This window comes from Rhineura floridana, chromosome 6 (genome assembly GCF_030035675.1).
Source record: "Rhineura floridana isolate rRhiFlo1 chromosome 6, rRhiFlo1.hap2, whole genome shotgun sequence".
NCBI classification, from domain to species: Eukaryota; Metazoa; Chordata; class Lepidosauria; order Squamata; family Rhineuridae; genus Rhineura; species Rhineura floridana.
The window spans coordinates 3,577,686-3,649,369 of NC_084485.1; the positions used below are offsets into that span (position 1 = coordinate 3,577,686).

At 46.1% G+C, this 71,684-nt stretch overlaps 2 protein-coding genes and 1 pseudogene across 2 annotated transcripts in view; 2 read left to right on the forward strand and 1 right to left on the reverse strand.

Annotated features, from left to right (window-relative positions):
• LOC133386488 (uncharacterized) overlaps nt 1–5,501 on the forward strand; it is a 22,775-nt gene extending 17,274 nt beyond the window's left edge. The window contains exons 8-10 of the mRNA XM_061630146.1: nt 3,670–3,837; nt 3,968–4,035; nt 5,408–5,501. Coding sequence (XP_061486130.1) covers nt 3,670–3,837; nt 3,968–4,035; nt 5,408–5,501 — 330 coding nt within the window. The remainder of the gene's footprint in view (nt 1–3,669; nt 3,838–3,967; nt 4,036–5,407) is intronic.
• Nucleotides 5,502–13,474: 7,973 nt separating this feature from the next.
• Nucleotides 13,475–40,496, reverse strand: BPIFB2 (BPI fold containing family B member 2). The gene is made up of 16 exons (XM_061630185.1): nt 40,465–40,496; nt 37,667–37,803; nt 35,362–35,467; nt 32,925–33,029; nt 31,203–31,349; nt 29,152–29,209; nt 27,369–27,429; nt 23,284–23,375; nt 22,613–22,807; nt 21,510–21,563; nt 20,016–20,192; nt 18,941–19,008; nt 17,533–17,578; nt 15,761–15,824; nt 14,957–15,033; nt 13,475–13,784 (listed from the first exon to the last, which is right to left on the reverse strand). Exons 2-16 carry the CDS (start codon nt 37,782–37,784, stop codon nt 13,743–13,745), a joined length of 1,410 nt encoding a protein of 469 aa, XP_061486169.1. The 5' UTR covers nt 37,785–37,803; nt 40,465–40,496; the 3' UTR covers nt 13,475–13,742.
• LOC133388269 (5S ribosomal RNA) lies at nt 39,493–39,611 on the forward strand (annotated as a pseudogene).
• Nucleotides 40,497–71,684: the final 31,188 nt, after the last annotated feature.

Genomic DNA, 71,684 nt, shown 5'->3' on the forward strand with positions numbered 1-71,684 from the left:
AATTTTACACTTGTTTATATTGAATTGCATTTGCCATTTTTCTGCCCATTCACTCAGTTTGGAGAGGTCTTTTTGGAGCTCTTCGCAATCCCTTTGTGTTTTAACAACCCTGAACAATTTAGTGTCGTCAGCAAACTTGGCCACTTCACTGCTCACTCCTAATTCTAGGTCATTAATGAACAAGTTGAAAAGTACAGGTCTCAATACCGATCCTTGAGGGACTCCACTTTCTACAGCCCTCCATTGGGAGAACTGTCCGTTTATTCCTACTCTCTGCTTTCTGCTTCTTAACCAATTCCTTATCCACAAGAGGACCTCTCCTCTTATTCCATGACTGCTAAGCTTCCTCAGAAGCCTTTGGTGAGGTACCTTGTCAAACGCTTTTTGAAAGTCTAAGTACACTATGTCCACTGGATCACCTCTATCTATATGCTTGTTGACACTCTCAAAGAATTCTAATAGGTTACTGAGACAGGACTTTCCCTTGCAGAAGCCATGCTGGCTCTGCTTCAGCAAGGCTTGTTCTTCTATGTGCTTAGTTAATCTAGCTTTAATAATACTTTCTACCAGTTTTCCAGGGACACAAGTTAAGCTAACTGGCCTGTAATTTCCAGGATCCCCTCTGGATCCCTTTTTGAATATTGGTGTTACATTTGCCACTTTCCAGTCCTCAGGCACGGAGGAGGACCCGAGGGACAAGTTACATATTTGAGTTAGCAGATCAGCAATTTCACCTTTGAGTTCTTTGAGAACTCTCGGGTGGATGCCATCCGGGCCCGGTGATTTGTCAGTTTTTATATTGTCCATTAAGCCTAGAACTTCCTCTCTCGTTACCACTATTTGTCTCAGTTCCTCAGAATCCCTTCCTGCAAATGTTAGTTCAGGTTCAGGGATCTGCCCTATATCTTCCACTGTGAAGACAGATGCAAAGAATTCGTTTAGCTTCTCTGCAATCTCCTTATCGTTCTTTAGTACACCTTTGACTCCCTTATCATCCAAGGGTCCAATCGCCTCCCTAGATGGTCTCCTGCTTTGAATGTATTTATAGAATTTTTTGTTGTTGGTTTTTATGTTCTTAGCAATGTGCTCCTCAAATTCTTTTTTAGCATCCCTTATTGTCTGCTTGCATTTCTTTTGCCAGAGTTTGTGTTCTTTTTTATTTTCTTCATTCGGACAAGACTTCCATTTTCTGAAGGAAGACTTTTTGCCTCTAAGAGCTTCCTTGACTTTGCTCGTTAACCATGCTGGCATCTTCTTGGCCCTGGCGGTACCTTTTCTGATCTGCGGTATGCACTCCAGTTGAGCTTCTAATATAGTGTTTTTAAACAACTTCCAAGCATTTTCGAGTGATGTGACCCTCTGGACTTTGTTTTTCAGCTTTCTTTTTACCAATCCCCTCATTTTTGTGAAGTTTCCTCTTTTGAAGTCAAATGTGACCGTGTTGGATTTTGTGGCAATTGGCCAGTTACATGTATGTTTAATTTAATAGCACTGTGGTCACTGCTCCCAATCGGTTCAACAACACTTACATCTCGCACCAGGTTCCGGTCCCCACTGAGGATTAAGTCCAGGGTTGCCGTCCCTCTGGTCGGTTCCATGACCAACTGATCTAGGGAATAGTCATTTAGAATATCTAGAAACTTTGCTTCTTTGTCATGACTGGAACACATATGCAGCCAGTCTATGTCTGGGTAGTTGAAGTCACCCATTACTACCACATTTCCTAGTTTGGATGCTTCCTCAATTTCATATCTCATCTCCAGGTCTCCCTGAGCATTTTGATCAGGGGGACGATAGATCGTTCCCAGTATTAAGTCCCTCCTGGGGCACGGTATCACCACCCACAACGATTCTGTGGAGGAGTCTGCCTCTTTTGGGGTTTCGAGCTTGCTGGATTCAATGCCTTCTTTCACGTATAGAGCGACTCCGCCACCAATATGTCCTTCCCTGTCCTTCCGATATAGTTTATATCCAGGGATAACCGTATCCCACTGGTTTTCTCCATTCCACCAGGTCTCGGTTATGCTCACTATATCAATGCTCTTCTCTAAGACCAAGCACTCCAGTTCTCCCATCTTGGTTCGGAGGCTCCTAGCATTAGCGTACAGGCACTTGTAAGCAGTGTCTCTCTTCAAGTGTCTTTGGCACTTGTGGTTAGGCCTGTGGTAATTTTGCTCTTCTGAATTTATATCCTGTGCCCCTGCTCTCACAATGCCTACTTCTAGGCCTACCCCTTTTAAAATTTCATCATTTCTTTGGTTTTTATCCCAGGGGGGAGGTTTATTCTGAACTGGACCTTCCTCAGCTCCTGTCGGGTTTCCCCCCCTCAGTCAGTTTAAAAGCTGCTCTGCCACCTTTTTAATTTTAAGTGCCAGCAGTCTGGTTCCATTCTGGTTCACCCTAATGCATCAGTCTCTGCTGGCTCCAGGTTTGAGGGGACCTTGGGGAAAGAGCCTTCCGTAAGGCACCCCAGTGGGCCACCACAAACACACACATGGGACCTGGCCCGTCAGCAGCAACTGTCCCTGGGGAATTAAAAACAGCAATGGGGTAGATCTGGTTGCTTGGAGCTGGCACTCCTGTCAGCACTGTTGGAAATGTACTGCCCTCCCCTGCTTGCTACCAGGCTGCTCCAATCAAGCAGAAGGCTTGCTGGTGGTACCAGCAGCAACACAAGGGGCCTAACAGTGGCGCGGACATGAGTGCGCAGGACCAGCGCCAGTGGGCGGCAGGGTTGGGCATGAACCCAAGGGCCCCTGGGGCTCAGAAGGGCCCCTGCCTAAATCTATAGGCTGGGGCTGGGAGGGTGGAGCTCCATGATCCGTGCCAGCATCAGGTTGCAGGGCGTGATTTGCTGCCTGGGGAAAGGGGTTGATGTGCGCTGCAAATCACACCCCTTGACCTGATGCTGGCGTGGATCATGGAATGGGAGCTCCACCCTCCCAGACAACACCTCCTGCGATGACGCTGGCATAGGCTTAAATAGGCCTGGCCATCGCGCCTCCCTCGTTGCCACGGCTGCACGTGCAAAGGCGTGTGCTCGCAGCGTGCTAGTGCACTGATGAGATGACATGGGAGGCAGGGTGGCCGGGCCTATTTAAGCCCAAGCCAGCTACGTTGGGGGTGTTGGTGCCCGAGGAATTCCTGCATTGAGGATCCCTGCATTAAGCAGGGGGTTGGACTCGATGGCCTTATAGGCCCCTTCCAATTTTATGATTCTGAGAGAGTGCAGAACAGGGCTTTAGGTGCAAGAAGGAGCTAATAAGGGGTAGATATAGGAGAAGTCTGTTGTTTGCAGGTTTGAGCCTATTGATTTCCATCCTCTGTGCCCCCAGCAGAAAAGCATGACATTCCATCTAGAAGATCCAAGGCAAGAGCTGAGTTTCACGTTGGTGTCACCAACTCCTAAGCTGTGAACACACTAGTCGCCTAGAGCAAAGCATTTCCATTAGGCACACCTGGGGGGAGGGACGGGTTGATCTGCCAATCAGCTGCAAAATCTCTTTGAAGCTTATTTTTTTTAAAAAAAAGTCACTCAAGCTGCTCCCACCAGGTTTTACAGTCAAAGGGGGCGTGATTTGACTAGCATTGTGTGCCCCCATTTTCAAACGAGAGAAGCAGAGGCGCACTGGAACCAGCAGAACTGTGGGTGTGCTTCTTCCTTTGCAGTGCCCCAAGTGTCCTGGGAAGTCACCTCTGAAAATCAGCATCACTTTGGTTGGAGCCAAGAGGGTTATCTTGGAGCCCAAGAGGGCCATCCTGGAGCTTTCCGTCGAGATTGGGGTGTCAGTGAAGGGTCCATCTGGGGCCCTCATTCGCCTCTTTGTCCTAAAAGCTGTAAGTGGGGAAATGAAGAGGGTTTTGCGTGGCTTGGTTTTCAAGACTGGCAAATGACAGGGGGAGGGAGAACTGGGAACATTTGCAGTTCCCTCTGAGATATCCCCCCCCCCCTGTTCTCTGATTGCAGAATTTAAAACTGAGCACCCAGGCCTCCGTTCATGATCGCAAACTGTTCTTCACTACAAAGCTGGTCAGGTATTTCACCTCACTGTTACATGGTTAGTTGCTCTTGGGGAGGCCTTGGATTGCAAACAGAGCAGGGTTTGGCTTCTTTGCACCTTGTGGGATGTTCTAGAGCAGCTTTTTCCAACCTGGTGCCCTCCAGATGTTTTGTGCTACAACCCTCTTCAGCCACAGTCAGCACACTTGATTGTTATAGTGTCAGACCTGGCTGCCCTGTGACTGAGGCTGGACTGAAGGCAAGAAAGCAAGTGAGTCTGTTCCTTGTCCAGACCAATAAGCAGGCCTGACCTGGAACCAGAAGCGGTGGCAGACAAGCTCAATCCTCACTTGGCATCCCTCGTCACCAGCTCAAGAGCTGCTGTCCTGAGAACCAGTGTGGTGAACACAGAAGACCCTTGCTGGATCAGGCCCATTGACACCAGCATCCTGTTCTTTGAAGGGATTGTTATTTATTTCATAAATAAATATTTAGTAATATAATTTGCACACAAATACATATTTATTTATATACTAGGGGCTGCACCCGTGCTTGCTTCGCTTACCAACCCTGCATGCTGTGACCAGTGCAACCCCCCGTGGGTCACCAGCACTTCTCTCCCTCCCCCTGCACATGGGCCACCAGCGCTCCTTCCCCATGGGTCGCCAATGCTCCCCTCCTTCTCCCATAGGTAACCAGCACCTCTTCTTCCCCCCATGGGTCACTAGTGCTCCATCTCCCCATGGGTCACCAGTGCTCCTCCAACCCATACAGGCCACCAGCCCTCCCCCTGTCCCATAGGTCACCAGCCTGCCCTCCCTCAGGTGGGGGAGGGGAGTGCACACAAGCCCCACTCCCAAAATGCACCAGCTCCACTTCCTCCAACTGGGAAGGACTTACGGGGGATTCTAACCACATTGCACTGATTGCAATCAGCTGGCACGTGCTGGCTACAGGACTGGAGGCCTTCAAGAGGCAGCTGGACAGCCATCTGTCGGGAATGCTTTGATTTGGATTCCTGCATTGCGCAGGGGGTTGGACTTGATGGCCTTATAGGCCCCTTCCAACTCTACTGTTCTATGATTCTATGACAGAAACTGTCATCCAGAACACCTGAAGGGCACCAGGTTGCCCTAAAAAACCATCTCCCCTATTCCCTTAAAAAAAAAAATCTTCCTTGACAGAAGAAATGGCAGTTCACCTGTGGGAAGGGTGATGTAGGGAAAGCCGATCTCTCTCCCCCTTCCCTTACCAGCATGCTGGTAGAGCTAGAGGGTGAAGGGCCACCCTACATAATATTTGCCCATGAATCCTCATGTCAACTATTCCTTTTGGGGTGCAACTGACTTACTGGGTTTTTTTATGATGTCCCTCTTGACCCTTATGTACAATTATTTCTTTCCACAGTCTTGAACTGACCCTGGTTTCATCAGAAGTTGGACCGATTGAAGTGAGTTTGTTTTCTTTTCTTTTGCTCAGTGGTTATCTGATTGGATTTTGAGGCCCAGCTTGCCCCATCCATAGGGACATGAATAGGGGATAATGTTGAAGATCTATAGATATAGATATCTGACATTCAGGCATGTGCTAAAATAGAACCCCCTGAAAGCATCATCTTGGCCATTGCAAGCCGGACAAAACAGGAAGGTGGAGCAATGCTTGGGGGAAAGGACGGAGAGGGAGGAAGTTCCACAGCTAACCCTGCCTGGCCCAATTGCACAAGAGACAAAGCAGGCAGTTTCCCAGGGTGGCAACAGGAATTTTTAGATGTTCTCGTGTTTTTTAATGTTTCAAATACGTTTTATTCATTTTTTAATATTATTGTTTTAACATTTTCTTGTTTGCCATCTTAGACTTCTTTTGAAGGAAGGGTAGGATAGAAACGTAATGGATAAATAATAGTTTTAGGGGTGCCTGTACAGAGGGGCACCCCAAGATCCTTTGCAGCAGTGGAGGCTAGTTCATGGGAGCAAATGGGGGCACTGCCCCCCAACCTCAGTCTGCCAGCCCCCACCTGCCTGGCTTCTTTCTTACAACCATGCTGGGGGTGGCTCCGACCGTTATTGGCTCTGGCGCCACCTGCTGTTGGCCTCCCAGCTTCTCACCCTGCCAGTCCCAATGGCCACCAGCAGCCACCGCTGCTTTGCAGTATCGAAGAGGGTGCTGAACGCATCGTCAGGTTGCATATGCAGTTGCTTGAGGCAAATGTTAAGGCACACCCTGGCTGTTGACAAGTTAGATAGATAGATATGACCTACCCTGCTTTTATTGACTGTGATTTATTTTAAATTGATATTAATATTGTATTGTTAAATTGTTGAAACCCACCTTGGGACCTCATGGAGAAGAAACTGAATCATCATCGTCATCACCACGATGAATATTTAATATTTGAATATTAGGCAGGCGCCATCTCTGCTATCTTTTCGGTGCCTTTTGAAGACTTTCCTCTTTCAACAAGCCTTTTAGGTTGAGACCTATCCCAGTCTGTGTCTGTGTTAGAATTGCTTAATATGTTTTTTTAATAATGTTTTTAACACTTTTTTAAAGTTGTTTTTTTAAAAATGTTTTTAACGATGTTTTGTTTTAATGTATTTTGAGGTCTGTTTTTATGATGTTTTAAAGTGTTTTTAACGCTTTGTTTGCCGCCCTGGGCTGCTGCTGGGAGGAAGGGCGGGATACAAATTAAATAATAATAATCAACATCAACATCGCCCAGTTGTGCAGCTGGGGGGTTGCCTCTGAGAATGTCTCTTTACACTCTTGTGCTTGTCTGGAATTCACAGAGTGATTTTATAATACAGCCAAAGTTAGGAAGCAGCCAAGCCCTTTAGAACATTCTGGGTTAAAAGCAACACCTTGAATTGTGCTTGGGAAGCAATGCTGTAATAGTAGCAATGATTGTGTAACACATTCAGAGCAACTCATTGCCTCTGCACAGCCATAAGGGCAGGCCCATGAACAGTGCATTCCAGCAGCCTAGCCTCAAGTATACAAAGGCATGAATGGAAAGCACACTGGCTCTGAGTCCATTTTTCCTTCTGTTCAATTGACTGTATTTTCACTAGATCTGGAAAGGTGTTGATTCCTGCAGTATGGCAAGCAATAAAAGGCTCAGATTGCGCATGGGGATTAATCAGCAAAACCGTTCACAAAAAGCAGTCCTCGAGGAGCCCACTTACATTCACAAGAGATAATCTCAGCCCACTTTTCAGTGCTACCTTTGGTAGGCAACCTCTTGACATCTGTTGGAGCAATGAATTAGAGCATCATGCACAAGAAGCATATGTTCCATGCATGGACAGACTCCTCACCTGTTCAAATGCCCTACTTAAGCATCAGCCAGTCTGAATCCCCCCGGTCCCACCCACGTGACGGCGCATACATCATTTGCCAGCTTCCTTCCTGGGTCACTGCCATTGCTATTTCATTTTGCAGATCTCTGGTCTCGTGAAGCTGACACAGCTGCTAGTAGTGGAAACTTTCTTGCCTCTGGTCAATGGTAAGACTAGTTAAGTGCCATCTCTAACACAGCATCCATATATTAATACCAATTCAAGTCTTCCCATGGTCTTGCAGCCAAAACTGCAACCCTGATGCAAGAGAGGTAATCCCAAGGTTTTCAGAGATGCTGAAAAGCAACTTAGATAAAATACAGGGGGGCACCAAAAATAGGGTAACCCTCGCCTCCCCCAAATAACCTCATAATAACTCAATTGCACAGAACGTTGCGTGACCAAGGGGGAAAAGTTGCATCTGGGTAGGGCCAGAGAATAATGGCTGGAATAGATAGAAAACCATAGTACAGTGAGGAGGAAAGCCTGGCTGGGAGTCCAGAGACTGTGAGTTCAAATCCCCGCTTGTGTCTCCTGGGTGTAAACGGCCAGCTGAAGATTACCCCCACAGGGAGTGGCTCAGGGGTTACATGCCCTGCCACCTGTGCAGCCGTGGGCAAGCTACAGAGTCCCAAGGAGCCCAGTGGCCCCCCAGCTGGCAGTTGCGGACCAGGAAGGGGCTGGCTTGTGCAGCTGTGGCAAGCTGAGCAGGCCCTGGCCAGCTGGGGAGGACTAGCCTCAGGCAATGGGAAACCCCCTCTGAATACCGCTTACCATGAACACCCTATTCAGAGGGTAGCCATAAGTCGGGATCGACTGGAAGGCAGGCCATTTCCGTTTTGTATTGTCTGGATAGGTCACTTGCAAGCAGTGCTGAAGCACCTCGGATAGCTCCTTGGAAGTCTGGAGTAAAACCCAGAGCAGATTCCACTGCCCCAGTTGCCATTGCTTCCTAGTTCTCAGTGAGAAGCTATTTTAAAACATTTCCAGGAATGGCAGTGAGAGCTGTCCATAGGCAACAAAGAGAAATCAATAATTTTATTACAGCTGGGTCACCCCCCACAAAAAAAATGAAGGGGGGGACTCAAATGGAAAGGGGAGCCAAACCAGGCCAGTGAGTTTTGAGCATGCTCAGTGAGCATGAGATCCTGACTGGTCTGGGGGAGGGAGAGGAACAAATGGAATAGAGCACCTGGAATCCCAAAGAGCAGCACTCCATACTGCAACATTTTATTGCACGGCCAAGCATGTTTTGGGTGTCTGGTGCAACTGGCTGAACCATGTATACCTCTTCCATCGTTATGGGGGCTCTGCTATGTTTCATTTCTCTTCCCTTCCTTCCTGATTTTATCTCACAGATTCAGGGCGATTTCACTTATTATGAGGCCTCAAAGCTCAGTTTACCAATGAGTGTACACTCGGGATCCCCATCCCAGCTGAATCACATATTTGCCCACAGTCATGTAAATATTTTTGCCAGTCACATGTTGCCCATTTAGATGAACACCCAGGTTTCCCCTAATGTGTGAAAAAGGCTCTTTGGTAGAAAGAGTCACAGAAATTGGGCCTGAGGCTATAGGTAGGGCTGATGGTTCACCATCGTTATGTGCTTCCTCCTGAGCGGAGAGCTCATTTAGCCCAGGTATTGTCTTGCTGAGAAAAACAGAAGGGAGTAGAAAAAGAGGAAGGCCAAGCAAGAGATAGATTGATTCCATAAAGGAAGCCACAGACCTGAACTTACAAGATCTGGTTTGTAATAAATGCTCTTGGAGGTCACTGATTCATAGGGTCGCCATAAGTTGCAGTCGACTTGGAGGCACATACAACAACATTGTCTGCTCTGACTGGTAACAGCACCCAGGGTGAGACAGGAATTTTCATCACCTGCTTCCTAACCTGATTCCCCTTTTAACTGGAGATGGCAGAGACTGAGCCCAGGACCTTTGGGTGTTCCGCCACTGAGCTACGGTCCCCTCCTAAGGATTTAAGGAGGCAACAATTTCTGTCCCGTCCTAGGTTCATCGCAATCGGCAGTGTTTCCATTCTGCTACAGTTTGCCTTCCGCTAAATCCTACTTCATTTGTCTCACTATTCACTATGGCCAAAATTAACATAACTTCAATCAATGCATTTCAGAAAACAATGCAGAAAATAATATAATTATTTACATAGTATTTGCAGATAAAAAAAAAGAGAGAGCACCACTCATATTCACTTGTGTTATTTCCTTTCCTGACCTCAGACGAGCATGCAAATTATGACAATTTCCATTCCCATTTTCAGTTCCGATTGAATTCTTTGGCATTCTTCAATTTACTAATCCCTTCAGTACAAGGATTGCTGCTGGCGCAATGAGACTTTCCATGTCCCTTCTCCCCACACACATGCCCTGCACGCTCTCCAAATTTACTCTGGTGGGTTGAGAGAACTCCCTAGAACAGATTTAGGGGGGCAGGGGAGGAGAGGAGAGAAAAGAGGTAATCCTTGCACTGACAGGACCCTGACTAAGACTACAGCAGATACAACTCTCAGACATTCCTATCCCCTCCTATAAACATGATAGGAATAGGGTGGTCAGGTGAGAGATACAACAGGGGTCCTGCACCTTTAATATCTATGCAAGAGAGAGAATTTCAGCAGGTGAGGAGTAGGAATTTCCTTAGCTGAGGGGCTACTCTTTTCCAGCTGACCACCCTAAATGGAAACATGGGGGCAGTTTGGAGCAAGCAAGGATGGCTCTACGCAAGTATCTCCTGAAGGCTGCTCACCTATATCCTTATTTAGCATCGCCATAGGTGGCACCTTTCCATATCTCTAAGGGAATTTAAGGTTCAGAAAGTGGCCAGACAATAAAGATCAGCTGAGTGTTTTGCTCTCATGTCTGGGAGGTGGTTGTTAAAATGACCTTGTCCAGAGAATTGGCTTGATATTTCTTGAAGCTTTTCAGAGATGGTATAGCAAATGAAAACTGTGCAACAAACTGAACTTCAATAGCCAGGAGCAGAGGGCATGCTTAGGAGCTGCCCAGTTCTCAGCAGCGCTAGAGCAATCAAGTGTCTTGAGCCAATCTGGAGCTGCAAAACGTTCTACTGACTCTCTGATGCACGCCTTTGGCTATATTGGGTCATTCGCCAGAATAAAGGATACTGCTATCAATAAGAAGAGGAACTGTTGCCTCGAGCAACGTTCCCCACGGCTGGTACCCTGCAGGTGGTTTGGGCTACAACTTCCATCAGCTCCAGGCAGGTGTGGGGAAGGCTAGCCTAGACAACGGCACATGAGCCAACAAAATGCTTTGCTCTTCTTTGCTATCCCACCTATTATGTTTGCCTCTTTCAGAGTGTCTGGACGTCGGGATCCCTCTTCCATCGCCATTATACATTAACGTGGCTTCCCCAGTGATTCAGATGATGCAGGTAAGACCTCCGGTGAGACCGATGACCTGCCTTCCCTCCAAACTCACCTGTCCTCCCACACACAAGCTACTTTTCAGTGCATTTGCGCGTGCTAAGGCCGGGTAATTTGTTTTCTAAGAGGAGTAACATTCCTCTTAAAAAGCTTGGTAAGGCTTTGTTCTGGACAGAGTAGCCTTGATGCAACTCTAGCTGTGGGAAACTAGTCACAAGTAACCACTCGTGGCTGCGGGTGGATATGCATGTCCCCAAAAGCATCAAAATGCATAGGCAATCATTTCCATGCGTCCATGCAAACAGGGGTGTGTGTTTGCATCTGTGTTAGCTATATGAGTGGAAGGATGCTTCTCTTCCTTATTCTCCCTGGAGCTGCCACTGCTGAATACTAATACTAAGTAATAAATCTGTGGTGCCAAGGGTCAGAATTGGAAATGGGGCTTACAATCCCAAACTAATGATGTTTCCCCTTCCCAGGCCCTCACCAGCTGAGCCCCATTCAGGCCCAGCTCCTAATGAGTTCACCTAATAAATAAATAAATAATAAAAGAGGTAGTCCTCTCCTAATGACCCTGACTATTTATGGAAGACAAGGAGCTAAACTTTTCACATCTTCAATATCTGTAGGGGATGCTTGTGCTATGTGTTTGAGACAGCAGAGGGGACCTCCCGTCCGAACATATCCCATCTGGTTCCAGCAGCGACAGGAAGGCGAGAGGGACTTCTTAGCAAGAAAGAAGAATCTGCACCTATCTTTATTTTCCTAACTGCATTTTACACTTTGTTTCAAGTCTGGCGGCAAGTTAGGCGTTATTTGCACAAATACTAGTAGTGCTACGCTCTCAATTAGCAGAGAGGAAGGTAGGAATATCTGCATAGTCCGTAGCTAGTTGGATCTTGAATGGGAAAGAGGGATACAAAAATAAAATAAAATTTAAAAGGTAAGATAACCAGGAGGTGGTCTCTTAAGCTTGGCATCACCAGCCAATACTGAATTTCCGCACAACTTAGTGGCTGAATGTGCTTCACTGTGTTAGGCCGTGGGTTCAGTGCAAAGCAGCATAAGATTAAAACACAGTTCTAAGGGCCAGTTAGCACAATGAAATGGTAAAGGCCTTTCCAGATTGTACTACTTCAGACTGCAGGCGGCGGATACGTCTGAAATTTCTCCTATGGAAAACATGCCACCTCCCAAGACATAGAAAACTAGCATATTGGAGAAAAGAGTTCAGCGTAGCCTTCTTCGTGACATACTAAGGCTGTGACACGGCCTTAGCGTGACACGCTAGTCGCCTGCAGCAAAGGGTTTTCATTGGCCACACCTGGAGGGGAATGGGTTGATCTGCCAAAGAGCTGAGAAATCTCTTTGAAGGGATTTTTTTTTTTAAGAAAAGGACTCAAGCTGCTCCCACCAGGTTTTACAGTTAAAGGGGGGGGTAGGGTTTGACTAGCATCATGTGCCCCCATTTTCAGAAAAGGGAGGTGGAGATGCGCTGGAACTGGCAGAACAGGGCGTGTGCCTCTACCCTAGATTTCTATGTGCTGGGAGTGAGGTACTGCTTTTGTGCCCTTTACTGCAAGTCTCAACCTGCAGCCTAACCCATGCAAAAACTTTACCACTCAGTCTGTCAAGAGACAGAGTGAGACTTTGATATGCGCGCAAAAAACCCCACAACCTTATTTGAAAGGGCTTGTCGAGCTTCTCTGTCCTACAATGATCTATACAATTTAGGTGCTTCTTTAGTTTTAAGCGATGGGTTGTGGGTGACAGTTTATGCTCATGGCTTCTCTCCTTGCAATAAAATGTTTTGCTTTTCCCAACAGCCAGCCAGAGGGTGTTTCCGTTATGTCACGCTGCTCACCAAGTTCCCTTGTGATCGCTTTGGAGTCTTTTGCTGCAACCAGCAACAGTAGCTGCATTCAGTATTTCTGGGCTGACCTCCATAAATTATCAATGAAGTGATTGCTTCAGGCCCTTCCAAAGAGCTACACTCCCAGCTACTGGCTTCAGGGGGTATTAAACAACTCCCTTCACTGTTTTTATGCTACTGATGCTGTTTATATAGCAACTCCTTGCATCAATATCAGGCACACAGGCTATTTAGGCACATGCTAACGCAAAAGATAATAGATGTCAAGGGTAGCCAAGAGATGGAGGACTTGTGGACCCCCTAAAACACCTGGAAAATAAAAAAAATGCCTTCGTGCACCTTTTGAAGGGAGAGATGGATGTGTGGAGAGAACGAGTTACTTTTGGAGCGTGAGATGCTAGGCCATGAGATGCTGCATAATTGGGAGCCAAGGGCATGCCCATCTGACGTATTAGCTCCTTAGGCTATGTAATGCCTTTGGCATCTGCAACTGTAGACCTGTGGGGAAAGCTAGGGGTTGGGGGAAAACCCAGGACAGACTGGGCGGAGAGCATGGGGAGAGGTGAGAAAGTCCCATAATGCAGGTGGGAGTCCTTGCACTAATGAGACAACTTCATTTTATACCCCCCTAGGCTATGAAGGAAGGCGTGACCTTTCATTTTGAAAACACCTGGACCACCAGCCATTCATTCCAGGCAGTTTAGATCAGGAAGAGTGTTTTAATAACAAGGCAAAATGACACACTTTGTTCAGCCCTTGCAAACCTCATTGATTTCTACAGGAGAGTTGAGAAACCCACAGAAATCAGCATGCTTTGCTTTGGCTAGATTGCAGCCCCATAACATTTATTTGCTCGACATCATTTACAGGAAAAGAATGAGAAAGCAAAATGCATAACTAAGGCAGGTTCCTGCTATGCACATTTACTGGGAAGTAAGTTCCCATGAAGTTAATGGGCCTTACTTCTGAGTAAATGAGTTCTGGCTCACATCCATGCTCATCTCCTATTGGAACGTCGAGTCCCCTTCATTCTTTAAGCAATGACATTTGCAGGGGAAGAGAGCAGAGGTCGCTGTGCCTGAAAGAGAAGAGCTGAGCCCCCCCTGCCTTTGTTCTTCTGTTCAGCTCAGGGCTCGTAGTCAAGGTCACAGTTCACCTGAGCATAACCCTAGAAATGAAAAGACAATACAAGAGTCGAAACAGGCTTCCAGAGAGATTTGGGGCAGAACGATAATGTGGAAAGGGGTTCAGATTGTCCTACAAAGCAGCAGTTTGCTCCTAGAACTCAAGGGACTGAGTGTAGGACCCTCGTGCCAGTGTGAGGGGACACTCAGCCAACGTAGTGCTCTCCAGTGGTTGTTGGACTCCAGATCCCATCAGCCCCGGCCAGCATGGCCAAGGGTCAGGGATGACGGGTGTTGTAGTCCAACATGTCGAGGGGCACCAGGTTGGCTACCCCTGCACTACAGCAGCACCTTTTAACCCCAAAGGCAAGTGCACCACCATAACAATGTCACTGGAAAAGCAGAGGACCCCAAAAGACTGTTGCAGATACCTACTGATAAGAACTTCAGAAGAGGCCCAGGCTGGATCTGGCTAGTGGCCCATCTAGTACAGCACTCTGTTCTCATGGTGCCAACCAGTTGCCTCTTAGGAAGCCCCAAAGCAGGGTCTGGGTGCAAGAGCACATTCCCCTCCTGCAGTTTCCAGCAATTGGTATTCAGAGGCAGACTCTCTGCCCATTGAGGCAGGGCATAGCCATCATGGCAAGTAGCCTCCATGAATTTGTCTAATCTTCTTTCAAAGCCATCCAAGTTGGTGGCCATCACTGCCTCATGTGGGAGCGAATTCCACAATTTCACTATGTGCTGTGTGAAGAAGTTCCTGAATCTTCCAACACTCAGCTTCATTGGATGTCCACGAGCATTATCGGGGAGAAAAACTTTTCTCTGTCTGCTTTCTCCATGCCAGGCATAATTTTACACACTTTTATCATGTCACTCGCCTTTCCTCTATACTGAAAAGCCCCAAATGCTGCCCCAAATCTTTCTTCACAGACCAGTTGCTCCATCCCCTTGATCCTTTTGGTGGCCCTTTTCTGAACCTTACTCCTGCTCAACTGGGTGTGTTGGCCTTGGCACTGTACAAAAGGCCTAGCGGTGCCATCAACAGGGAAGAATCCAGTGACAAGCACAGGCAATGAGGACGAGTTAGGTGACAGGCAGCTGGGAGAGGAGGGGGAGCTGCAGCAATGGTGATTTGGGAATGGCTTGGCTAAAGAAGTGGGCACTGAGGAAGCTGAAGGAAGGGAAGGAAGCAGCTCAGTCAAGAGAGTCTCACCTCATGAATCTCTATCTGTGGGTCAACATAATTGACGTTGCTCAGCTTGGGAAGAGAAATCCCCACACTCAGAACAGCTGAAAAAAGAAAAATGCCAGTGCAGTCAACATCCCCACCTCTATGGGGCACACATGCAGAGCACAGGTCCTTTTCTTCACTCACAAGGACTCCCAGCCTGGAATGGATGAAGCCGTTTCTCTTCCACCCAAAACTATGTCATTTGTCCCACTGTCCACTGTGGCAAAATTAGACAACTTATGCAATCAATTCTGTAAACTATGTTTTGATTTCATAATTTCACCCCATTCATTTCAGTGCAAAGGAAACCCAGAGCAAATGGCGGGGGGAGGGAAAGCATAATCCATAATTTGTTGTTTGTGGACTGAGAGAAACAATAACAGTGAATATTGATTGTAATTCACTGGATGGATTTCTGTTCCAGACGCGGGGCGAATAAGCAGTCGTCAGCAGTCTCTGCTCCTATGTCCATTATCGTTGGAATTCTCTGACATTCCTGCTCCATGCTCCGTAGCTCTTCCCCCGCTGTCACCCTGAGAGCCTCTCCACTGCTGCTGTGGAAGCATTTGGCATGACAATGCCAAGCCATGTGGGTGGCTATTCATACACTTTGGCAGCTCCCCCCAACCCCACAGGTGGGAGCAGTTTCTGGTAGCGACTGCTGCCCCATATTAAGAAGCCATGCGGTGATGCTCCCAACACTGGCTGAACTGGTGCGCAAATAAATGGGGCTGCACAGTAGAACTGAGAGTGGAAGGCATCGTCAGGTCCATTTCCCTTCCTTACCATTCAAGTGAGCCAGGAAGGCGTCCTCAAATATGGAGAGGACCACTCTTCTCAACTGGGAGACCTGCCAGAACGGAAAAAGCAATGTGTTGGCCCCACAGAGAGGATTCTTGACAGGAGCAAGTGCCTAGGGACACAGGGAGTGGCCCCACACAGAGTCAAACTATGGGTCAGTCTAACTCAGCGTTCTCCATAGCGACAGTTCCCAAACTTTTTCCCCCACGGACCACTTGAAAATTGCCAAGGGTCCCAGGGGGCGCTCAATGATTTTTCTGCCTATTGTAGCAATTCTGTTGCGCTGTGCATGGTTTTTAATTTGTGTTTCATTACTACTTTTATTACTATAAGTCTCATTTTTGATGGAATCAAATTGTAGCACAATGTGAATGAAAGCAGCAACGAAAATAAAAAAGTCAATACAGATGTGTAATGTGGCAGATATGGCATCTCCTGTCTCCAGCCACAAATACAAGCACATGACATGGACCACCTGAATGAAGCTCATGGACCACAGTTTGGGAACCCCTGGTCTACAGTGAAGCAGCAGCTCTCTAGGATTTCAGGCAGGAGTCTCTCCCAGTCCTACCTAGAGATGCTGGAGGTTGCACCTGGGACCTTCTGCATGCAAAAATGTGCTCTGCCGCTAAGTTACGGCCCTTCCTGGCACATGATGAACTTCAAAAGCTGCTTTATAGTAAGTCGGCCCATTGGACCATGTTGTAGCTCAGTACTGTTGACACTGACTGGCAGCAGCTTTGCATGCAAAGCAGTTGCTGAATCACTGAGCGACGGTCCGTCCATAAATAAGAGAGGCTTGGGCAGTTAGGAAAAACACACACATGTTTGCACATGCACAGAGAGGATGAAACAACCCTCTACAGAGAGGCTACAATTCATTGATGAGGAGCAACACAGTTGGAGAATGAATTAACAATAGAAACCAAACGGTAGAGATGAATTTAAGGGTCAGGCCTGAAATATGGATTTTTGCACAACTTGGAATAGCTTTTTTGCGTATATGAAAGAGACTCAAATCCCTTCAATTGTCTCGATAGCATTCCTCCAGGTCTAGAATAAGGATTAGTCATGATGCTTTCTTTAAGATCTCACCCAAAGAACTCCTGTTCTCCAGCCTATGCTAAAACTTTTCTTCTTTTACAAACAAAAATGCACTTAAGAGACATAAGAGAACTACTACATACATATGATTGTCTCTGACTGGTTAGGTCTGTATATATTATAGTTCCCTTTCTTATTGTTTTCCAGTTTTAAAGCAAGAGATTAAAAGAAACTGAGACCAAAACAACAGCAACATTAATTCTTTTAAAGGACCATGAATTAAGAGTGTGAAAAATATTAATAATTTTCAATTCCTGATGGGAAAACCTGCTATTAGGTTAATGTCTCTGGAACAGACAGCAAGTTTAAGAATGTTACCATTGGCTCCCCCCAAAAATGGAAACAGATCATGGCAGATGGATGTGCAAAAGGGCACACAATTAACCCAATTATGGATATGTGTGGTTCTGCACAGCAAAAAACACGTATCCCACTTTTGAAGATCATTGTTCCAAACACGCAAGGCCTGTGTAAATGAAGGTGAAAATATCTGCAGAAATAAAGATGTGGGTTTTGCACATCCTTGCCAAAGATTGGTCCACTTGGGATAACATCATAGAAAACTTTGCCTCCCCATAAGCATAAACAGGCTCCAGACAGCTCTCATGCGCAGCTGGGCATCACAGCAAAAAAGGCAAACAGCAGACATGTACCTCTGTTATCTTCAGACTGGAAGACACCACCTCCAGACCGACATCTCTGCAAGACAAAGCAAAATGGTGTGAGTGCTCCTTATTATGACACCATCAGCATCAGTGCTCTGAACAACTGAGTCAAATAGTTTATTGAAGAAAGGAAACGTGCAGACAGAGGAGAAAGAGAAGAGGAGGTATATTTACAGATATAGATAAATAGATGTGGACATATCAGGGTTTCTCCTTCAACCCACCCCAAGACCTCAGTGCAGACACAGCTGAATATATTTGACTCGAAAAGGACATGAGAAGAGCCTGACTGCTGACTCAGGCCACAGGGAGGGATGGGAAGGTCTGTCAAGTTCAGGTCTCTCAGGTTCTCATTTTTCCAATTTTAAATTCAGTTCTGCAGCAATTTGCGATTTTTTTAAAATGAAAATTCTTCAGCATTTTAGTGTGAATTTCTCTTGCTAAACACATTTTGTATGCAGTTTTGACTAATGTACACATTTATGCATGTTATTTTCACTAATATATACATTTTATGCACACTTTCCCCTAATGTATACATTTTTGTAAATGTTGGTTGGAGAATTGCATCACAAAATTCAGACAAGCACAAATTTCAAAAGATGACTGTGTTTTGGTTCTCATGTTGTTGTGAAAACTGCAGATTTGATCAATTCGGTTTTAAATGTGAACTGAATCGAATTCCCCTACCCATCCTTAGCTGAAACCAACACAATTAGTATCATAAATAAGAGAGGCTTGGGCAGTTAGGAAAAACACACACATGTTTGCACATGCACAGAGAGGATGAAACAACCCTCTACAGAGAGGCTACAATTCATTGATGAGGAGCAACACAGTTGGAGAATGAATTAACAATAGAAACCAAACGGTAGAGATGAATTTAAGGGTCAAGCCTGAAATATGGATTGGGCCATGTCCCTTCCACCATGCCCTTCTTGGTGGGAACGCGATGCGCCACTGAGGAACTGAAGTGCCACCTCTCCCTTCTCCTGCCCTAAGTACATTTGGGGGGTCTTGAAGAAGGAGAAGGCAGCCATGGGTCCTTGGAGCCCAAGATCCTGTGCACAGGTCCCACTTGTGGGCTTCCCAGGGGCATCTAGTTGTACACTGAAAGATCATCTTAGCCCTCATATAGCCAGTAGGTCACTGCACTCTGCAGATACTCTCTCTCTCTCTCTCTCTCTCTCTCTGTGTGTGTGTGTGTGTGTGTGTGTGTGTGTGTAACACACAAGGGATCATGTCTTCTTGGCAGCAAACTGAAGCAACCTCTTCCCTCACCATGATGGGAGGGGGGCAGATGAACAAAGAGACTGGTTTCCAAATGGTGTGGCATGACTTTTTAAAGAGTTGCCCCTAGCAGTGCATGGCCCAGGCTGCTACTGACTGAACTCACCCATGCAAGGCAACTGAGACCTGAAGGCTTGTTGCTGTGACAGCCAACTTGAGGCCTAAGCTCACGTCCTGCAAATAGAATATAAGAAAGGCAGTTATTCTGGTGGGAGAAGGCTCCAGAAGCTCTTTTATTTCTTATTTATTTACAATAAATTGATAAACCACTTCACAAAACAGCTTTGTGAAGCAGTGTACAATGAGACAATATAAGATTAAAAGACAAAAGGTTATAGACTCAATAAACTAAAAGCAATACACCCATTTCTACAACTGTACAATTAATATTCCATACAAGTGCATCATTTCATGGAAAGCCTTCTTAACCAGAAATATCTTCAATAGCAGCCTAAATATCAAGATGCTAGGCACTTGTCTAATTTCAGTAGGTAATAGATTCCAGAGGGCTGGAGTTGCAACACAAAAAGCCTGGTTTCTAGTACACACTACGAACACCTCTGGGTCATGCAATACTCTCAGCAGTGCCCCATCTGAGTTACACAGTTGCTTGGCACGAATATGTGGGGTGCGTTGGTCCCTTAAGAAACTTGGTTCCAAGTTCTTTAGGCCTTTAAATGCTAAAAGCAAAACTTCAGACTGCACCCAGTGCAAACTGGCAGCCAGTGAAGCTCCCTCAGCAGAAGTGTTGTATCACTTTGATGGGATACCCCATTCCCCAGCCTAGCTGCGGTAGATTCTGCAGCAGCTGCCGCTTCCAGGTTAAGCCGAAGGGAAGCCCCACATAGAGCGCACTGCAGCAATCAGAAGAACGCATCCCCCAGAGAACTGTTTTACTGCAGCCCTGGTATAGGAACTTAGGTGCCCTGTTTGTGCAAAGGAGAGCAATATACAGAAGAAGCCAGTGGGGATGAAGGTGCACACATCTGGACTGCAAGGCTCATCCCAGCCTCAGTGAGATGGAAATCATGGAACAGAACACAATGACTAGTGCCGGATGTGAATGTCAACAGACAACCTTCACACCGTGTGAGCCACCATTTCTCCAAGAGGTCTAGGTCACTGAGAGAGCAGATGAAAGAGGAAAATGCGAGGGGAGTAGCCAGTGTGTCCTTACTCACCACGCCCAGGCTGCAGAGGGTCTGGGACTTGTAGGAAGATCCGGATACAGCCACAACGATCTGGATGGTGGGGCTAAGGCACACGACAGCACCACCCTTGTGGAAGCTAATGATGGGGGCTTTACTTAGGACCACGTTGAGTCCAAGGGCAACATCCTCTGGGAACCGTTGTGAGATCTGTCATGGGAATGGAAGGAATGGGAGTGGGAAACAAGGCTGGTGATTATTTGAGTGTACACAGCATGCGCTATGGCTCGCCCATCAAAGCACGGAGCAAGGCTCAGCAGGAGACTGCAGGCCTCCATCCCATTGCCTCTGGCTTTGCCTCTGCACGAGCTCAGCCACTAAGATGCATCTTAGCCTTGCAAGATGTTTGTGGAACAAATCAGCATTGCGCTTCCTTTGTGCAAAAGGGGGTTCCATTTACTGACAAAACCAGAAAGGGGGGAGAGAGAATTTTCCAGGGGCCGATTCCTATAGAGAGAGGCACCATAGGTGAAACCTGCTTTAATCAGATTTGAAAACCCTTTTTTCCAACTCTTGCCGAAGACACTCATGGAAGAAAGAATCACATGTGATGGCGGTCAGAAATGGAGTGAAGGAAAACCCTACATGTACACGCTCCAGGGATTGTGGGGTGCCGCCAATGGCTAGTGTTTCCAAACAGATGAAACTGCTGCCTGCTGGGGCAGACCATTGTTCCATGTGGCTCAGCAGAGTCAACTCTGACTGACAGCAGCTCTCCTAAGCTTCAGACAAAAGGCAGTCTTTTCCCAGCCCTGCTCTCTGTTCACTGGAGCTTCTAGAGATTGAACATGGGAGGACTTTTTGCATTCAAAGGATGCGCTCTGAGTGTCTTAAGTTATGGCTAAGGTCCAGGCACTGACATGGGAAGGAAGAGGAAAGGTTTTGCAGTGGGAAACCCATGTTCAAATCCCCACTCAGCTGTGAAGTCTTCAGGGTGGAGTGTAGGCAGGTCACAACCCCTCCATTTCACCTACTCCATAGGGTTGTCTGAGATGTTAAACAGCTGTAAGGCAGGGCTCGCTGTTCAGCTGCACATTGGCCTTATATGCATTCTCCTGCTGGAATTGCAGGATTCTTTTCTGCCTTTTGCACAATCAGGACAGGCAAAGGGTGTTGGAGAGCTTTCTTTACAAGCTTTGTTTAAAAACAAACTCTATGAAGAAAATGGAAGGTGAAACTTACTGGGTTGGAGTGGGGTTGTTATAAATTGAATATATGCCCCTTGGAAACAGGTGTGTGTGTGTGTGTGTGTGTGTGTGTGTGTGTGTGTGTGTGTGTGTGTGTGTGTGTGTGTGTGAGAGAGAGAGAGAGAGAGAGAGAGAGAGAGAGAGAGAGAGGACCTTATTTGGACCTGGCTCTGCCCCTTGCTGGAATGTGGCCCCTGACAGCTTTCCATTGGGGTAACAGGCCAAAAAAGCCCCCTGCCGTATTAGTCCCTGGGGTGTTTGCAAAATGGGCATCACTTACTGAGGGGATGGCAGATTCCAGCATGGATGTGGTCAGGTGGTAGTCTCCAGAGCTCTAAAGAGAAAGAGAGAAAGAATTCTCAGTGCTGGCCCTTGGAAATGCTCAAGGATTCTCCTCCGTTTGCCTTTTCCCAAGGCGCTCCTTCTCCGGCAATCAAGAGTTGGGCTGTGCCAAATCCTCGTGAGCTTCATTTTTCACACCAAAAGGTGTTATTTCAGGGGAAACAAGCATCTCTTTCTAGCTTATATCACCTTGGCACATGTTCAGTCTTATGTCTCCCCATTTCTGCATTTTTTGAAAATCCCATAGGAATACTTCTGTTTAAACATGAATTTAAATATGTAGTTTGAATGTATATTCTCAAACAAATATGCATTTTTATTTCTACTCTCTCAAAAATATGCATTTCTAAACTTTTTTTTAATCTCAAAATTAACATTTTTCTGGGCGTATGCAAGAAAGAATGCCTGCAGTTTCATTTGTGCACTCTAATAGAAAATACGTCAGGCAATTGACAGGTCCTGCCCATCTATCAAAGTTGGCACACCGGGGTGGAGAAGATAAAGATCTGGCAGGGCTTTGCACTGCAGCCACTCCACCTTTCCACGTTGCTAAAGAAACTCTACAGGAAACAGCGGGTGTTAGTGGCTACCATGATGTATTTTATGATAGTGTTTTTAGCGTTTCTGTTTGCCGCCCTGGGCTCCTGCTGAGAGGAACGGCGGGATATAAATCAAATAATAAATAAATAAATAAACACCTCATTGGCGGAAGTTGGTGGGAATACAATCATAGCAATATTGTCATATTCCATGTGCAAACTATCAAGAGGTCTGATGCCAAGTTCAATTTTAGTGAAATTCTTGCCCGTTCCTAGGCTAGGCTAGTATAACATGCTCTAAATGGAACTGGTTTGGAAGACTGCTTTCAAAACCCCAGTTGGTTCAGAATGTGCCTGCCCACTTATTACCTGATAAGAGCCAATGGGAGCATGCTACACATGATGCACAACATCTCATTTGGTTTCTATTATAGTAGCATTTGATGCACAAATGGCACACCAGGAAAGATGACTGACCAGAAGAACCCCTCCCTCTACTGACCGAATGGCTTCCAATGTTGAGGTTAAAGGCTCCAGATTGTTCCAGGGTGGAAAAAAGGTTGGCGAACAGATGCTGTGAGAGGCCCATGTTCACCATGGAGCCGGAGGAAACAGTCTCCAGGGGTGGCAGGTAGATAGCGGGCACAGGACTAGCGGGTTCAACATTGATGGGCTTCCCCATCAGTGCAAAGACAGCCTGTTGAGAATTTAAAAGAGAGAAAGAATAATTGTATGCTGGACCATACCATATTAGACCCCAGCTCCACTGATCCCTCATCAGAACTTTGTAAGGACTTAACCAAGGGGATTGTTAATTCTCAGGGTTATCCTGACTGTTGCTCCAGTATTGTTTACACCAGCCTTCCCCAGCCTAATGCTCTACACACATTTTGGGCTACAACTCCCATTGGTCCCATACGCACTGTAATCCAAAATATCTGGAGGGCACCAGCTTGAAGAAAGCTGGTTTACACCAACCAGCTGTAGCTTTCCAGGGCTTTGGACAGGAGTCTTTCCATCCATACCCAGAAAGGCTGAAGGTTGAACCTGAGGCCTTCCGCATGCAAAGCAGAGGATCTGCCACTGAGCTACAGTCCTTCAAATTAAACGAGGGATCTGATTCCCAGGCCAAGTGGGAGCCACAAGAGGCTGGAGCAGGGGGCGTGGACTTACATTTAAATCCAGATCCATGTAATTGCTGGTGATCTCAGGTGATTCCATCATGGAGTACTGGAGGTGGGACATCGGGTTGATGGAATTCAGGCCTGTAGAGAACAAAATAATAGCCCAAAGAAGGAGGCAGGGAGGGTTGATTGGTTGGTTTGAACTGAGCTCCACCAAAGGATCACCCACAGTGTTAACTCTTTACTTATTGTTATTTAGTTTAGTCATAAGAACATAAGAAGAGCCTGCTGGATCAGGCCAGTGGCCCATCTAGTCCAGCATCCTGTTCTCACAGTGGCCAACCAGGTGCCTGGGGGAAGCCCGCAAGCAGGACCCGAGTGCAAGAACACTCTCCCCTCCTGAGGCTTCCGGCAACTGGTTTTCAGAAGCATGCTGCCTCTGACTAGGGTGGCAGAGCACAGCCATCACGGCTAGTAGCCATTGATAGCCCTGTCCTCCATGAATTGGTCTAATCTTCTTTTAAAGCCATCCAACCTGGTGGCCATTACTGCATCTTGTGGGAGCAAATTCCATAGTTTAACTATGCGCTGAGTAAAGAAGTACTTCCTTTTGTCTGTCCTGAATCTTCCAACATTCAGCTTTTTTGAATGTCCACGAGTTCTAGTATTATGAGAGAGGGAGAAGAACTTTTCTCTATCCACTTTCTCAATGCCATGCATAATTTTATACACTTCTATCATGTCTCCTCTGACCCGCCTTTTCTCTAAACTAAAAAGCCCCAAATGCTGCAACCTTTCCTCGTAAGGGAGTCGCTCCATCCCCTTGATCATTCTGGTTGCCCTCTTCTGAACCTTTTCCAACTCTAGAATATCCTTTTTGAGATGAGGCGACCAGAACTGTACACAGTATTCCAAATGCGGCCGCACCATAGATTTATACAATGGCATTATGATATCGGCTGTTTTATTTTCAATACCTTTCCTAATTATCATTATTATTAATCATAGTAATAAAGTACCTTCCAGTTTAGTACTATACAAGCTTCCCTGCCTTTGTGACCCGGAAATTGTAACCTGCTCTGTTCCTGGATCTCATCTGGGGAGGTGGGGGAGAATACTTCAGAGGATGGCAAGACAGCCTGACCTACCACTGATCCTGGCAAGGGACAACGGTAACTCCATCAAGTCCCCTGCTGTGGGGATTCAAACTGCCCATCAAGCCCACTGTCCAAGGGAAGGACTTTGTGGCAGGAGGTGCCCTGAACACTGTCATCAGCTCTGCTCTTGGGTCTCATCTGGGGAGCAGGGGAGGGGGGAGTGCTTCAGGAGAGGGGCTCCTGATTATCCTGGGCATGGCACCAAGAACTGCCACTGGCCTTGGCTGTAATTTAGAGCTCGAGTTTGTTTTTCCCTCCTCCCTCCCAATCCGTCTTCCTCCTGTATCATGACTTTTCAGATTATGAGCTTGAGGGCAGGACTGAGGACTTAGCATTGGATTTTGTAAGCCACACTGAGGGCCGTAGTGACTAAAGGGAAGGGTATACATTTTAAGTATGTAAATAAATAAATAAAGAGTTAAAAATAAGAGGAGGGGGAGACCCTGGCTGCCCACTTGCAATCTATAAAGCAGAAAATTGGGGAAATAAGGATAGAGGCAAAACAATTTGTTACTGGCTTCACCTATTTTCAGATAGCCGCTAGATGGATTAATGGGCTGTCGGCACGTAGTAGATTCCTAGGTTCAAGTCAGTAACAAAGCGGTACCAATTCTGTCTGGCAGAGACATGCTGAGGTCTTGGCTATCTCAGCTGCCTCCGAATGGAGATTTGGACCTTCTACAGGGAAAGCATAAGAACTACCCAACAGAGCTCTGTGGGTGTCCTGAATATGGAGAAGCACTGCCTTTTACCCAGACCGATGGGCCCGCTGCTGAAATTGCCATTAAATCTATATATTTAGGGGCAGGTGATTATCTCATAGAGAATAATTCTAAGAACCCACACAAGGCTGCAAATTCCCAAGATTCCTCAAGAACAAACATGAAACTGGTTGATGCCTTTGTACCGATAGGCTGTCAGAGATCCAATCATGCATCAGGGCAGGATCTGGACCTTGTGGCTTTTTTCCTCACTGAAATATCTCTAAACTACAAATTGATGCGCTTAGGGAGGGGGAATATGTTATAGCTCTTTTTTGTATTATTTGAAAATGAAAAATAAAAATTAAAAAAAGAAAGAAAAGTAACTCGAAAGGTCTGAACTTTGAAAACCGTCACAGACACACTAACACGCCACTGCAATTCACCCAACGGAAAACTGGGTGCTGTAATCTTCTGTTGATTTAGCAGATGCTGGTCAATATTGATCTTCCTCCTTACAAAGCCCTTAAAGTATATTTAACTTTGCCATTAAAAGGGGTCAAGAAAGGACAGGACAACAGAGCAGAGCTGGGCAAGGCAAGCGCTGGCACTGGACTCCAGAGCATATAAAAAAGGACATTCCTCCTTCAACAAGAGAAGTGACAGTGTTGAGTCAACACTGCTGGTGCCCCAAAACTGATTAGGTGGGTAGGTTTTCCATCCCATTCCTTGCAAGCCCATCAGGCAAAGGAAAGAGGACTCCATGTTCTTCTCCTCTCCTTCTTCATCCCTCCCATCACTGTTTCTTTTTTCCATGCTTTTCCTGTTTTCTTTTTATCTGGATCACAGGCACATTTTAACCCATGCATTGGGATGGATTCCCTGAATTCTACTTTGGATTCCCCATTGCAGAATCTCTCTCTCTCTCTCTCTCTCTCTCTCTCTCTCTCTCTCTCACACACACACACACACACACACACACACACACAGAGAGAGAGAGAGAGAGAGAGAGAGAGAGCATCCTGGGGCATTGGGGTGGCTACAAAATGGTAGCCAGGTTGTCAGCATTGTTGCTATTACATCTCCTTGCAGTGGTAGCAAAAGGGAAAAAAACAGTTTTAAGAAAAAAAGAAAGAAACTGTGGTCCTTCCTGCCTTGGCTAATGGTGAGCCCCACTCCCAGGAAACTATTGGAGAAATTCAGCAAAATGCCCCTCCCCAATTTCCCCGCCCACAAATAGGGAGGGCATTTTCAAGAGCAGGTACATAACATGCTTGCATGGGTGTCCATAGGGGGGAGCAATCCCCCCAAACAATACTCCCCAGAATCCTAGCTTTCATTTTTATTTTTTCAAGTAAGTTTCTAACATTTATAGAACCTGAAATATGAAGCAAGATGTACAGGCACAATTTTTCTTATTTTTTGGTGAGAAACTAGCCTGCTCCCCACTTTCAGGGTTTTACTTCCCCCAGCCCTGGAAAACGTTGTGCAGATGCCCATGCATGGTTGGGACAAACCTGAATTTAAAGAAATGGTTCTGACACCATCTCATCTAGTGCTGTTCTCACCATGCACTGAAGTTAACAGAAAAGATTGAAACACATAACATAGCTGTTTCTTGCACCATCGGCAGGTGGCGCTCTTATTTACTTAATTTATGATGGCTGCTGCTGCTAATGTTAATAATTTTTTTATCATACTTTCCCACAGTTATGTGCCCAATGTGGTGCATACATAACCCTTAAGGAAGGCTCTCCCTTAGGATGAGGAAGGAGTTCATTGAGTCTGCTTTTTGCAACAGAGTGACCAAATCTGATGCTTCACAGCATAGACTGGAACACAACTCCCAATCAGACTGTGTACTTCTCTGGATTTTGCCATACAGTTTTGGTGTGGAAAAGGTGCACACAAAAATATGTATTTTACGTAAAAGATGCACTCAGAATGCATATTTCATGGATGAATGCATCAGAACGAATGGAGAAAAGTGCATTTTATGTTAATATACCATACAAAATGTGTGCAACTTAAATGCAGACGGTGCATTTTTTAAAAAATCTGCACAAAACAGGATGAGGTGGACCTAAGTTTGCGCTCCAGCAAGATTGAAATGGGACAGAATTCGTTGTTCCACCCTTTCCTAGTCCCGAATAAAGGAAATGAAACACAAGAGGTAGAGAAGGGAGGGGTTTTGAGCCATTGCCCAGTTACACCAGACGACAAATATGGCCCTGAATGAGGCTCCTGCATCCGCATACCTTCAAGCAGCAACTTACCGACCAAAGTACTCAGCTTGGCATTCAATCCCAAAATCGTGCTGGAGATACTCAGGCACATCTGCATGAAAGAGGAGGTGCACAGTCAGTGAAGGGCAATGAGTCCAAAACAATGGAATTGTTTTGCTTTGAAAGCCCCATTGCACAAAGCACCTGCTCTCTGCTCTGCCACATCGGAACGTCATCAACAGATGGGTGCAGAGATGGCAGGCAGGCAGGCAGCCCTGTCAGGTGGCAAAGGGTCAACTGAATCGCCTTATTGGTCTTTCAAAATTACTGCCTAGTTAATGTGTCCCATCAGCACAAGGATTTCTGTGTGCGCAAAGGGACTTCCCCCTCCTCCCCCTGCTTGCACCCTGTGCCCTCTTCAAATCTGCTCAAGAGGGTTGGGGGAACCCCTAAAACAGATTTGAATGGCCATGGGGGAGGATGTCGCATTGCGCACATGGAAATTCTTGCCCTGATGGGACATGCTACTCAGTGCTACTTTGGATACAACCGTATGATTCTAAGAATCAGGATCTCTGTGAATTGCTATGCACTATAGAGTCTGTCCACACACTAGCCATGCATAAGCCCAGCAGCGCACTTAGAACATTTCACACTCTAGTCGCAGTGGTCTTACAGCCCGTACCCTGACTTAACTGTCTTAGGGGGACCTCTTTAAATGCCTACTTCACTTCAGTGGCGGGTGGTGGCTCCATGTCAGTGGGACAGTGGAATCTACTCCAGATTTTATTCCACATTTTCAAGAGCTGTCCAACGTGCTTGAGAACAGATTTCATTCTTCCACTGACATGGAGCCACCAGGCTTCACTTCAAAAGCCGACACTGCCGTGTTTGAGAGCCCTGATGCTCATTCTGCTTAGTGGAGCCCTGCACCTCTCCTCCCAAAGTTCAGCCCTGATGGCACCTCGGTGTAGGTCAGGGTTTGATGGTAGAGCATTTTGAAGGCTCCCCCAGAGACATGCAGAGAAAGCTGGTGGGGAGCCAGAATGGTGCTAGTGGTCAGAGTGTTGGGCTAGGACCTGGGAGACCAGGGTTCAAATCCCCCTTGGCCACAATAAAGCTCACTGGGTGACCTTTGGCCAGTCACTGTCTCTCAGCTTACCTGGCAAGGTTGTTGTGATGATAATATGGAGAGGGGAAAGGCTATCTATGCCACCTGGAGCTCCTTGGAGGGAAGGTGGGATATAAATGCAACAATAAAAACAGTAAAATCATAGGGCCGCTGGGTAGCTTTCCCCAGCCCTTCTAAATCTCTGCTTACTTTACCCCTCTGTTCATGCCTCATTGTACTTAGGGGTTGGGAGGGGACAGGGAGGAGCAGGGTTAATTCAAAGTGGTCTCAAAACAGTCTGCCCCGGTCCCAATGCAAAGGGTTGGTGACAGAGGTGCACAACCCAAGACACTTTGATGCTGAGATGAAGGGCAAAATAATGCCTCCTTCCCCCCCCTCACCCCAATCCCATTCCATGTCCAAAAACCCAACCACGCTGCCTGCTGAATCTGACTTTGACCCTGGCAACAGGACAGCATCCTCTAGTCCCCTGGAGGGCATCAGTCTTGCTCCAGGAGTGCAGGGCAGGCCGTTTGATGACACACACTTCTCTGTCCAATCCCCACCAGTCAGCATTTGTCACCTGAGGCACCTGCCTCACTCTGCCTCACGGTCAGGCCGGCCCTATTGTGTTGCGTTTGCAAAGGTCCAGAACAAAGACCCTTTTCTATTTCCTGTGCTGAAGAGGACAGGAACAGCCTCTGAATGAATGAAACATTTTACCTTGTCGACCAAGACAGCACGGAGGTGGTTCTGAATAGGTTTCAGGAAGCCAAGCACACTGGGAAAGGAGGACACAGAGAAGAAACATCAAGAAAGGCAAATCTTGAAACACCTTCCATTTGTCTGCATTAGTACAGCCTTGATGTGCATTAGGGATGGAAAGTGCTGTCAATTTCGGCCCTGTCCGTTTCTTGTTTTTTCCAGTCTTAAATTCAGTTTTCCACATTTCTGCCAGTTTGTAATTTTTTAAAAATAAATCCTCATGAAAATTCTCCAGCATTTTAGTGCAAGTTTCTCCTAATAAACACATTTTTGTAGGCAGTTTTGACAAAGGTACACATTTTTCCCATCCATTTCTTGTCATATAGTGCATCTTTGTATATTTTATTAGGTACTGTAAACCGCCCAGAGAGCTTCGGCTATGGGGCGGTATATAAATACAATAAATACATTTTCACTCATATATTCACCTTTATGCACATTTTCCCTTTATATGCCTTTTCTGAAACATTGCTTCGTTGGCAAACTGCCTGGCAAAATTCAAATCAGTGTGAATTTTGAAATATGGCCATGTTCCAATTCTCAAATTGTTTCTGAAAGTGCAGATTTGATCGATTGGGCTTGAAATGCGAACTGAATCACATTTCTCACCCATCCCTAATATGCATACATTTTTTCCTTAGAACAGCCCCATGAGATGATCCCAAAAAATCCAAGGGGGGCAGAGGATCACCCCCCACCAATAGCTGGGTGGTAACTGGGTCCTTGTTGGGAGGGTGACATTTCCTCCACTCCACCCCTCTTTCACAGGGATCCATAGTCTTTTTTCCACCCACCTTTCCCTTATGTGTCCCCAAAAACTGTGATTAAGGAGGGGAAACCCCACCCCCACCGACCCTTGGGATAAAGGGGTGACATTTCCCATAGCCCACTCTTTCTTGCAGATCTGTACAGTTTGGAAGTGGAATTGGGGAACCACCCAAAAATAACTGATTGGTTTGTGCATACCCCAGATATGCATATGTATATTAGTTTGTGAATTAATTGTAAATTAAAAGAGAGTGGTTTTTTAAAAAAGACCAAAAGGAGGAAAAGGGGGAGGGAGAATTAGCCAGCTTCAGCTCCCGCTAGCTGATAAACTTCTGTGGGAAGGACTTAATGGGTGCATGCAGTGTGACTGAAACCTACCCTTCCCTGCGGCATATGGGGAGGTCTCAGGAGATGGAGAATACAAAGAAAGGATACCTTTCTCCTTTCCAGCCACTGGAAAGTTGTAGACATGCCCCCCCATTACTATATAGGAGAAATGGGGAGCCTGTGTGGCCCACCTGATGCTGTTGAACTCTAAATCCCATCAGCCCTAACCAACATGGCCAACGATCAGGGAGGATTATGGGAGCTGTAATTTAACAACCTCTGGAGGGCCATAGGTTGCCATCCCCATTATAGAGCACAAGAGTTTTCCAGTTTGGGATTTCCAGCTGCCCCTGAAGCTGGAGCCCTTCAGTGCTGTCTTGCACAGCAGGGGAAGGTTTTAGGAAGGTGGGAAAGAAAAAAATGCCGTTTGAACTTTCCCCACCATCTCCACCACTTGAAACCTTCCCCCGTGTGGTCCCTAAATAGCACCATAAGGCTGCTGTTCCAGGCTGCCTAAAGCCCTGAGCAGAAATGCATTGGGTCGTGGTGGAGCCTCATTGTAAAGGCATGTGATACAGCCACCTTGCAGAAGCTAAGCCAGTCTGGGTCCGGCCAGGGCCACCAGGAACCACATGTATGCCGCTGTGAGTTCCACAATGGAAGAAAGAACAGGATATAAATGTAAGAAAATAAAAACAAAACATATTAGTCAAATGTTTGCATAGGTGATGAGAGTTCTCTCTTCTGGGGTGTTCAGGGTCACCATATATCATGTGTCAACATATATCTTGCAGTAGAGCCAGGCTAGTCTTCATGAAAGGAATGTGGACTTTGGCAAAGTTAAATGGCATCTCCCTTACAAGCAAACACAAGTGAAGCCAAACACACAAAACACACATGCTTCTGCCACTTACTTGCTTCCACCCAGGATAATGTCCACATCTCCCAGAAGGGACTTGCAAGCAGTGATACTCAAGATGGGGAAGCCGTGGGGGCTGCGCAGGACACGGACATCAAGCAAGATGGAAGATCCCACCTTCAGCTCCAAGGGAGCAACCAAGCTGCACAAAGGGGCAAGGAAGTCAGTTGCCGAGTGCCCTAGTGTGTCACCTCCCAATTACTCCTGATTTTAAGGACTACTCCGTTTGAGTTGTGTTGCTGCCGTCCTTGTTGCCTTAAGTTGGCTCTTGGAGAGCCAGAATTCTATAGCTGAAATGAATTTGCTCCTCAAAATCCCCCTTTACAAATGTTGATTGTGAGAATTCTCTGAATGTTGGAATGATGTTTACTGTCATGCAATGTGGTATCACAACAGTATTTACGGGGAACATTTCCATGTTGACTTGCCCTCCCTAGAGTCCCATCCTCTCACAAAGGTCTCCTGGGCATGTTCTAGGGCAGCCTTTCCCAACTAGTGGGCCACCAGATGTTGTTGGACCACAACTCCCATCAGCCTCAGTCAGCATTGCCAATGGTCAGGAAAGATGGGAATTGTGGTCCAACAACATCTGGTGGCCCACTAGTTGGGAAACGCTGTTCTAGGGCGTATGCTCAGTTCACACAGGGCAGAATTGAGCCTCACCGTTGGCTTGCTCAAACTCACCCAACGTCTCACACCACAGTGGCTGCACTTTACAAAGGAAGATTGCTATTGATGAGCAGGCTATCTTTTGGGTGAAATTTGCCTGCCAAACATTCCTGAAAACATTCCAAAAATCCCAGTGCTTCTGGAGCTTGAAGACAACTTGAGAATCACAAGTTTAATTATATTTCAATGTAAGTGATTGGCATGCCCTGTGGACTGATATCTGGCAGTTGACAATGTATGTCATCCTTCACCAACCTGGTGCCTTCCAGATGTTTTGGACTACAACTCCCATCATCCCCAGCTAGCACATCCATGCTCTCATCAGCCTCAGCTTCATATGGCTGTGCTGGCTGGAACTGATAGGAGTTGTAGTTTGAAACATCTGGGGGGACTAGATTGGTGAAAGATGATGTATGTGAGTTCATATTTGATTTAAAAAATAAATTTTTAAAAAGCAAGAAACACAAACATTTACATTTTGAGGGACATTTTGATGCAAAATCATCATTTATTCAAATGATGATAACATTGGAATTTCACCAATGAGTTTAGCATCCTTCTGCGATTTGTTTATTTAAGCAGTCCAGCTTCCCCATTAATCCCTCTGTCATCAGGTGTGCAAGTAGCCGCTCCCTTCCTTCAGTTAACCCTTTCCCTCCTTGACTTGCCACTGGGCTGGCTAGGTCTAGTTGCTGTGGCATGGCCTGCCCATACTCTTTCCTTTTTCTGCTACTCCTTCTCCCCTCGTTGCTCCCTCCCTGCTTGGAAGCCCCTCTGAATGTGCCATGAGCCACGCCTTTATCCTCTGGCCAATCTAGTGTCTCCCCTTCTCCAGCAGGGCTGCCCCACAGAGCATCTTCATGTCTGTTTGGCTCACCTCCACAGCAGACCATCAGGTTGACATTTGCATCAGCCATTCTGGACAGGGAGGTGATTCAAACAGGGAGCAGAGCTCTCTAGTTGTGACACCTGATCTTATGTCTGACAGTAACTCCTAGTACTCTCAGTAAACCACCCCATTTTAACCCGAAACCAGCAGCTTACTCACAGATTGGCTCTAACGCGCAACTCAGCACCGAGCGAAAGCTGAATACCAGTCTTTGGGATTAGTTTTACAGAGAGATGAGGAAGTTCAGCTTTCAGGATTTTGATTCTGCAGAAATAGAGGGGGGAGGAAAAATTAAATAACAGTCAATGCTCTAATGTGTCATCCATGGTTATCAATACTTATACTTTTCTGTTTTTAAAAAACTCAGCCAATGGTATCTTTTCCCCAAGTAGAGAAAAACAGCTGGGGGGGATTTTGTTCAAGCAAATAGCCTCTGAGAAAGAGGTTAATCCCCTCCCCACTGATCAAATTCTAAGCCTCCCTTCACAGCTGCCTCAAGCAAAACCAAAAACTGTTGGGAGATGCTCCATGTCCCCACACCATGTTTAGGTTGGCCCAGAGAGCAGGGCTGGCCCAAGACATTTGGCTACCTGTGGCGGAGCAGGAAATATGCACCCCAGTTAAGGGGCATAGTATCCAATGCCAGTCACCTTAGTTTGGTGCCTCAGGCAGATAATTCCATAAATGCCTCCAGGCAGTAAAATTAGTAAATTACATACAGTATTTAACCAGGAGTGGTCGGGGGGTAGCGTCACCATGAACCTGGCCTCCCGTCAGGGATGTCACTGATGCTTACCAAGAGGAGCAAGGCAGTAGGGAGGTCAGCACGATGCAGCTACCCTGGCAGAGCCAGCCAGCTGCTCCCACTGGTGTTCCCGCACAACACCTTGTCCCTCTTCTCCCTGGTAAGCTTGACACCTGTGATGGGAGGTGGGGCAGCACTCCTCCCCACCAGCCACTCCTGTATTTAGCACACTTGTTCACCATTTCATGACACCAAAACCAGCAACCTCGTTCTACCCAGTGGTAAGACCAGACGTGGCAGAGTTGGGGGGGGGATCCAAAGGACTGAAGAGCTTGTCAGGCAAGTGACACCTGCTGAAATTCTCTCTTTGATGCAACTTTTAAAGATGCAGAAACACCGGTCCCCTTTGGCACCTGGCCACCCTAACTGCAAGTGCACACTTATTTGTGCATAAGGCCCATTCAACTCAGAGGAAATTAATTCAAAGGAAAATTTACAGTCCTCTGCACGTGAATCATAGAATCATAGAAGAGTAGAGTTGGAAGGGGCCTACAAGGCCATCAAGTCCAACCCCTTGCTCAATGCAGGAATCCAAATCAAAGCATTCCTGACAGATGGCTGTCCAGCTGCCTCTTGAATGCCTCCAGTGTCGGAGGGCCCATTACCTCCCTAGGTCATTGGTTTCATTGTTGTATGGCTCTAACAGTTAGGAAGTTTTTCCTGATGTCCAGTCAAAATCTGGCTTCCTGCAACTTGAGCCCATTATTCTGTGTCCTGCACTCTGGGATGATCGAGATGAGATCCTGGCCCTCCTCTGTGTGGCAACCTTTCAAGTACTTAAAGAATGCTATCATATCTCCCCTCAGTCTCCTCTTCTCCAGGCTAAACATGCCCAGTTCTTTCAGTCTCTCCTCATAGGGCTTTGTTTCCAGTCCCCTGATCATCCTCGTTGCCCTCCTCTGAACCTCTTCCAGTTTGTCTGCATCCTTCTTGACGTGCAGAGACCAGAACTGGATGCAGCACTCAAGATGAGGCCTAACCAGTGCTGAATAGAGGAAAACTAATACTTCATGTGATTTAGAAACTATACTTCTGTTAATGCAGCCTAATACAGCATTTGCCTTTTTTGCAGCCACAGCACACTGTTGGCTCATATTCAGCTTGTGAGCAACGACAACTTCAAGATCCTTCTCACATGTCTTATTGCTAAGCCAAGTATCCCCCATCTTATAACTGTGCATTTGGTTTTTCTTCCTAAGTGTAGAACTTTGCATTTATCCCTGTTGAATTTCATTCTGTTGTTTTCAGCCCAATGCTCCAGCCTATCAAGGTCCCTTTGAATTTTGTTTCTCTCTTCCACAGTATTAGCTGTGCCCCCCCAATTTTGTATCATCTGCAACTTGGGAGTCAGCTCCACTCAGCACAGTGAGAGTTATCATTTAGTTATTTATATTTGACAATCTGTACATCACTTAATTACGGTTGTCTGTAAATGGTGTACAAAAAACTCAATACATTGAAACTAAAAAAAATGAATCAAAACTATAAAATCAGACTTCAATTAAAATGTCTGCTGGAATTAAAAAAATATATTCAGGAGGTGCCTGAAGTTCAAAAGGGTGGGGGACCTAAACTGGAAGGGAGTTCCATGAAATTGGGCCCACAATACCGAGTGCACAGCTCCTGGGGAATCTAAGCCATGCACCTGGGCCATGAGGGTGCAGAGTGGCAAGAACTGGGAAGGGGAAGCATCATCCCTTTCCTGACCAGGAAAAAATACCTTCCTCCAACGGGATGCATTGCCACCGAGCTGCCCTCCCAAGGCTCTGTGAAGCAAGAGACGTGACTCACCCCACAACGTTCAGCAGTGATCCAACAAGCCCTCCTTGACCGACCAAATTTGGGACCTTTATGACCAGCAGACCCTTCAGCAAGAATGGCCTCCCTTCCTGGCATACTGTGGAGACATTAAGATATGAGACGCTTATGTTGGGACATCCTTAACCTGCACCATGATGTGTATTCTGTGAGCTGAGAAGCTCAGCTACAAATGAGGAAGAACTCTTTTCAAATTTTGTCTTTGCAAACTCAGTCAGGTGGCATTAGCAAGTGCCCCCCCCCTCTTCCCCATAGCACTCACGCTATCTGAAACCTGAGGATAATAACACTGACCAGCCATACAGGGATGTTGTAATTAGGACTGCAACAAGTCACTCTACATAAAGCACTTTGAATGCTTGAAGGTGCTTTATAAATGCTAAATATGGCTGCTAAGAGCCAAAGATGATGCTAGCCTCCACATGGCTAACAGCTACTACACTCATTACCAGGGAGTTGATGAAACATTACTGGAGACGAGGGAGGTGCACCTCTCTTTAAGATGCACCTGGGCCTGAAACACAAATGTGAACATTACCATTACCAACATCAGATTCCAAAAAGAATCCCATTTCAGACTACAGGGCTTCATGTGACTGAATATTCCTCCTGACAAAAACAAAACAAACCTCTGGACATTAAAAGAAAAATCCAAAGCATGAGATGGTAGGGAGAAGAGTTCAGGCCTCGCTTTCTCCCTGATGTGGTCCAGGCGGCTTTGCAATGTTAGAGTAAGAAAAAAGAGAGAGTGATCCTTTGGTACACCTCAGCTTTGTTTTTTTCTAGAGGGGAGGGGGGCTGTAACTGTTTCATTGACAGATTCATTGAACATTTTTAGATGAGATGCACTTTAAGGTGTATGAACCAACCTGGACCTTGCATTGGTTATCAGAGGCCCTTCTTTGTGTGCTCCCTCCACGGGAGGCCCAGAAGGTGGCAACACGAGAACAGGCCTTTAAAGTTTAGCCCCCCCCCGCTGTGGAATGCTCTCCCCAGGGAGGCACACCTGGCACCTTCTCTATCCATCTTGAAGCATCAGGCAAAGACCTTCCTTTTCACTCAGGCCTTCGGAATGCTGTACAAGTCCTTTTTGTTTGGGTTTTAAGTTTAGTATATTGTGTGTGTTTTAATTTATGTTATACTGTATGTTTTTAAAATGTGTTGTAAGTTGCCTAGAGACCACTGGGTATGGGTCAACTAAGAAATTAAATAAAATAAATAAAGTGTCTGTCAATATATGGACACAGGATGGGACAGATTAGGATAAATTCGTCCACTCTTGCTCAAGAATACACTAATAAATTAAGAGTATTTGATCATCATTGTTCTCTGAATTTGGGGTTTTTTTCCTTCCTGCAAGGTCATGTATGTAGTTTAATATGTATCCTGAAAGCTGACTCGTGTACATCAAAGCAGGTATAACCTATTGCAAAAATATGTAAGATGCATGGATTTCCCTTCCCCTGCAATGAATTGCTTTGAATAAAGCTGACTGAGCTGTATCTGACCTACCCAACATCCATCCTCACCTGACCCCGACCCCCCCTCCCATGGAGGTCTAAAGGAACTTTCCAACAGTGATAACTCCACAAAAATCTATTTTTGGGGGGAAACATGATGTGGATTGCCACAGTCAGATTGAATGGCCCTGAAGGCAAGTGAGGCCATGGGCAGTGAGGGCAAATAAAAAGAAATATAGTGCCAAGAAGCTGCAAGCTGATGCCAGGGAAACAAAAAGGCAGAGCTTGGAAAAGTTATCTTTTTGAACTACAACTCCCATCAGCCCCAGCCAGTATGGCCAGTGGATTGGGCTGATGGGCGTTGTAGTTCAAAAAAGTAACTTTTCCAAGCTCTGCAAAAAGGTTGTCTCTAATGTTATGTCTACTCATAGCAGTAGGCCCATTCAAATTAATGCACACAACTAACTTATTTATTTATTTATTTAAAGCCATTTTTACCCCGCTCTTCAGCCAAAAAGGCTCCCAGAGTGGCTTACAAAATATTAATAAAAACAACAACCAAGACACTTAGGTCCATTAATTTCGAACAGAACTGCTCTTGAGTAGAACTTTGTTGGCTACAACCCCAAAAGAGCACCAATCAGCCATGAAAATATTACAAATGCCTGGCAAAGTGAGCAAATTTTGATAGCCAGTTGGGCTGCATCAGTTATGCTATTCTTTATATGAATATGAAAATGGGCTAATGTTGAGCCCAGGCCTGCAAGAGATGCAAAGGCAGAAGAGGCTAACCCTCCTTGACAGATGCGCCCACTCACCATACTCAAGGGCTTCTTGGTTGACCCTCACCACAGTCCCTCGGGTGGTCCCCTGTGAAGGGGCAAGGAGGCAAAGGAGGATGCTGAGGGTGCAAAGCTTGAGCATCTTCCGTGTCATGACAGAGCCGTTGGGCAACCTGAAGAAGGAGGAAGGCGAGAGTGGTCTTTGGAAAATGGGTCTGATCCAGAGCTTGGAAAAGTTACTCTTTTAAACTACAGCTCGCATCAGACCCAGCCAGCATGGCCACTGGATTGGGCAGATGGGAGCAGTAGTTCAAAAAAGTAACTTTCCAAGCTCTGGTCTGATGTTTTGACTGCTATACGCCAGCAGCAGGAAGCCTACTAGACCAAGGGTGCAGAATGCAAATCCATTAATAAATTTGGCCACACGGCTCAGGGTCTGAATCAGGATCGAGGGTCTGCAAAAGTCTGTGCAAAGGAAGTGTCTACAACTAGGACTGGCTGTAGATCCTTAAAGATCCACTGGAGAAGTCAATCCTAGCAGGGCCATCCTAATAACCAGAGGCAACCTGTTCCAAGAGAGGAGCAGAAGATGGCCTGAACTCCCCTTGTTATTGCCCAGTTACTGTGTTGGCCCCTTTGGAGGACTTGTCAGATGAGGATGACTTGGGAATAACAGCCACAGACCAGAAAGGGAAACAGAGGAAACTCCTGAGAATGCAGCTCCTACCCCCCCTCAGCTGGACAGCATCCAAGACACAGCTGAAGCTCTTCAGCCAGAATCAAACAGGGACCGGGAGGCTCCCATCCCACCTGCAGAGTGAAGACGACAGAAAGTCAGGCAGCAGAGGGGCCGGCCTGTCCGTTTAAGACCGGCACGCTTGCAGAAGCCAGAGGGGTGATTGTTTCCACCTGTCTGCAGAGGTGTTCTTTAAAAGACAGACCCTGGCTTCAGCGTGTTGCTGACTACATCAGGCGTGACCACTGTGTGTCTTCCTATCCCCTGAACCTTGACTTGAACTGATCTCTCGGCAAACTGGACCCGGATCTTCACTGACGTCTCTTCTGGATTTCTGGCTTGACACGTAGCTTGGAACAGCCCCTGCCCTTATCTTGCTTCCTCCTTGCTAGCCTGGCAGATTTATAGCCAAGCTGCTGGCTGAGGATTTACAGCCTGGCAATTACCAAGGAATCTCCAGCCCTGCCTGCACCCCCACCGACACTGCTGTCTCAGTGAAAAGCTGACAGTTACTGTATCTCCAGCAGATTAAGAGTTGACAGTCCATCCCGGCACACAATGCTTCCTGCACAGGCCTTGGGGGGCAGGTGTGTCCTTGCTCTCTGCTACATCCTGCAACTCCTACTCACCACTATAACAGTGAACCTCACATAACTGAGAGAGAAGCCCAGGGATTAGAAGCTGCAGCGAATCCCAGTGCCGACTCCCTTCCCACATCTACTTGGGCACTGTTATTACAGGATAGAATCGTGTCACATGCATGGGCAAAAGTTCATACGCCCACCCATCCACCAGTGTGATGATGTAGCCCTTGACCTCGCAGCAAATGTAAATGTAAATGGGCTTGTTTTATTGTAAATTTTCAGTGCAGGAATCAAAGCTCAGTGAAGGAATCTACAGCCTCCCTGACAGATGGCTGTCCGCCTCTGCTTCAATACCTCCAGCGAAGGAGAGTCTACAGAGGCTGGTGGCTCCATGTCAGTGGGTCAGTGGAATCTGTTCTGGGTTTTAGTCCAAACGTTAAAGGAGTTGTCCAATGAGCCACCAGCCACAACTGCCACCACCCGTTCCACTCTGAAATAGACTCTGGTCCGCCACCTTGATTTGCTGCAAGTAGTCTTTACGATACTACGGCCATACTACCCTGAATGCGTCTGATCTTGTCTGATCTCGGAAGCTAAGCAGCATCAGGCCTGGTTAGTACTTGGATGGGAGACCGCCTGGGAATACCAGGTGCTGTAGGCTTAGAGGAAGGCAATGGTAAACCACCTCTGAATACCTCTAACCATGAAAACCCTACGAATATATCCAAAATAAGATTAATAGGGCCGCCATAAGTCGTAATCGACTTGAAGGCATATAACAACAAGTCTTTACGATGCCTCACAACAAACCGGGACCAGTGGATGAGCATTTTAGTCTCCCAGGATGTTCCCTGACTGACATCAAGGTACTTGAAAGAGGGAAAATATTTAAGGGGTAGATTGAGCATGAGAACTGAGGGTCCATAATTTAGGCTGTAAATACACTAGTCACTAGATCAAAGTGTTTCCATTAGCTGTACCTGGAGGGGAACGGGCTGATCTGCTGCCCAGTTGCAAAATCTGTTTGAAGCGAATTTTTGTAAAAAAACACAACAACGCACTTGAGGTGCTCCCACCAGGTTTTACAGTCAAAAGGGGTGGGGGGGTTAATTAGCATGTGCCCCCATTTTCAGAAGAGAACAGGGAATGTGTTTCTACCCTCAGTAGAATCCCCGGGGAAAGAGATCTCAGGCAGGCAGGCTAGGAATGATTTTGCCTGAGACATACCTGGGTTGGACTTATGACTCAGTAAGAATGTCCAATGTCCACAGCTGCTGCTTGGCTCAAATTGTTTAAATCAGTCTGTTGAGGTGCACCTACTTAGCTTGTAAGTTTCTAATGCTCCACTCTGAATTTCTTGCATATCTCATGAACTATTCCTGTTTCTACTTTACCGGACTGGAGGCATAAAATTGCCACAATTGCCACTTACAGGCTCACCATGGTGAAAGAGCCACATGGCTCCGTAGTCCACATAGTGGCTCAAAACACACAAGAAGGCTCATTGATCTTACCTTACTCTGTTGCTTTTTGGTGGTAGGTCCCAGAGATGTTGGTATGAGACCTTTGGATCTGTGAAGGCAAGAGACTTGGCTTTTATATGTCTAGCTGGAGTGGCTGAAAAGCTGCAGATCAGGAGGGATAACAATCTTTGGTTTGACAAGGGTGTAGCACATTTACTTGGGGTTCTGAACGCTTGTGTTGCTTTCTGCACACAGCCCACAATGTATATTTGGGATGCAATCAATGAGTCAGTCCATCACTCGCAAAGAGCCATCGTGCCTGACCAAAAGGATAAAGGCTTAGCAGGTCTCAGCGTTGCTGAGATGACAAAAAGTCCAGGATTTGCACCCCACCCAGGCAACCTTCAGGACTCAGCAGAGACTGCTAGCAATCTATAGCACATTTCTAATTTGCAAAGTACTAAAATACTATTTCTTGTTTTAGCATTTTAGAGTTTGTAAATATCTTCATTATCTCAGTAATCCTTACAATATTTTATTTATGACTGTCCTATCTTGCCTTTCCTCCAAGGAGCTCATAGTTCTCCCTCCGTTTTATTCTCACAACAACACTGTGAGGTAGGTTAGGCTGAGAAGGCAGAGTGACTGGGACAAATTCACTCAGTAAGCTTCATGGCTGGGTGAGAATTTTGACCTGGGCCTCCCCAGTCTCAGTCCAGCACTCTAACCACTACACCACACTGTCTCTCACTGCCTTTGTGAGGTAGGCCACTGTTAGTAGCCCCATATTGCAAATGGAGGACTTAGGCTGAAAGGGAATGGTTGGCACTGGGTTAGTTCGGGGCAGGCACTTCCTGAGTCATAGCTCAGCCTCTGAGTCATTATATCCCAGCCTTTTTCTACTAGGCTTATACCTAGCATATTTTATTTCTTAGCTTTCAAGGTACCACAAAACTCTTTTTTTCTGCCACAGACAAACATGGCTACCCCTCTGGAAATTGTTTCCTAATAGTCAGTTTATTTCCAAAAGACCTTTTTAAAAGGAGGTATGTGTCTGTCTTATGATGTGCCTGGATATGTGAATTAAAAACCTCTGCTCCTCTTTTTTGTTGAGACAGATGAGGAGGAGAATTTAAACTAACAGATATTATTTAAACACTCCATGATGCTCTGGCAAAGGGTGCAAGAACAATGTGTTTCTGGGTAAACATTCTTTCCCCTGAGTTCCCCAGCTGTTCAGCCATCCATCTATTATAAACAAACACTTATATTTGCTTTCAGAGCCGTTTCCCATCTTTTAACATCTTAATCCCATGCTTGCCAAAAAACTTTCCTCGTTGCATAAGGTTGGCCCTGTCAGCTGCTTACATGCTGGCTACAATGGAACTTTTGGATTCACTTGCCCGTCACACCAGAAAGCAATTTTGGCCTTATGCAGTTTCTCTGGCTCCTCTTCCATGGCCCCTCAGTGGCCCTCACCAGTAAACTGTTCAACATGGAAATTTGCAGCCATCAGTGTCTTGGTGGTACATAGATTTTGGAAGTGTGGGAGCCCATTAGTGCAAGGAGTTCCATCTGTGCCATGGGGCTTGCTCTCACTTTCATCTCCTCATATACCCCCTCCAATATGCTCAAGAGGATTGGGGGGAATTTCCACAACAGATTTGGGGGGGATGCAGGCCTGCACAGGAGAGGGAGAAGTCCTATTTTGCAGGCAGAAGTCCCTGCGCTAACTAGATGACTTCAATGGCTACAACAAGAGATTGGGAAGGAATTAGATTCAGTTTGCATTCAAAGTCAAATTTACCTAATTAGCACTTTCAGGAACTAGACACAAACCAAAGCACTGCTGTCTTTCAAAGTTTGAACTTCTCCAGACTTTGCAGTGCAGTTTTACAGCCAAGTAACGTGTGCAGAAATGCATTACCAAGGTAAAATGCACAGACAAATTCATACATTTACGAAAATAAAATACAAAAATGCATTATAAGGGGAAGCTGCTTTGCAAAAACGTGTATATTAGGCAAAATTCATCCTAAAATTGTGATTAATTTTCATTTATTAATGGGAAGAAGGGCGGGATATAAATAAAATAATAAATAAAATATTTGTATACAGCTGTTTCGTTTTTTAAAAAAATCAAAGCAGTTTACAACAAATATATATTTTTTTAAAAATGCAGTAAAACCATTAAAAATACAATCAATCAATCAATCAGTTTTATTACGGCCGATGACCAGTATAAAAGTAGAACACATATCATAAAACAATTATTAAAATACAGGCATATTCAAATTAAGAGCTAATCAGGAATTAGTTTCCGGATCCAAATAAAATATTCATTATTCATTATTATTCGTTACAGTGATAAGAATGCAGATCCTAATATTAATATAGAATAACAAACATGTTAATTAAAATTTCTAAAACTCATCCCGACATAATTAAAAATAGACAAGGAAAGCCAGAAAAGACTCAATTTCAAGGGTCATTTACCCGATTCCTCCTAAATAGAATAGCAATTACACAAACTGTAGCAACTTTCTCTGTAGTAAGTTGTTGATGATCTCCAAGTAGATATTCTAAACTCTTATCCTCACTTCTACCAGGTATGAGGTCTAGGATAGGTTTAATTATTTGACTTCTAAGATCATGATAGTAAGGACAACGTAGTCAGACGTGGGCAATAGTTTCTACCTCATCCTCACCGCAGGGACATTTCCTATCACAGTATGGGATTTTATTATATCTACCATCCAGAAGCATTGATGGTAGAATATTCATTCTTGCGAGGGAAAATGCTCTGCGGTGACTGGGAATGGTGAGATTAGACAAGTATGGCATTGGGGATAGAAATCTCGGGTTATATCTATGTTTCCTGACTTGCATTAGATGGAGTTGGTAATCGATGTCTTTGATTCTTTGTGAGACATTCATCTTGGCTTTTCATTTCTTGGATCACAGGGATAGAAAAGCCCAGATTCTGGAATTTATCTATTATCAACTTCTCCCAAGGAGATTGAAAATTATCTCGAAGAATTTGGGGAGAAAGCCCAATGGGATCAAATTTCAATTTCAACCAAGTGGAAATTCTCGAAGTCCAGATCTTAGATTCTATAGTTGGTAATCCAGCCTCAAGTCTAAGAATAAAACTGGGAATACATTTAGGGACCACAAATATAGTCCTCAAAAAAGAATTTTGTAATGATTCCAAAGCAGAAAAGTTCTCATGGGTGGTGACTTGTATTCCATAGAGTAATTGAGGAATTACTTCAGCAGTGAATACTTTAATTGCTGGAATAATAAGCTGCCCCCCTTTATTGAAAAAATATGATAACAAGGTTTTCAGTGTTTTTTTAGCATTCCAGATCGTTGCCTTGATCTGCATTTGCCATGATCCAGTGGATTGAAATGTTAGGCCTAAATACATAACAGTATTTATTTGTTCAATTGAGTGACCCTTAATTTGCCAGCGATGTTTCGGTCTTTTTTTGGTGAATATTAAAACCTTAGTTTTCTCATAATTAATAGGCAGCAGTTCGTTTGAGCAAAATGTAGTCAGAGCTGCTAAGAGTCTTCTAAGGCCAACCACGGATCTTGCCAGCAAAACTATATCGTTAGCGTATAAAAGTATGGACCTGGGACTACCAGCCAGTATCGGTGCATGAGCAGAGAACATAAGAACATAAGAACATAAGAAGAGCCTGCTGGATCAGGCCAGTGGCCCATCTAGTCCAGCATCCTGTTCTCACAGTGGCCTACCAGGTGCCTGGGGGAAGCCCGCAAGCAGGACCCGAGTGCAAGAACACTCTCCCCTCCTGAGGCTTCCGGCAACTGGTTTTCAGAAGCATGCTGCCTCTGACTAGGGTGGCAGAGCACAGCCATCATGGCTAGTAGCTAGCCCTGTCCTCCATGAATTTGTCTAATCTTCTTTTAAAGCCATCCAAGCTGGTGGCCATTACTGCATCTTGTGGGAGCAAATTCCATAGTTTAACTATGCGCTGAGTAAAGAAGTACTTCCTTTTGTCTGTCCTGAATCTTCCAACATTCAGCTTCTTTGAATGTCCACGAGTTCTAGTATTATGAGAGAGGGAGAAGAACTTTTCTCTATCCACTTTCTCAATGCCATGCATAATTTTATACACTTCTATCATGTCTCCTCTGACCCGCCTTTTCTCTAAACTAAAAAGCCCCAAATGCTGCAACCTTTCCTCGTAAGGGAGTCGCTCCATCCCCTTGATCATTCTGGTTGCCCTCTTCTGAACCTTTTCCAACTCTAGAATATCCTTTTTGAGATGAGGCGACCAGAGCTGTACGCAGTATTCCAAATGCGGCCGCACCATCGATTTATACAACGGCATTATGATATCGGCTGTTTTATTTTCAATACCTTTCCTAATTATTGCTAGCATGGAATTTGCCTTTTTCACAGCTGCCGCACACTGGGTCGACATTTTCATCGTGCTGTCCACCACAACCCCGAGGTCTCTCTCCTGGTCGGTCACCGCCAGTTCAGACTCCATGAGCGTATATGTGAAATTCAGATTGTTTGCTCCAATATGCATAATTTTACACTTGTTTATATTGAATTGCATTTGCCATTTTTCTGCCCATTCACTCAGTTTGGAGAGATCTTTTTGGAGCTCTTCGCAATCCCTTTTTGTTTTAACAACCCTGAACAATTTAGTGTCGTCAGCAAACTTGGCCACTTCACTGCTCACTCCTAATTCTAGGTCATTAATGAACAAGTTGAAAAGTACAGGTCCCAATACCGATCCTTGAGGGACTCCACTTTCTACAGCCCTCCATTGGGAGAACTGTCCGTTTATTCCTACTCTCTGCTTTCTGCTTCTTAACCAATTCCTTATCCACAAGAGGACCTCTCCTCTTATTCCATGACTGCTAAGCTTCCTGAGAAGCCTTTGGTGAGGTACCTTGTCAAACGCTTTTTGAAAGTCTAAGTACACTATGTCCACTGGATCACCTCTATCTATATGCTTGTTGACACTCTCAAAGAATTCTAATAGGTTACTGAGACAGGACTTTCCCTTGCAGAAGCCATGCTGGCTCTCTTCAGCAAGGCTTGTTCTTCTATGTGCTTAGTTAATCTAGCTTTAATAATACTTTCTACCAGTTTTCCAGGGACAGAAGTTAAGCTAACTGGCCTGTAATTTCCGGGATCCCCTCTGGATCCCTTTTTGAAGATTGGCGTTACATTTGCCACTTTCCAGTCCTCAGGCACGGAGGAGGACCCGAGGGACAAGTTACATATTTGAGTTAGCAGATCAGCAATTTCACCTTTGAGTTCTTTGAGAACTCTCGGGTGGATGCCATCCGGGCCTGGTGATTTGTCAGTTTTTATATTGTCCATTAAGCTTAGAACTTCCTCTCTCGTTACCACTATTTGTCTTAGTTCCTCAGAATCCCTTCCTGCAAATGTTAGTTCAGGTTCAGGGATCTGCCCTATATCTTCCACTGTGAAGACAGATGCAAAGAATTCATTTAGCTTCTCTGCAATCTCCTTATCGTTCTTTAGTACACCTTTGACTCCCTTATCATCCAAGGGTCCAATTGTCTCCCTAGATGGTCTCCAGCTTTGAATGTATTTATAGAATTTTTTGTTGTTGGTTTTTATGTTCTTAGCAATGTGCTCCTCAAATTCTTTTTTAGCATCCCTTATTGTCTTCTTGCATTTCTTTTGCCAGAGTTTGTGTTTTTTTTTATTTTCTTCATTTGGACAAGACTTCCATTTTCTGAAGGAAGACTTTTTGCCTCTAAGAGCTTCCTTGACTTTGCTCGTTAACCATGCTGGCATCTTCTTGGCCCTGGCGGTACCTTTTCTGATCTGCGGTATGCACTCCAGTTGAGCTTCTAATATAGTGTTTTTAAACAACTTCCAAGCATTTTCGAGTGATGTGACCCTCTGGACTTTGTTTTAAAGTCCAGATATAAAGTCCAGATATAAAGTCCAGAGATAGTGGCCAAGGAATCTACTATACCCAGAGCTTGGAAAAGTTACTTTTTTGAACTACAAGTCCCATCAGCCCAATCCAGTGGCTATGCTGGCTGGGGCTGATGGGAGTTGTAGTTCAAAAAAGTAACTTTTCCGACTATACCATTAATATATAGGTTAAATAGTAAAGGGGCTAAAACACATCCCTGCTTAACCCCTTTAAACGTGGGGATAGGGTTAGATAGGTGGCCCTTGTTATTGCATCTAACCCGTAGGGATGTGTCCGAGTATAGTCCTCGAATCAATAAAAGCAGTCTTTTATCAATATCCAAGGCATTTTTCACGAGAGATGGAATCAAACGCTGATCTAAGGTCAACGAAAGCTGTGTACATCATGGTATCAGGCTTAGTCGAGTATTTAGATATTAAATGGTAAAGAATTAAGGCCTGGTCAATGGTTGAACGTCCAGGCCTAAAGCCTGCTTGTTCCTGGGCCAGTAGGTTCTTTTGCTCTACCCAGGCATTCAATTTTCCATATAAAAGGGTCGCATAAAGTTTGCTGATTATATTCAGAAGACTTATTGGTCTATAGTTGGCTGGATCAGTATGAATGCCTTTTTTATATATCGGGATAATTATTGCAAGGCCCCACTCTTTGGGGATTTTCATTGAGCGGTTAATGTAAGGAAACAGAGCAGCTAATAAAGGGGCCCACCATTCCGGATTTAATTTGAACACTTCTGCTGGGATATTATCACTACCGGGGGCTTTCCTCAGCTTAAGTTTGGCAATTAATTCGAGGACCTCCGGTATAGTAACAGGAGCCCATTCAGGAATTTCATCTTCCGGGTACTGTATTGCAGCACCATTATCAATTTTCTGTTGGTATAGTCTGGCAAAATAATTCTCCCAGACAGCTGGAGAGATGTGGCAATCTAAGTTGGATAGAGGTTATGGCCAGTTGTACGAGACAAGTCTCCAGAATAGGGTAGAATTTTTTGACTTGGAGGCATGTAGTAGGCGTAGCCAGGATTTATTCAATTCTGTTTTCTTTTTCTTTTTAAGCAAATTCTTATAATGTTTCCTTGCCATAAAGTAGATTAATAAATGTTCAGGTGATCTATTTATTTTGTAAGTTTTATAAGTTAATACTAATTGTTTTTTATTTTCACGACATTCTTGGTCGAACCATGATTTTGATTTTTTTTGAGCATTTTTCCTATTGCAGTTAGAAGTTGTTAAAAGTGATTTTTGGAAGGAAACTATTAGTTCTTGGAAGTAGGGTGAAGGGTCGTCAGGAGAAGATGTTGCAGTGATAAATTCTCTTATCATTAAAATAGGTGAAGAATTTAACCATGCATTTAACTCATTCTCTAATTTGGGTATCCATCTCAGCCTTCCCGGGCGGATGTCTACCTCCTTTTTAGTAAATGTCAGGTAGTCTAGTAATAGAGATGTAGCATTGCAGTTAAGAACAGTGTTTAAGGGTCGGTGGTCGCTCTCCGGGCGATCTTCCACATTGAAATTATCCACTAGATGAAAAAGTTCTTGCGATACAAAGACTAGGTCGATCAGGGATGTCTTGGGGATAAATAAGTAAATTCCCCTTCAAGATCCCCAAAAGTACGACCATTTAGAAGTACTAAATTTAAATTAGTTAGTTTTTGCATCAAATAGATGCCAGTATGATTTATTCCCCTATCTCTTGATTGTCTTGGAGGTATGTTAAAGAGGCCTTCTATTATGGGAGGAATCATTTGGTATTTATTGTATAAAGCGGTATCACACACGCCTAGTCTAGCATTGAAATCACCAGCGACTATCAGTGAAGCTTCGGGGTATGTAGCAATTAGATTCTCTAAATACCCTTCCAAGCTTAGGACCTTGTCGATGGCAGTTGTTTTATCTTTACTTGGAGGTAAGTATACATCGACAAGCAATACAGTATAGCAGGGCAGTTTTATAATTAGAGCCAGAGCTAGATTTGACAATTTGAGCATTAATTTTGGTTGATACAAATAAACAGTTGCCACCTTTTGGACGACCACCTCTGGAACTCTGGGTAGCCTTTAAATAAAAAGGGGCATAGTTATTTAGATGAGGCTCAGCCGTTGACCAGGTTTCTTGTAAGCATACAATGTCAAATTGAGCTAGAAAATCAGTGATATAAGGGTCTAGATCTTTATTCTTCCATCCTGCTATATTCCAGGAAATGATCTTTAGTTGGTGTGAATTTGAGGGAGGGCTTTGTCAGATTTCAATAGGCCAAGGGGCAGAAAAATCCCCTGATGACACTTTTTCCTTGGCCTTCAATTCCAGGGGATACTCAGTGGCAGATTGTCCCGAGGGATTAGGCATTGTTGGAATATGCGTGTTTAGTTCTGGTTTAGAATTCCCCTGTACAAATATCTCACAAGGATCCTCACTCTCTTTTCCAGCACAATGTAAGAGGGGCGGATCTAACGCTTCTAAAAGTTCTGGATTCACTCGTCGGATCGTCAATCCAATGTGAGTATCATCAGCTTGGTCCTTTCTTTTCGCTTTTAAGATAGTCACTAAATTTTCAAGATTCTCCAAAATTTCTAATTGTGCTTCTATTTTCAATGCAGAGTATGATTCAAGCAAATGCCGTTGTTCCGGGACATCAAACATTCCTTCCTCACTTGGAGCAGCTGGAAGAGCAGTTGCCCCGTGGGCCTCTTGGAACCTTGCAGCATCCGTATCTATATCTTCAGGGGTCATCGGCTGGGAGAGCAGATCCCTTGTCCTCACGTTCAGTTCTGAAGGTCGATGTTTAAGGTCATTTAGAGTCAGAGAAAGTAGACTTTGTATTGGGGCTACATTTTCAAAGACTCTATAATACCCTAAATTCTGTGAAAGGAGTAAGTTTCTATTTTTGTATAGGAAGCTGGCCATTTTGTTATCATGAAATGTAACTATAGCTCTTGCTTCTATATAGTTATAGAAAAGATACTCTATCGAAGCAATCTCTATGAACCAGTCTAGTGTTGGAATAATATGTTTCATTACAGATTGAAAGTGCTTCCTTCGTTGAATCTGAGTTAAAGCTCCTTTGGGCTTAGGAAAATTTGTTATAGCTATTTTTTCCTTGGTTAGGACCAATTCCCATAATTTGGATTTTTGTGTCTCAGTCGATTCAGAATTGCCCAAAATCACTTTAGATTGTTGAAGTTGAGGTTTGATATAATTAGATGAGGAGGAATATGGAATTAGAGTATTGAGTTCTGTTTTAAGAGGTTCTTGATCAGCAGGATTGAGCACCAGGTCAACATCCCCCAACCTTCCCTTGTCTCCCACAAACAGTACCTCGGTTTTGTCAGGGTTCAGCTTCAGCTTATTCTTTCCCATCCAGCCACTCACCGACTCCAGGCACTTGGACAGGGTTTCTACAGCCAACCTCAGTGAAGATTTGAATGAGAGACAGAGCTGTGTGTCATCCGCATACTGGTGACACTGCAGCCCAAATCTTCTGATGACAGCCCCCAGCGGCTTTATATAGATGTTGAACAGCATCAGGGAGAGGATGGAGCCCTGTGGCACACCACAAGTGAGAGGCCAAGGTTCCGAAACCTCATCCCCCAATGCCACTCTCTGGTACCTACCAGAGGGGAAGGAACAGAACCACTGCAATACAGTGCCCCCTATGCCTAACCTCTTCAGGCGGTCCAGAAGGATACCGTGGTCAACGGTATCAAAAGCCACTGAGAGATCCAGGAGGACAAGGAAGGTGCATTCACCCCATCCAATGCCCTCCTCATATCATCCACCAAGGCGACCAAGGCCGTTTCAGTCCCATGTCCAGGCCTGAAGCCTGATTGAAATGGATCCAGATAATCTGCTTCCTCCAAATGCACCTGCAACTGCTTTGCCGCCACCCGCTCAATCGCCTTGCCCACGAATGGCAGATTTGAGACTGGGTGAAAGTTGTTCAGATCTTGGGGATCCAAGGAGGGCTTCTTTAGAATTGGTTTTATTACTGCCTCCTTGAGAGCTGATGGCATTACTCCCTCTTCCAGGGACGTATTTACCACCATCTTGATTCCCTCACCCAGTCTGTCCTTGCAGCTCATAATGAGCCACGATGGGCAAGGGTCGAGTAAGCAAGTGGTTGGCTTTAAGGTTGAAAGCACCTTGTCCACTTCATCAGAAGGAAGAAGCTGCAACCGATCCCACACCACTGGAGCACCACTGGCCGCCTCTGGCTTGCTGACTGTGTCCACAGCGCATGGAATAGCACTCTTAATACGATCGATTTTCTCCATAAAGTGCTTTGCAAACTCATCACAGGAGGCCTTAGCATGTTCCATCGGTTCCGGGGCAACTGGACTGACCAGGCTCCAGACCACTTGGAACAGTCTCCTGGGACAGCACTCTGCAGATGCAATAGAGGCAGCATACAAATCCTTTTTTGCTGCCCTTATTGCCACATGGTAGGCTGCCGCAGCCGCTCTAACCCGTTTCCAATCATCGTCAGAGCGAGATTTCCGCCACCGGCGCTCTAGCCTTAGAATTCGCAACAGTGGAGTGTACCACGGTGCCGTCTGAGCTCTATTCAGGGGGAGAGGGCGTTTCGGAGCCCACTTGTTCAGATGATCTGTCCAATACAATCTCTGCAATCCAGGACTGAGGAGGGAGGGAAAGCTCCCACGCATGCCATGTTGTTGCTGTCGGATGCCAATACTTATCTCCCTATGCTTGAATGAAGCACAGAGTAAATGCATCAGGGATGCCTGTTGCAGTGGCAACTGGTAGCTCCATGTCAGTGGGGCAGTGGAGTCCACTCCAGGTTTTAATCTGAGCTTTCAAGGCGCTGTTCAAGGTGCTTCAGAACCTTGGACAAGTCCATGAAAGTTTGCATTAAAACTTAGAGCGGATTCCACTGTTCCACTGACATGGAGTCACTAGCCGCCACTGGCCTGTTGTAAGTCTCTGAGCTCTTGGCCAAGCGTGATACCTATAATTAGATAGAATCAGGAACATCCTCCGTGCAAAACACGTGCTCTACCCAGTGTACTATCATAGAATAGTAGAGTTGGAAGGGGCCTATAAGGCCATCAAGTCCAACCCCCTGCTCAATGCAGGAATCCAGTGCAGGAATACGATAGCCCCTACCTTGATTATTCAGCCTCTCTAAGCAGCTTTTTCTGTCTCAGAATAGCTGTCAAAGCCAGGATAATATTCCTAATGTTTGTCCTAAATCTGCTTCTTTTATTTTCAAAAGCTTGGCTTTGCTGCATAGTTCTATGGGGCCAGCAAGAAGGTGGGTGAGAATTTCAATCCAGTTCGCATTTCAAGCAGAATTTATCAAATTCAAACTTTCCAAGACAATATGAGAACCGAAACACAGGCGTCCTTCGAAATTCGCATTTATAGAATTTTGGGATGCAGTTCGCCAATTAAACAGTATTTATAAAAATGCATATATTAGGGGAAAGTGTGAATAAGAATGAATACATGAGTGAAAATAACATGCAAAAAGACATGATATGATGAGAAATGGCTTGCAAAAATGTGTATTTTTGTCAAAACTGCCTACAAAATAATGTAAATGTACCGCCTTCAAGTCGATGCCGACTTATGGCGACCCTACGAATAGGGTTTTCATGGTAAGCGGTATTCAGAGGTGGTTAAGCATTGCCTCCCTCTGAGGCTGAGAGGCAGTGACTGGCCCACGGTCACTCCGTGAGCTTCATGGCTGTGTGGGGATTCAAACGCTGGTCTCCAGGACATCATCCAGCACCATCCAGTACCACCCTGGCTCTCTCGAGAGTGAGATTCTATCAGCACATAATATCTCTGCTCTGAAATCGGCATTGGTTGCTGATTTGCTACCAGGCCAAGTTCAAGCTGTGCTTTCCATGTTATGGGTGCCACATAGTACTTGTTCTGCTCTTGTAAGAAATCAGTTCTGTAAAGTGGCAGCATTTTGGATACTCTATTCATAGGGTGTTCATGGTAAGTGGTATTCAGAGAGGGTTTACCATTGCCTCCCTCTGAGGCTGAGAGGCAGTGACTGGCCCAGGGTCACCCAGTAAGCTTCATGGCTGTGTGGGGAATTGAACCCTGGTCTGCCAGGTCGTAGTCCAACACTCTAACCACTACGCAACACTAAAATGTGTTTATTTGGAGAAATTCACACTAAAATGATGGAGAATGTCTGGAAACTGCAAATTAAGTCAGTTCACTTAAAAATGTAGACCAAATGAAATTCTCTTCCATCCCTAAGTCCCTTAGATCAGGGGATCCCAAACTGTGGTCCATGGACCACCAGTGGTCCATCAGCTTCATTCAGGCTATCCATGGTGTGTCTGTGGATTTATGGTTGAATACAGGAGGCAGCACATCCTTCACACTGAATATTCATATTGATTTTTAATTGTATTTTGTTGCTTTTATCTCTCACATGGAGTGGTACTCACTGCTAGTCCTACTCAGAGTAAATCCACTGGTTAATAAATATAACTACCTTAGGTTCATTAATTGCAATGGCTCTACTCTGAGTAGGACTTAGTTGAATGCAACCCATTGTATATTATTGTATTACAATTAGAATTCTATGGAATTCCAATTGTAATACAATAGTGTTTTATTGGTTCCTCTTTATTCAGCACTGGTTAGGCCTCATCTTGAATACTGCATCCAGTTTTGGTCTCCGCACTTCAAGAAGGATGCAGAGAAACTGGAACAGGTTCAGAGGAGGGCAACAAGGATGATCAGGGGACTGGAAACAAAGCCCTATGAGGAGTGACTGAAAGAACTGGGCATGTTTAGCCTGGAGAAGACTGAGGGGAGATATGACAGCACTCTTCAAGTGCTTGAAAGGTTGTCACACAGAGGAGGGCCACAATCTCTTCTCAATCGTCCCAAAGTGCAGGACAAGGAACAATGGGCCCAAGTTGCAGGAAGCCAGATTTCGACTGAACATCAGAAAAAACTTCCTAACTGTTAGAGCAGTACGACCATGGAACCCATGACCTAGGGAGGTGGTGGGCTCTCCAACACTGGAGGCATTCAAGAGGCAGCTGGACAGCCATCTGTCGGGAGTGCTTTAAGTTGGATTCCTGCACTGAGCAAGGGGTTGGACTTGATGGCCTTATAGGCCCCTTCCAACTTTACCATTCTATGATTCTATTAAAATACAATATGAAAATGAAAAATGGAAATGGACTGCCTTCAAATCAATCTTGACTTATGGCGACCCTATGAATAGTTTTTTCATGGTCAGAGGGGGTTCACCATTGCCTTCCTCTGAGGCTGACAGGCAGTGACTGGCCCAAGGTCACCCAGTGAGCTTCATGGCTGTGTGGGGATTCAAACCCTGGCCTCCCAGGTCGTAGTCCAACACTCTAACCACTAGGCCACACTGGCTCTCAAAATACAATATATGAGAAACAAAAGAAGCCATAAAAATCATCAAGTAGTCCACCAAGACCCTCAGCAATTTTCAAGTGGTCCATGGGGGGAAGCTTTTGGGAACCACTGCCCATCTGGTGCTATTCTCCCATAGATAAAGCTATTCTTGTCTAGGAAGGGCTACGCAGGTTAAGCACAGTGCCCATCATAAGGGTGAGACAGACATGTGGTTGGCTTGGTATGGCATAAGCCCAACTGCAGTTCAATCTGTCGATGTTACTGCCATTTTGCAGGTACTGGAAGTGTGTTGAGCAAAGTAGCCGGATGTGGATGTTGTTTTGCATGATTTGCTGTTGTGAATTGAACCTTCAAGAAAATCTGTCCTTGGGTTATCCTTCTGCAATTCAGAACTAACCATAAGGGCATGATGAGTTGGGATGGGACAGTTCTTCATGCTTTATCAAGCATAAAGCTCTTAAAAGCCACCGCTACTTATGAAGAGGGCGTGGCCGTGAACACAGCAAAAAGGTTCTTCAACAAAAAGTGTTTACCCAAAAGCTAAACAAGTGGCTTTGCTTTATTTCCTCTCTATTGACAAACCTTGTCTGACGTGTCATTAACCCAACTTGCTGTCTCTGGTGGGCAAGACAGACATAGGGCTTATCCATACCTAACAGCAAAATCCATGTTTTTCATATATGGTTAGTGGCCTTGAGATCCATACATGTCCTGTTTGTGGTTGGATTATTGTGAAAACTCGATTATCAAGCATCCATACATGTGGGCACTTTTGTCCCCCTAAATTCCTTTAGCATTGGCCACTCCCTTAAGTCCACCCCTTTTCAGTGATTGGTCCATAATGTCATTTGCTTTTCATGTGCTTTTTCAGAAGACCACAGAAACTTACATCTTTTTTTTAAATTCCCATGCATGTGTAGGTTTGTGGATGTGCTATTGGGTGGGAAGGAGACAGGGGGCTTGGCATATAACTGAGAAACGCCCATGGACTGCTATTGCAGGAAAGTCCACTGCATTGCATCAGAGTGCACCAATGTTAATGAAATTGATTATTGATATAGAAAAGCATTTTGGGGTTTTGGTGGTATTTCTAATGCCGATTTGTGAACATGAAAATCCATACTAGCTTGCAACATCATATGGATGATGGTGAATTAATGAGGACACAAAGCAGTAACATTGTGGATTATACAGTCGTATGGACGGACCCATAACCTCTGGGCAACTAGTTCATTTCAGGAAACTTTGAACAGCAGAGCTTCCAGATAGACGTGGAAATATTCTCAGTAGCACCCCAAAAAAGGGGGAGGGGGCTACACTGTGGAATCTGCTACTCGAAGAAGTGGTTAGGCCCATGGACTTAGATGGTTATGAAAGGAGATTATGCCAATCTATGTAGACCTGAGGTTGAGTATGCCAATCTGCGTAGACCAATCTATGTGTGTGCTTTGATTTGCAAAACAACAAATGTTTATTAATTGAGTTTATTAAGTGGTCCACCAAGACACCTACCTATTTTCAAGTTGTCCATAGGAGGGGAAAAAAGTTTGAGAACCACTGATCTAGACAGATAAATCTATCAATGTGTATTAACCACGAGGGCCAAATGGTGCCTTCTGGTTCAGAAGTGGTCTTCCTCTAAATTCCAGTTATTGGCGTGGGGAAAAGATAAACAGCAAGACAGAGCAGTTGCCTGCAATTTTCTGTCATTCAAAACAGAATGTTAGAGTTGATGGGCCCTTAGAGTGACCCACAAGGGCTCTTCTCATGCTCTCATCCTAGGGATCCTCTGGATTTTCATCAAGTCTAGGCAGAAAGAGCTAGAAGTTCTTTGCCTGAACTGGTCCAGCACAGCAATGCATGACTCTTTTGGGGGGTTGTTGCCAATTAGTTGCAAAAAGGAATAACACAATTGCTCCAAGGCTATGGAATGACCATCCCAAGAGATAGGGAGCTGCTCTGGTCTTGAGGCCAGATGCACAACCCACCTCTTTCCAAAAGGCCTGGGATGATAATAATCAGACAAGATTCAGGTTCATGGCAAGGTCTTCAGAAATCCCACATAGCACCCCAGAAGGCTAATTTGGATGTAAACATGAATTTGCATTGTTTTCTTTCTAACATCTTTAATTAAGGCGGCTATTGATCTAAAACTTTAGGTGAAATGTTGGCTGGTTGTTAGCACTGGCATTAGGTTTTGCCTCAGGGACTCTGCTCATAAGTCTACTGGAAGGTCAATTCAGTTGAAAGGCACTAGACCCAGTGTCTGTTCTGTGTTGGCCCACAGATTATGGCCCTCCCCATGGAGGTATGGATAGCCCCATCTCCTCAAAATTTTAAAGATTTTTTTTTAAATGCATTTATTTGGGTGCACCTTTAAGACAGCCAGTGTGGCGTAGTGGTTAGAGTGTTGGACTACGACCGGGGAGACCAGGGTTCAAATCCCCACACAGCCATGAAGCTCACTGGATGACCTTGGGCCAGTCACGGCCTCTCAGCCTCAGAGGAAGGCAATGGTGAAATCACCTCTGAATACCGTTTACCAAAATATTTTATGCAGGAAATGAGAAATTAAAAAGAAACGGGGTTGCTTTAATAGTGAGAAGTGATGTAGCAAAAGCAATTAGGAGCTATAATGCAAGGTCTGAGCGAGTGGTATCAATGAGGTTAAACGGGAAACCTATTAACATAACGATCATCCAAGTCTACACTCCAAAATCAAACACAGAAGAAGAGATTTTACGCAGAAGTACAGGAGGAAATTGATCACACACCAAAACAAGATGTGCTGATAATCATGGAGGACTGGAATGCAAAAGTAGAGAAGAACTAGGAATTGTGGGGAAATGGGGCTTAGGTGACAGAAATGAAGCAGGAGAAAGACTTATTGAATTCTGTGAAGCCATTAATTTGTTTCTTGCCAACACATTTTTTGAGCAACTGAAAAGACGACTGTATACGTGGACATCACCAGATGGTCAATGTAGGAATCAAGTTGATTATATAATTGGAAACAGAAGATGGAAGTTTCATACTTTCTATAAAAACAAGACCAGGAGCAGACTGCGGTACAGATCATGAACTGATTGTATCGAAAATCAGAGTTAAAGCTAAAGAAGAACAACAAAGCACTCATAATGCCAAAATACAATTTAAATAACATTCCAGAAGAATGTAAAGATCAAATAAGGAACAGGTTTGAAGCTTTAAACTTAGTTGACAGAGAACCAGAAGAACTATGGACTGAAGTCAGGGACATTATCAGAGAAGAATAAGAAGATAAGAACATAAGAAGAGCCTGCTGGATCAGGCCAGTGGCACATCTAGTCCAGCATCCTGTTCTCACACTGGCCAACCAGGTGCCTGGGGGAAGCCCGCAAGCAGGACCCGAGTGCAAGAACACTCTCCCCTCCTGAGGCTTCCGGCAACTGGTTTTCAGAAGCATGCTGCCTCTGACTAGGGTGGCACAGCACAGCCATCATGGCTAGTAGCCATTGATAGCCCTGTCCTCCATGAATTTGTCTAATCTTCTTTTAAAGCCATCCAAGCTGGTGGCCATTACTGCATCTTGTGGGAGCAAATTCCATAGTTTAACTATGCGCTGAGTAAAGAAGTACTTCCTTTTGTCTGTCCTGAATCTTCCAACATTCAGCTTCTTTGAATGTCCACGAGTTCTAGTATTATGAGAGAGGGAGAAGAACTTTTCTCTATCCACTTTCTCAATGCCATGCATAATTTTATACACTTCTATCATGTCTCCTCTGACCCGCCTTTTCTCTAAACTAAAAAGCCCCAAATGCTGCAACCTTTCCTCGTAAGGGAGTCGCTCCATCCCCTTGATCATTCTGGTTGCCCTCTTCTGAACCTTTTCCAACTCTATAATATCCTTTTTGAGATGAGGCGACCAGAACTGTACACAGTATTCCAAATGCGGCCGCACCATAGATTTATACAACAGCATTATGATATCGGCTGTTTTATTTTCAATACCTTTCCTAATTATTGCTAGCATGGAATTTGCATTTTTCACAGCTGCCGCACACAGGGTCGACATTTTCATCGTGCTGTCCACTACAACCCCGAGGTCTCTCTCCTGGTCGGTCACTGCCAGTTCAGACCCCATGAGCGTATATGTGAAATTCAGATTTTTTGCTCCAATATGCATAATTTTACACTTGTTTATATTGAATTGCATTTGCCATTTTTCCGCCCATTCACTCAGTTTGGAGAGGTCTTTTTGGAGCTCTTCGCAATCCCTTTTTGTTTTAACAACCCTGAACAATTTAGTGTCATCAGCAAACTTGGCCACTTCACTGCTCACTCCTAATTCTAGGTCATTAATGAACAAGTTGAAAAGTACAGGTCCCAATACCGATCCCTGAGGGACTCCACTTTCTACAGCCCTCCATTGGGAGAACTGTCCGTTTATTCCTACTCTCTGCTTTCTGCTTCTTAACCAATTCCTTATCCACAAGAGGACCTCTCCTCTTATTCCATGACTGCTAAGCTTCCTCAGAAGCCTTTGGTGAGGTACCTTGTCAAACGCTTTTTGAAAGTCTAAGTACACTATGTCCACTGGATCACCTCTATCTATATGCTTGTTGACACTCTCAAAGAATTCTAATAGGTTACTGAGACAGGACTTTCCCTTGCAGAAGCCAAGCTGGCTCTGCTTCAGCAAGGCTTGTTCTTCTATGTGCTTAGTTAATCTAGCTTTAATAATACTTTCTACCAGTTTTCCAGGGACAGAAGTTAAGCTAACTGGCCTGTAATTTCCGGGATCCCCTCTGGATCCCTTTTTGAAGATTGGCGTTACATTTGCCACTTTCCAGTCCTCAGGCACGGAGGAGGACCCGAGGGACAAGTTACATATTTTAGTTAGCAGATCAGCAATTTCACCTTTGAGTTCTTTGAGAACTCTCGGGTGGATGCCATCCGGGCCCGGTGATTTGTCAGTTTTTATATTGTCCATTAAGCTTAGAACTTCCTCTCTCGTTACCACTATTTGTCTTAGTTCCTCAGAATCCCTTCCTGCAAATGTTAGTTCAGGTTCAGGGATCTGCCCTATATCTTCCACTGTGAAGACAGATGCAAAGAATTCATTTAGCTTCTCTGCAATCTCCTTATCGTTCTTTAGTACACCTTTGACTCCCTTATCATCCAAGGGTCCAATTGTCTCCCTAGATGGTCTCCTGCTTTGAATGTATTTATAGAATTTTTTGTTGTTGGTTTTTATGTTCTTAGCAATGTGCTCCTCAAATTCTTTTTTAGCATCCCTTATTGTCTTCTTGCATTTCTTTTGCCAGAGTTTGTGTTCTTTTTTATTTTCTTCATTCGGACAAGACTTCCATTTTCTGAAGGAAGACTTTTTGCCTCTAAGAGCTTCCTTGACTTTGCTCGTTAACCATGCTGGCATCTCCTTGGCCCTGGTGGTACCTTTTCTGATCTGCAGTATGCACTCCAGTTGAGCTTCTAATATAGTGTTTTTAAACAACTTCCAAGCATTTTCGAGTGATGTGACCCTCTGGACTTTGTTTTTCAGCTTTCTTTTTACCAATCCCCTCATTTTTGTGAAGTTTCCTCTTTTGAAGTCAAATGTGACCGTGTTGGATTTTTTTGGCAATTGGCCAGTTACATGTATGTTTAATTTAATAGCACTGTGGTCACTGCTCCCAATCGGTTCAACAACACTTACATCTCGCATCAGGTCCCGGTCCCCACTGAGGATTAAGTCCAGGGTTGCCATCCCTCTGGTCGGTTCCATGACCAACTGATCTAGGGAATAGTCATTTAGAATATCTAGAAACTTTGCTTCTTTGTCATGACTGGAACACATATGTGGCCAGTCTATGTCCGGGTAGTTGAAGTCACCCATTACTACCACATTTCCTAGTTTGGATGCTTCCTCAATTTCATATCTCATCTCAAGGTCTCCCTGAGCATTTTGATCAGGGGGACGATAGATCGTTCCCAGTATTAAGTCCCTCCTGGGGCACGGTATCACCACCCACAACGATTCTGTGGAGGGGTTTTGAGCTTGCTGGATTCAATGCCTTCTTTCAGGTATAGAGCGACTACGCCACCAATATGTCCTTCCCTGTCCTTCCGATATAGTTTATATCCAGGGATAACCATATCGCACTGGTTTTCTCCATTCCACCAGGTCTCGGTTATGCTCACTATATCAATGCTCTTCTCTAAGACCAAGCACTCCAGTTCTCCCATCTTGGTTCAGAGGCTCCTAGCATTAGCGTACAGGCTAATGCAAAAAGACAATACCTCTAGTTAAAAAGAGAGAAAGACCTCAATGGATGACTGACAAAACTCTTAAAATGGTTAAAGAGAGAAGGGAAGCAAAAGCAAAAGGAGATAGAAACACAGTCAGAACCCTAAATGCAACTATACAGCGACTAGTACGTAGGCACACAGAGAACTATTACAATAGTTACTGTATAGAAATAGAAGAGGACAACAAAAAGGGTCGAACAAGAGCCCTGTTCCAAAAGATTAGAGAAATGAAAGGGAAATTTAATCCAAGAGTAGGGATGTTGGATAATCAACAGGGGAACACACTGATTGACCAAGATGAAATAAAAGGAAGATGGAAGCAATACACTGAAGAACTCTATAAAAGAGATGCCAGGATGGCAGATACATTCACAGAGGAACTGTATGATGAAGAACCAGACATTTTAGAATGTGAGGTGAAAGCTGCTCTTAAAATTCTTGAAAGAAACAAATCACCAGGAATAGATGGCATACCAATAGAGTTGCTACAAGCTACTGAGACTGAACCTGTCCAAATTTTGACAAAAAATTGTCAAGAAATATGGAAAACTAGCGTTCAGTATGTATCCCAATTCCAAAGGAAGGGGATCCCAGAGAATGCAGTAATTATTGAACTATTGCCTTAATATCCCATGCAAGTAAAGTAATGCTCAAGATTCTACAACAAAGGCTCCTATGGAGTGAGAAATGCCAGATGTCCAAGCTGGATTTAGAAAGGGAAGAGGCACCAGAGATCACATCGCAAACATACGTTGGATAATGGAACGGAGCAAGGAATTTCAGAAGGAAATCACCCTGTGCTTTATAGATTACAGCAAAGCCTTTGACTGTGTAGATCATGAAAAGCTATGGAATGGTTTAAAAGAAATGAGGGGCCACAGCATCCAATTCTCCTGATGCGCAACCTATACTCTGGACAAGAGTCTACTGTAAGGACAGAATATGGAGAAACCAATTGGTTCCCCATTGGAAAGGATGTGAGACAGGGGTGTATTTTATCACCCTATTTGTTTAATCTATACGCAGAACATATCATACGGAAAGCAGGATTGGTCCAAGAAGAAGGAGGTGTGAAAATTGGAGGGAGAAACATCAATAATTTAAGATATTCAGACAGTACCATCCTACTAGCAGAAACCAGTAATGATTTGAAACAAATGCTGATGAAAGTTAAAGAGGAAAGCACAAAAGCAGGACTACAGCAGAATGTCAAAAAGACTAAAGTAATGGCAACAGAAGGTTTATGTAACTTTACAGTTGACAATGAGGACATTGAACTTGTCAAGGATTATCAATACCTCGGCACAGTCATTAACCAAAATGGAGATAATAGTCAAGAAATGAGAAGAAGGCTAGGACTGGAAAGGGCAGCTGTGAGAGAACTAGAAAAGGTCCTCAAATGCAAAGATATATCACTGAACACTAAAGTCAGGATCATTCAGACCATGGTATTCCCGATCTCTGTGTATGGATGTGAAAGTTGGACAGTGAAAAAGGCGACTAAGAGAAAAATCAACTCATTTGAAATGTGGTGTTGGAGGAGAGCTTTGCGCATACCATGGACTGTGAAAAAGACAAATAATTGGGTGTTAGATCAAATTAACCCAGAACTGTCACTACAAGCTAAAATGATGAAACTGAGGTTATCATACTTTGGGCACTTAATGACATGATTCACTAGAAAGGACAATAACGCTGGGAAAAACAAGGGAGTAGAAAAAGAGGAAGGCCAAAGAAGAGATGGATTGATTCCATCAAGGAAGCCACAGACCTGAACTTACAAGATCTGAACAGGGTGGTCCATGACAGATGCTCTTGGAGGTCGCAGTTTCAGAGGGTCGCCATAAGTCGTAATCGAATTGAAGACACATAACAAAAACAAAAGACTGTTATATTTGAAAGCTGTTAGCAACAACAGATAACATTCTTATTTTGTTATTTTGTTTATTTTAACTTCCCTGTCTTCTTAAATATTCCTTGTACTATTGCTATTTAAATTATTAGTATTTGAATATGAGATGGGTTAGGTTCTGTTGGTTCTGTAGAGATCGGTTGTGATTTTAATCTGTTAATGTTTTTATGTTACTGTTTAATGTAATTGTATATTCTTGGCTGTACGTCGCCCAGAGTGGTTGGACAACCTCCCAGATGGGCGACTAATAAATTCAATCAATCAATCAATAAACAAATAAATAAATACTAGTGAATTTTTATGAGTTGTAAGTCCCCTTTGGTAGACTACAGGTAAAAAGGCACCCTGTAAGTAATTGTATTAATAAAATTAATGAAATTTGTTCCTTATTAAGAGCCACAGTCAGTAGGCTTCAAAAATCCCCCACCTTCATGCCAGTTCTCCTTGTACAAAGTAGCTGCAAAACTCCATGCTCCCCTGGTTGTATTTATTTACTTTAGGTTGCGGTTATGCTTCTTTTCAATTGGAGATAAAGACTGAGGGGGTGAGAGTTGTAGTCCAAACCATTTGGAGGGCACCAGTGCCTGCAGGTGACCCAGTGCCAGCAGGAGGAAGAGATCATCACCACCAAGGGAAGGAGAGGCGGCGGCGGCGGCGGCTGCGGCTGCTGCTGCTGTGGGACCACCACCTCCACCACCCTTCCCTGTGGGACTTCTGCCTGGCAGGACCAGGCCCCAGGTACCCAGCCAGCCAGGACTGATTCTTACCACCTGTCCCTCTTTGGAGGGATACATAAGCCGGCTGGCTTAACTGGCCTGGGAGACCCAGGGCCTGTAGGAGGAAGAGACCATCGCCCAAGGAAAGTAGAGGCTGCTGCTGCTGCTGCTGTGGGACCACCACCTCCACCACCCTTCCCTGTGGGACGTCTGCCTGGCAGGACCAGGCCCCAGGTACCCAGCCAGCCAGGACTGATTCTTACCACCTGTCCCTCTCTGGAGGGATACATAAGCCGGCTGGCTGAGGTGGCCTGGGAGACCCAGTGCCTGTAGGAGGAAGAAACCATCGCCCAAGGGAAGGAGAGGCCGCTGCTGCTTCTGCTGTGGGACCACCACCTCCACCACCCTTCCCTGTGGGCCTTCTGCCTGGCAGGACCAGGCCCCAGGTACCCAGCCAGCCAGGACTGATTCTTACCACCTGTTCCTCTCTGGAGGGATACATAACCCGGCTGGCTTAACTGGCCTGGGAGACCCGGGGCCTGTAGGAGGAAGATACCATCGCCCAAGGGAAGGAGAGGCTGCCGCCGCCGCTGCCGCCGCCGCCGCCGCTGCTGCTGCCGCTGCTGCTGCTGCTGCTGCTGCTGCTGCCGCTGCTGCCGCCGCTGCCGCCGCTGCTGCTGCTGCTGCTGCTGCTGTGGGACCACCACCTCCACCACCCTTCCCTGTAGGACTTCTGCCTGGCAGGACCCGGCCCCAGCTACCCAGCCAGCCAGGACTGATTCTGACCACCTGTTCCTCTTTGGAGGGATACATAAGCCGGCTGGCTGAGGTGGCCTGGGAGACCCAGTGCCTGCAGGAGGAAGAGACCATCGCCCAAGGGAAGGAGAGGCTGCTGCTGCTGCTGTGGGACCACCACCTCCACCACCCTTCCCTGTGGGACTTCTGCCTGGCAGAACCAGGCCCCAGGTACCCAGCCAGCCAGGACTGATACTTACCACCTGTCCCTCTCTGGAGGGAAACATAAGCTGGCTGGCTTAACTGGCCTGGCAGACCCAGGGCCTGTAGGAGGAAGAGACCATCGCCCAAGGGAAGGAGAGGCCGCTGCTGCTGCTGCTGTGGGACCACCACCTCCACCACCCTTCCCTGTGGGACTTCTGCCTGGCAGGACCAGGCCCCAGGTACCCAGCTAGCCAGGACTGATTCTTACCACCTGTCCCTCTCTGGAGGGAAACATAAGCTGGCTGGCTTAACTGGCCTGGGAGACCCAGGGCCTGTACGAGGAAGAGACCATCGCCCAAGGGAAGGAGAGGCCGCTGCTGCTGCTGTGGGACCACCACCTCCACCACCCTTCCCTGTGGGACTTCTGCCTGGTGGAACCAGGCCCCAGGTACCCAGCCAGCCAGGACTGATTCTTACCACCTGTCCCTCGCTGGAGGGATACATAAGCCGGCTGGCTTAACTGGCCTGGGAGACCCAGGGCCTGTAGGAGGAAGAGACCATCGCCCAAGGAAAGTAGAGGCTGCTGCTGCTGCTGCTGTGGGACCACCACCTCCACCACCCTTCCCTGTGGGACGTCTGCCTGGCAGGACCAGGCCCCAGGTACCCAGCCAGCCAGGACTGATTCTTACCACCTGTCCCTCTCTGGAGGGATACATAAGCCGGCTGGCTGAGGTGGCCTGGGAGACCCAGTGCCTGCAGGAGGAAGAGACCATCGCCCAAGGGAAGGAGAGGCTGCTGCTGCTGCTGTGGGACCACCACCTCCACCACCCTTCCCTGTGGGACTTCTGCCTGGCAGAACCAGGCCCCAGGTACCCAGCCAGCCAGGACGGATACTTACCACCTGTCCCTCTCTGGAGGGAAACATAAGCTGGCTGGCTTAACTGGCCTGGCAGACCCAGGGCCTGTAGGAGGAAGAGACCATCGCCCAAGGGAAGGAGAGGCCGCTGCTGCTGCTGCTGTGGGACCACCACCTCCACCACCCTTCCCTGTGGGACTTCTGCCTGGCAGGACCAGGCCCCAGGTACCCAGCCAGCCAGGACTGATTCTTACCACCTGCCCCTCTTTGGAGGGATACATAAGCCGGCTGGCTCAACTGGCCTGGGAAACCCAGGGCCTGTAGGAGGAAGAGACCATCACCCAAGGGAAGGAGAGGCCGCTGCTGCTGCTGCTGCTGCTGTGGGACCACCACCTCCACCACCCTTCCCTGTGGGACTTCTGCCTGGCAGGACCAGGCCCCAGGTACCCAGCCAGCCAGGACTGATTCTTACCACCTGCCCCTCTTTGGAGGGATACATAAGCCGGCTGGCTCAACTGGCCTGGCAGACCCAGGGCCTGTAGGAGGAAGAGACCATCACCCAAGGGAAGGAGAGGCCGCTGCTGCTGCTGCTGTGGGACCACCACCTCCACCACCCTTCCCTGTGGGCCTTCTGCCTGGCAGGACCAGGCCCCAGGTACCCACCCAGCCAGGACTGATTTTTACCACCTGTCCCTCTTTGGAGGGATACATAAGCCGGCTGGCTGAGGTGTCCTGGGAGACCCAGTGCCTGCAGGAAGAAGAGACCATCGCCCAAGGGAAGGAGAGGCCACTGCTGCTGCTGCTGTGGGACCACCACCTCCACCACCCTTCCCTGTCGCCTTCTGCCTGGCAGAACCAGGCCCCAGGTACCCAGCCAGCCAGGACTGATACTTACCACCTGTTCCTCTCTGGAGGGAAACATAAGCCGGCTGGCTGAGGTGGCCTGGGAGACCCAGGGCCTGTAGGAGGAAGAAACCATCGCCCAAGGGAAGGAGAGGCCGCTGCTGCTGCTGCTGCTGTGGGACCACCACCTCCACCACCCTTCCCTGTGGGACTTCTGCCTGGCAGGACCAGGCCCCAGGTACCCAGCCAGCCAGGACTGATTCTTACCACCTGCCCCTCTTTGGAGGGATACATAAGCCGGCTGGCTGAGGTGGCCTGGGAGACCCAGTGCCTGCAGGAAGAAGAGACCATCGCCCAAGGGAAGGAGAGGCCGCTGCTGCTGCTGCTGCTGCTGCTGCTTTTTCTTTCTTAATTTGTATTTGTATTTGTATTTTTTATTGTTATTTTATTGTTTTTATTTTTACTTATTGTCTTTTAGGGAAAAGGCCTGCCTGTTGGCGAATAGAAGGGAGCGATGTGTAGACCGGAGGGGGATAGTGTGGGGAGGGTGGAGGGCCACAATATTCAAAGGCTAGGCGGCAGACTCTGGAGAGGCGTGGGCAACAGGCCAAGCCGGCGTCGGGGAACTAGGGATAGATGCTTAATATCCATCCCTTGTTCCGGGCCTGTTGACCACCAGAAGATAACTGGGGGAAGCAGAACTCCATCCAATCTTCGATTGCTGCTGTGTAACGCCAGGTCTGTGGTACAAAAAACATCTCTCATCCATGATATGATCCTGCATGAGGATGCAGACCTGGTATGTATTACGGAGACATGGCTGGATGAGGCCTCAGCTCCTATACTTGAGGCCATGTGTCCAGCCGGTTTCCGATATGCACAACAGCCGAGGATTGGGAGGCAGGGAGGGGCAGTGGCAGTCATCTACCGGGAATCTTTGTGTTTTGCCAGACCCCCTCTCCATGAGACCAAGTTTGTTGATTGCATGTACTGGAGGTTGGGCCCAAAGGGCAGTTTAGGGATTCTGCTTGTGTACCGCCCACCCCGCTGCGCAGCAGAATCCCTGACTGAGGTGCTCGAGGTGGTCTTGGCGGTGCGGTTGCTCTCCCCCAACCTTGTGGTGATGGGGGATTTCAGCGTACATGCCGAGACTGTCCTCACAGGAGCTCCTCGGGATTTCATGGAAACCATGACTTCTTGGGATCTGCACCTTAGTAATATAGGGCCTACCCATGTAGCCGGTCATGCTCTCGACCTTGTGTTTGTCTCAGGAGGGGAGGAAAGTGCTCTGAAAATGGGGGTAAATTCTTCTAGCCCCGTGTCATGGTCAGATCACTATCTGGTGAATATAGATCTCTCGATGCCACACGCCCTCTGCAGGGGACAAGGACCTATTAGGATGGTCTGGCCCAGACGCCTGATGGAACCCAAAGCATTCCTGAATGCGCTGGGTGATATGGAGCTGACTGAAGGACGCCCGGTCGAATCCCTAGTGATGGAGTGGAATAAGGAGATCACTGGGGCGGTGGACCGGGTGGCTCCGAAACGTCCTCTCCCCCTGAATAGAACTCAGACAGCACCATGGTACACGCCATGGTTGCGGGGTCTGAGACAGGAGGTGAGACGACTTGAGTGCTGGTGGCGGAAATCTCGCACTGAAGACGATCAGACACGGGTTAGAGCAGCAATAGCTGCCTACCAGGTGCCAACAAAGGCAGCAAAGAGAAATTTCTTTGCTGCCTCTATTGCGTCGGCAGAGTGCTGTCCTAGGAGATTGTTCCAAGTGGTCCGAAGCCTGGTCGGTCCAGTCGCTCAGGAACCCATGGAACATTCTAAAATCTCCTGTGATACTTTTGCTAAGCACTTTGCCGATAAAATCGAGCGCCTGAAGAGCATGCTTCCGCTTGCCGTGGAGACAGGAAGTGGGCCAGAGTCGGCCAGTTGCATTCCAGTCTGTTGGGATCGGTTTCAGCCTCTTCTCTCTGAGGAAGTGGACAAAGTGCTCGGTACTGTGAAGCCAACCACCTGTCTGGTTGATCCTTGTCCTTCATGGCTCATCATGAGCTGTAAAGAGAGACTGAGCGAACGGATCAAGGCGGTGGTGAATGCATCCTTGCAAGAGGGTGCAATGCCATCAGCCCTCAAGGAAGCGGTAATAAAGCCCATCCTAAAAAAACCATCCTTGGATCCCCAGGAGTTAAACAACTTTCGCCCAGTCTCTAACTTACCATTTTTGGGCAAGGTGATTGAGAGGGTGGTGGCTGCGCAGTTACAGACACACTTGGAGGAAATGGATTATTTAGATCCATACCAATCGGGTTTCAGGACTGGTCATGGAACGGAAACAGCCTTGGTCGCTCTGGTGGATGATATGGACCTTTCAGCGGCTTTCAATACCATTGACCACGGTATCCTCTTAAATCGCCTAGAGGGATTAGGAATAAGAGGCACTGTTTTGCAGTGGTTCCGTTCCTATCTCTCGGATAGGCAGCAACGGGTGGCATTGGGAGATGAGGTTTCAGACCCTTGGCCTCTTCATTGTGGGGTGCCACAGGGCTCTATCCTCTCTCCCATGCTATTTAACATCTATATGAAACCACTGGGAGCAATCATCAGGAGTTTTGGGTTGCAGTGTCATCAGTATGCAGATGACACTCAGCTCTATCTCTCATTTAAATCCTCACCGGAGTTGGCTGTGAACACCATGTCCAAGTGCCTGGAATCCGTAAGTGGATGGATGGGAGAGAATAGGGTGAAGCTGAACCCCGACAAGACTGAGGTATTACTTGTGGGAGATAAAAGGTTAGGAATTACTGACCTGATGCTTAATGGGGTAAATTTGCCCCTGAAGGACCAGGTCCGCAGTCTTAGGGTCATTCTTGACTCCCAGCTGTCCATGGAGGCTCAGATTACAGCAGTGAGCCGGGCAGCTTGGTATCAATTACATCTGATACGGAGACTGCGATCCTATCTTCCGGGTCATCTGCTCCCCCAAGTGATACACGCCCTGGTCTCCTCTTGCTTAGACTACTGCAATGCGCTCTACGTGGGGTTACCCTTGAAAACGGTCCAGAAATTACAGCTGGTACAGAATGCAGCGGCACGCTTGATCACGCATAGCCGTCGCTGGGATCACATTACCCCAGTGTTATTAGATCTTCACTGGCTACCAGTTGTCTACCGGGCCCAATTCAAGGTGTTGGTGCTGACCTTTAAAACCCTATACGGTTTCGGCCCAGTATATCTGAAGGAACGCCTCCAGAATCACCAATTATGCCGCCTGACGAGATCAGCCTCGCAAGACCTTCTCTCGGTCCCACCTGTGAGAACAGCCAGGCTGGTGCGGACCAGAGAGAGGGCATTTTCTATTGTGGCCCCCACCCTCTGGAACTCCCTCCCTTTTGATCTCAGACATGCTCCCTCCTTGTCCAGCTATCGCCGAGCCTTGAAGACATGGCTGTTCAGGCAGGCCTACAAGATTGAGACAGAGTAATTTATGTTATAATGAATTAAAGGATGGTTTTTTAATTTTAAAATTTGATGATGTTATTATATATATATGTATTGCTTTATTCCTGTTGTTCGTCGCCTAGAGTGTCCCTAACCCGGACAGATAGGCGACTGAAAAATAAAATTTATTATTATTATTATTATTATGTTGGTGAAGGCTGGACTAAGGGATGATGCCAAAGACTGAATGGGAAATACGGGTTTTCAGGAATAATTCAGTAATCATAAGGTCATTGGGGAGGAAGCTCTTGGTGTAAAGGCTAGCAAATGCAGAACCATTTTGAGTGCAGAGGAGACTGGAAAAACCTTCCATGTGTGCAAGGTGTACATGCACAAGCTCTGTCTGAGTTTTATTTATTTATTTATTTATTTCAATTTATATACCGCCCTTAGCAGAATAGCTCTCAGGGCGGTGAACAAACAAGATAAAATACAATATATCATAATAAAAATACAAAAACATATACAAACAAACAACAAAAAACACTACAAAAACACAATACGACAAAAATTAAAAATATGGATTAAAAGATTAAATGGTTAAGAAAATTAAAATGCCTGGGAGCATAAAAAGGTCTTTACCTGGCACCGAAAAGATAAAAGTGTAGGCGCCAGGCGTACCTCTTCGGGGAGGCTGTTCCACAACTCAGGGGCCACCACAGAAAAGGCCCTAGATCTAGTAACCACCCTCCTGGCTTCCCAATGGGTTGGTACCCGGAGGAGGGCCTTAGATTCTGAACGAAGTGAACGGGTAGGTTCGTATCGAGAGAGGCGTTCCACAAGGTATTGAGGTCCCACGCCGTGTAAGGCTTTATAGGTAAGAACCAGCACCTTGAATCTCGCCCGGAAGCAAATAGGAAGCCAGTGCAGATGCGCCAAGACAGGTGTTATATGCGAAGACTGACTGGTCCTCGTCAGTAGTCTGGCAGCTGCGTTCTGCACCAGCTGAAGCTTCCGAATTGTCTTCAGGGGCAGCCCTACGTAGAGCGCATTACAGTAATCCAATCTTGAAGTTACCAGAGCGTGGACAACGGAGGCGAGGTCGTCCCTGTCCAGATAGGGGCGTAGTTGGGCTACCAGGCGAAGATGGTAAAACGCATTCCGTGCCACTGAGGCCACTTGGGCCTCGAGAGACAGGGAAGAGTCGAGAAGAACCCCCAAACTATGTACCTGTTCCTTCAGGGGGAGTGTAACCCCATCCAGAACAGGGTTAACATCCACCATTTGAGCAGGGAAGGCATTCACCAACAATGTCTCGGTCTTGTCTGGATTGAGTCTCAGTTTATTAGCTCTCATCCAGTCCATTATCGCGGTCAGGCAGCGGTTCAGCGCATCAACAGACTCACCTGAAGAAGATGAAAAGGAGAAATAGAGCTGCGTGTCATCAGCATACTGATGGCAACGCACTCCAAAACTCCTGATGACTGCACCCAGCGGCTGCATGTAGATGTTGAAAAGCATGGGGGACAAAACCGACCCCTGAGGGACTCCGCAATGGAGAGTCCATGGTGTCGAGTGATGTTCCCCAAGCACTACCTTCTGGTGACGATCCGCGAAGTAGGAGCGGAACCACTGCCAAGCAGTGCCCCCGACACCCAACTCCGCGAGTCTCCTCAGAAGGATACCATGGTCGAATGTATCAAACACCGCTGAGAGATCAAGGAGAATCAGCAGAGTCACACTCCCCCTATCCCTCTCCCAACACAGGTCATCATACAGGGCGACCAAGGCTGTTTCGGTGCCAAAACCGGGCCTGAAACTGGATTGAAACGGATCTAGATAATCAGTTTCATCCAAGAGCGCCTGGAGTTGGCTGGCAACCACCCGCTCCAAAACCTTGCCCAGAAAAGGGACATTCGCCACCGGTCTATAGTTGTTTAAATTATCTGGGTCCAAGGAGGGTTTCTTTAAAAGAGGTCTCACTACTGCCTCCTTGAGGCTACCAGGGACCACTCCCTCCCTCAAGGAGGCATTAACCACCTCCTTGGCCCAACCAGTGGTTCCAGCCCTGCCAGCTTTCACTAGCCAAGATGGGCAAGGATCCAGAACAGACGTGGTCGCCCGAACCATTCCAAGCACCTTGTCCACTTCCTCGAGCTGCACCAACTGAAACTCATCCAATAAAGAAAGACAAGGCCGTGCTCCGGACACTTCAATGGATTCATCTGTCACAACATCAGAGTCAAGGTCCCTGCGGATACATGCAATCTTATCTTGAAAGTGTCCAGCAATTTCATTACAGCGGGTCTCAGATGTTTCCATAGTATCGTGGGGGCCAGAGTGTAAGAGCCCTCACATGACTTTAAAAAGCTCCACTGGGCGGCTTAAAGATGATCTAATAGAGGCAGCAAAATAGAGCTTCTTTGCTGTCCTTACCGCTTTTGTATACAACTTATTGGTGGCACTTACCAAGGCATGATTGTATCCACTGGGAGTTTTCCTCCATCTGCACTCCAGCCTCCTCCTCTCATGTTTCATCGCTCTCAGCTCCGGGGTATACCACGGAGCTGTATGAGCTCTACAGCGAAGGGGGCGCGCGGGAGCGATCGTGTCAATAGCCCGGGTCATTTCTGTATTCCACAGTGCAACCAGGGCCTCGACAGGAGCACCAGTCCTATCAGCCGGAAAATCTCCCAGAGCCCTCTGAAAACCTACAGGATCCATCCGGCTCCGGGAGCGGATCAACTTAATAGATCCTTCACCTTTGCAGAGGGAAAGAGCTGCTGTAAGTCTAAATCTCAGCAAGCGGTGATCTGTCCATGACAATGGGGTAGATGAAAAACACCCCACCATCAGATCACCATCTCCATGTCCGGTGGCGAAGATGAAATCGAGAGTATGTCCCGACACATGTGTTGGGCC

Coding starts and splice junctions, on each gene's coding strand:
- BPIFB2 (XM_061630185.1), bottom strand. CDS start 37,784: ATGACACGGAAGATGCTCAAGCTTTGCACCCTCAGCATCCTCCTTTGC. Junction 29,210..31,202: donor ATTATCCTGGGTGGAAGCAA/GTAAGTGGCAGA, acceptor CTCCTTTCCCAG/TGTGCTTGGCTTCCTGAAAC. Junction 21,564..22,612: donor TCAACATTGGAAGCCATTCG/GTCAGTAGAGGG, acceptor CTTTCTCTTTAG/AGCTCTGGAGACTACCACCT.